This window comes from Sycon ciliatum, chromosome 10 (assembly GCF_964019385.1).
Source record: "Sycon ciliatum chromosome 10, ocSycCili1.1, whole genome shotgun sequence".
Classification (NCBI taxonomy): Eukaryota; Metazoa; Porifera; class Calcarea; order Leucosolenida; family Sycettidae; genus Sycon; species Sycon ciliatum.
Window position 1 is genome coordinate 13387372 of NC_088652.1, and position 72089 is coordinate 13459460.

Below are 72089 nucleotides of genomic sequence, written 5' to 3' on the forward strand. Positions count from 1 at the left end.
TTACAGTGATGAGTCTATCCTGTATGCTGCAAAAGACGCAGGAAATGTGACTGGTGTCTGTACACTCAGTGACTGGACGCCAACACCCCAGTCTTCTCCTGCAGGATCTGTTTGACATTGACATTATGCAGTAGGTCGGCATTGACCTGGTTTGGCAGCTATCGTAATAGTATCTGCCTGGTTGGATGTAGCAGGTTGGTGTTTGCTCGTCGTCCAGTCCGGAATTTTCTTGTAACTCACGGTGGAGTACGCGCAGGGTTTGTGATCATCCCTGTTCACTTCAATATTATCAAACACAACGTTCCCTTTGTCACTCATCTTATCCTGAGTACTGAATTTGCTGACAATATTGCACCATACTTGTCACAACCTACCGCCACTGCTGGCGGTGGCGACTGGTTCGTCAATGGCGGTGACCAGGCTGACTGACTAGCTTCGAGACAGCGGCCTCGTTGTCAATCCCGCGGCAGCCTAAAGGTTGATTTTATTCATCCAGCCTCAGCGCCATGTTGACGATGCCCTAGTGACTGTGTGTCATGGATTGCCTTGCCATCAGCGGTCATTGCCGTCCACCTTGATGCAGCCCTCAACAACTGGCTCAGCCCATGGGAGTCTCAAGTGGACAAAATTGTTGCCAAAGTAGCTCAGAAGATTGGTGCATCGTGGTGTAGGTGAGCACATAACTAGGACTTCCCAGCGTCTATTTGTCCAGGCTGCGATACTATGTGACATGCTGTACTGCACATTCTTTTCAGCACTGCAAGGCCGGCAGCTGGACCGACTGCAGGGGCCGCGCACATGCAGGCCGCCTGTTGCCAGTGCAGCATTCTGGAACGTTCCTTCCTTCTGAGATCCGTGGAATAATAACTTTCTTTGCTTCAAAGCAAGTTGCTTACCTTTCTGTTGTGCTCCCAGTGTCCTTACAACAATAACCTACAGCAATGTTTTATTTTCCTTTCCATTCCCCAACCAATGAATACTACGATGTCGATTCTATTTCTTCATACTTTGGTGTGTGCCCGCGCACGCACGTGTGTGTGTATACCTCACTCGCCACTCGAAGTTCTGTTCCCCATCACTGGAACACTGCCTGTTCTTTCAGGACCTGCCATCATCTGCGGATGGGCATTCAATAATTGTATTGTGTGTGTGTTTCATTCAGAATCAGATCCGCTATCATTGCTATTAGAGAAAATCTGTGGGTTCACATCCAGTGCATTTTTAGATCTGCGTGCTTTTCTCGCCACGGGCGCATATATGGGACATTGTGTGTGTGTGCGTCTGTGTGTATGGGGATATTGTCTGTATCGGCTTTTGGTACTAATGTTCAGGTCTGTGCTTGCATGTGTGAACATGAAATTGTTCGGTTCTGTGCATGCTATTGCTATGTTGTATATTATTGTATGTATGTGTGCATTTCCACGAACAGTGTAGACGAGCGTGGAGAGTGCATTCATCCCTCATCAACCACTTCCCCTTGGGCTTACGAGAGTTTTTTCTGCGTACCTCTCTGATACTGTATTGATGCCGGCACCTGTACCTCGATGTGTTCCTCTATCTGCAGTCGCCTTTAACCTTCGGTCAAGTTAACGTTTATTGTGCTCTATTTATCGTGCGAATCAAAATAAACAATAATAACACAAGTCGTGCTAGAGTGACGACATGTGCGTGTAGTAGGGTTGATGCGATGGGACGTTATAATTAGGTGGAACAGAACACACATTGGGCAGATTGATTGGGCATCATTGATTGTGCTCAGTCTAAACAGTGAACATAATAATTATCTCCAGTGACAGACTGTAGCGGCTAGCCTCCAATAGGTAGCTGGCACTAGTCGCTACTGCTTGTTTGACAGGTGCCGCCAGAACCCCTGTCCCCTGGTGTGTCATGCTATAGATGCACATGCCCTGTTCTGGGGCATACTGAGGTACTTTGATTTTGTTGACTGCATGTAGACAGCATCCAATAGTAGTACTCGTAGACCTTGGCTCTTTGTAGGCCAACCACCATCGCATGGATCGATCGGTGACTATGCACTTGGAGGTTGGAATAGCCCGCGCTGAACAGATCTTGCCATGGCCCAGGGAGTGAACTCGCTTACTCGACTATCCCGGTTTTAGTTAACCAGCATGAGTGGTGCAATTTGTCCATACCATGTTGCGAGCTCACAGTTTGGGCAGGTTTTGAGCTGCACCACGAAACAAAGTGAAATAACGGCGTGACTGTAGAGCAAGGAAGCGGCGAGACGGCACTTCCAGGGCGAGACAGGCAGTAGAGATGTGTTCACAGCACGAGCAACCTCTCAGACCCTGCCGGTACTCCACAGTTACAAGAAAATGTCGGACTGGACGACGCGCCAATGCAAACCTGCTACATCCACCCAGGCAGATAGCTGCCAAACCAGGCCAATGTCGACCCACTGCATACCGGTATGTCAATGTCAAACAGATCCTGCAGGAGAAGACTGGGATGATATTGGCGTCCAGTGTACGGACACCAGTCACATTTCCTGCGTCTTTTGCAGCATACAGGATAGACTCATCACTGTAAAGTCCACTACTTCGTGATTTTTATTTGTAGAATACATGACAGGCGTATTCAGTGTGCCTCGCAGGACTGCGAGATGCTGCAGAAGACCAGTTTCGACCTTTCTGGACCGCCATTCACCGACGGTGGGCTACACGATGCTGGAGGAACTAGATTCCAGTGAAAACCCAAGATTCCTTTGCTCCTGGACGCTCCGACGTGTTGTGATATCTGCCAGGTGCGCAGTAACTAGTATTTTCATCGCTATAGCGAGGACGACGCCGATCGGCAAACTCTCGCTCACAGCCATCACCAGTCTCTCAAAACCATCACTTGGCATCCCCCTGAGGTATAGGAGAAAGCCAAAACAGCTCTCAACAAACAAAAGCTAAGGACGATGGAAAGAGAGCATGTCAAAAAGAAGACGAACAGTATGAAGTTCAAATGGGTTTGAACACACGTTCCACCAACTATACCACTTTCAATAAATCGTGACGCCATTTTGTTTTAACACGCATACGGTCCACTGGGTACTCACAGCTCGAATGAGGATAACAAGGATGCAGTTTACAGGGTTATGGGCCGTTACACGCCCGATTGGTTGAGAGACTCACCTCCTCTCCCCTGACTCACTTGTGAGGTCTGCATTCGCCAATTAGTCACACATGAAAAGCTTGCACCGCTTTTGCGGAGGCGGAAAGCGGAACTAACGCAGCCGCTTTGGCGGACCACACGATGCAGCGGTCACACATACATGTAGACTACTGTGCTCCTCAACGCTCCGCTTTAGCGGAGAGAATGCAAATAATAATTCAGCACGTCCTATGTCTATGAAATTTTAGATGTGTTGGGAGACGGATTCCCTCACCAATTATCCACTCATAACGATGCAGTATTGTTTGCGAGATCTTCAGAACGCACAGTTCATTGGCAAAGAAGAACAATATGAAAACTGAATACCAAACGGCAACCAAACAACACCAGAACTCAGTGCAGAAGTAGCACACCAAACTCCAAAGCCATCACCATGCAGGTTCCGCCAAAGCGGATCCGCGAAAGCGGAGGCTCCGCTCGCATTTTTTTGGCGTAGCGAAATCCAAACTTTCCGCCAAAGCGTAACTTACGCCTCCGCCGTTGCCGAGGCAACGGCGGAAGCGTAAGTTACGCTTTGGCGGAACCGCCAAAGCGTAACTTACGCCTCCGCCGTTGCCGAGGCTTTGGCGGAAAGTTTGGATTTCGCTACGCCAAAAAAATGCGAGCGGAGCCTCCGCTTTCGCGGATCCGCTTTGGCGGAACCTGCATGGTGATGGCTTTGGAGTTTGGTGTGCTACTTCTGCACTGAGTTCTGGTGTTGTTTGGTTGCCGTTTGGTATTCAGTTTTCATATTGTTCTTCTTTGCCAATGAACTGTGCGTTCTGGAGATCTCGCGAGCAATACTGCATCGTTATGAGTGGATAGTTGGTGAGGGAATAACTCCGAATCCGTCTCCCAACGAGTCATTGGCCCCGATCGCGGACGATCTCCAACTCTCTCCTTCTCTCTCCAAGCAATACGTCCACCAGAGTATGCAACACTAGGACTGCAACCAGGGAGTAGTAGAGTACTCTGCCACACCCTCACTGCAACTGCAGGCATCCACGCAGTCGCTGGGTCGATGATGGATCATGGAGGAGGCAACGGCACCCTGCTATAAAACTATTTGAATTTGATATTGATGTAAACTAAACTAATATTCAAATACACCCGTGCTGGGCCGCAGTGAATGTGCCCCAAATCCACGAGTGTACTTGACAGGAGACATTCAGCAGCCTGTCAGCGATCCACGATAGCTCTACTTGTACAAGCGAAGGTCGCTTCAACTCGGACAAGAAGGAGGCAACGACACCCTGATATACAACTATTTGAATTTGATATTGATGTAAACCAAACTAGTAATATTCAAATACACCTGTACTGGGCCGCAGTGAATGCGCCCCAAATCCACGAGTGTACTTGACAGGAGACATTCAGCAGCCTGTCAGCGATCCACGATAGCTCTACTTGTACAAGCGAAGGTCGCTTCAACTCGGACAAGAACATCTAAAATTTCATAGGTCGTGCTGCATTTGCATTCCCTCCGCCAAAGCGAAGCGTTGAGGAGCACAGTAGTCTACATGTATGTGTGACCGCTGCATCGTGTGGTCCGCCAAAGCGGCTGCGGTAGTTCCGCTTTCCGCCTCCGCAAAAGCGGTGCAAGCTTTTCATGTGTGACCGCGGCCTAAGGTGTAAAGGCATAGTGGTGGCCTGCGGAAGCGAAGGCTATAGCTTGTGTGTTTCTGAACATTCAAGTGATGCTAACGCGGATCCCGCGAATATTATTATAATTATATTAGTCCATCAGCCAGTGGTGCCAAAGTGAGTCCCCTGTTGCACTTACAAATCGAACACCTGGAACTGACATCAATCGACAGCAAAAGCATCACTGAATCCGACCTGCCTACTTTCCCTGGCGAAACTCTTGTACTCCTTTTGCAGTGCGCCTTGGAAGTTCGACAAATTTCTTCTTCTTCATCAGCCATTACGAGGTTTTCCATCCGTTTTATCAGGATATCCAATGCGTCTTCAGTGAAAAACGTGGAGTTTTGTCAACGTTTGGTGTGGTTTTCCGTGGCGATCGACCTAAACTCGCGAAATAAATCGCCGTCGATTTGAGCAGAGGTGCTTGGAGCACGTACAGATTCAAAAAATATGTGTTCATGTGCACCGGGAAGAAGATGAAGATGCTCACCATTTTCAAATAACTAATTCAAAAAACTACATGACTATTGTACTGCAATTGTTGTAGTTACTTGTTTGCAACTACAATGGTATCAAGTAGATAATCAAGCGAGGTAACGTTACAGAGGGATTGATGGCTAGGTGTTGGCGGATAATGCCGGCATTATATCGAGCATTATACACCACCCGGAGCATTACGAGCATTATAAAGCATTACGAGGCCAAAAATGGCATTATACGACGTTCTACATGACTGCATAGTAGATCTACACACATCCTCATGTACAGATTCGTATACGCGTATCGGCTATAGCGTTGGTCTTTGATTGGCAACATTTATTACTTTACGCGATGTATTACTACAAGCGATAGACCACCGCACACATCATGCATGGTAGATCTACCAAACAGATCGTGGCACGCAGTGCCAGGCCCAGTATACCAGGTATACATGTACCATGGTATACTGCATGCAGCTAGCTGTGGTCCAGCACAGTGTGGAAACTCTCGCAGAAACTTCCGGTCCCGGAAGTCTATCTTCTGGCAGCAACTAAGGACTTTTTGAAGATCCAGGTAACAACGCCGAACCAACGAAACAAATGTGAGCCAGCATGGAACGGTGGAGGTGCGCACACGCACACATTCCAGACCTTACCCGGTTACCGTCCACAATGTTACAAAAAACATTTTTCATCGAAGCAAGAGTCCATGTAGTCTTTGTCGAAGAGTAACGCTGGACTTTCACCGGACATTGACCATTGTGTAAGACCAGCTAACTAGCAGCCGACGCTGATGGCTGACTCGCCGCGATGCCGTTCTTGGGATTGGGAGGAAGCTGGGCTTTCTCGAGATGAGCTTTTGGCGGAGTCCTCTGATGATAGTGACGTCGTCGAGTTGGAAACTGCAGATCCTGCCGCGATAGCGAGGAAGCGGTCTTTTCAGAAAACAGCTATTACCAAGTCTTGAAAATGTTTCCAAAAGTACGCGAGTAGCTCATGGACAGAGCACTGAAGTGTGGCCATCAGTGCCGAAACACGGGTGCGGAGCCGCTCTAAAGCGACTGTGGCAAGTAATTAGTTAGCCTGGCATGCCCTACAACATTGTCAGGGAAGAAGAGTATAATCATGTCCCATATTGCTACCGTGAGACACAAACAAGGAAAGTCCCGTTTGGAGAGGGAAACTCAGAGGCAGAAGCTGGTCAAGGAGTCCTTCTTGGCGTATCAGAAACGACTTGGGAAGGCTCTAGCCGTCACCGGTCTTACTGAGGCCGTTACTCGTTAGTTCAGCCGAGTCTCTGCGGCGGATCCAGATTGTGCGTTCTATGTTGCATAGCATGGGTGCAATATTATAGCGTTTTTCTTAGCCCGATACCGCAAGATTCAGCAGTTTATATTCCATCCGGCGGAGCATTATCAGCATTATTTGGAGCATTATATGGCCTTTTGTGGAGCATTACCGAGAGCATTATATCCCATATTTCCGAGCATTATCCGCCAACACCTATTGATGGCTGATCAAAGCCCAAGGGACCAGCCCGAGGGCTTTGATCAGTCATCAAGCCCGACTGTACCTCGCTTGAATATGCTTCAGACGATCCCCAACAATTATTTTGAATTCAATCGCTTTATTCTTTGGGTGATCTCGAGTGTGGTAGATAGTACTTCGAAGTAGTACAACTGTAACTGTACTACTACCTGGTTGCAACATGTTCAAAGCAGCCTTGCCTTTATTTCGACTGTTTGCTGTCAGCATCCAGAGCCATGGCGTTTGCTAGTTGGTCGTAATGGAGAAGAGAACTGCAGGGCATTCACTCGATGTACATGTACAACATGCATCGCCGCAGATTCCTTACTTTTAGCTCTCCACGTTCCTTATTTTTCCAGGGATCAGGACCTTCCCGGGGCGATTCCATTCAGGGTGGAAGCGTAGATCACTTTTGCCAAACAGTAAAAACTACGCTTCAAACCTGCTTGACATGACTCGGGGTGCATACTTCGGAAACCCGAAGGTGGATGATGTTCAATACTAGCTCATTGTAATCTTCCTGAAGGTAGGTATTCGGATGCTCAATTAAATTAATAGAACAGTGAAAGAGATATGTAATGGAACAACACTCTACAAGTAGCCGAACAACAATTTTATTGTAATTTGAATCCAGGCACACGTGTAATACGGAAACTGCAATGGTTTACACTGCAAATCTTCTCGATTTGCAAGGTTTTTCCCGTAATTCACAAAAATCTGAAAGTTCATTCCTGAAACGCGCATGGCACTGATTGGAGATTGGGTTTAGGACTTTAGGTCACAACAATGGCTGTCGATGAAATGCCAAAAATGGTCACTTTGTCGGCTTCCCCCTGCAGAGCGTGCAAGTCGTTTACTCTTTTTATTTGCGGATTCGGTGTACAGGGTACCTAAACTCCCCATTGAGGCCAAAATCAAGTATTCTAAGTGCAACAGGGTGCTTGAATTATTTGACGACTTCTGAGTTCTTGGCTGATGGACTAAAAGTGCAAAACATGCCCAGTGCGACATTTAAAGGGGAAGTATACCCTAAAATCAAATTTTCACCAGTTGTAGTCTTCGGGGTGCTGAGTCGAATGGTCTTGGTCCGAGGAAGCTGAGACGCTCCCTTCCTACTTGAATCCCAATCGAACTCGCGCACTTCCACCGAAACTGGGTGACTGCGCCCTACTAGATGGGAATTTGTATGCAAAATGTCACTAAAAGCGCCATTTCGTTCTTATAAAAGCACGGATGACCGCGATTGGCCCATATGTTGTAGTCTTTTGGACGCTGAGTCGACTGGTTTTGGTCCGAAAAGGCTGCGATGCAGCGTTCCTCCTTTATTCCCAATCGAACATGGTTGAAGAAGCGGTCACGTGCTCCTGCGTACACCAGTCACCTGGTCACCGTGCCTGCAGGGTACAACTTACTAGCCTGTTTGACCTTTTTTGGGTGCAGTCCTGTCACTCGAGTTGAACCTTGGTGTGAAAGTTGTCGCCTGCTGGCGCGGTGACCAGGTGATTTGGGCAACCAGGACCACGTGACCGCTTCTTCAACCATGTTCGATTGGGAATAAAGGAGGAACGCTGCATCGCAGCCTTTTCGGACCAAAACCAGTCGACTCAGCGTCCAAAAGACTACAACATATGGGCCACTCGCGGTCATCCGTGCTTTTATAAGAACGAAATGGCGCTTTTAGTGAGATTTTGCATACAAATCCCCATCTAGTAGGGCGCAGTCACCCAGTTTCGGTGGAAGTGCGCGAGTTCGATTGGGATTCAAGTAGGAAGGGAGCGTCTCAGCTTCCTCGGACCAAGACCATTCGACTCAGCACCCCGAAGACTACAACTGGTGAAAATTTGATTTTAGGGTATACTTCCCCTTTAATATTTTATCAATATGGCGGCGTACCGTAGCAACCTGCATCGCAACAGCTCGCGTACGCACAGCGTGCCGACGCGACGCGTGCAGTCTTGCTGCACATTTTTCAAATAATTTTATCGAAGAAAGTTTTTCTTTTTGGGGCGATGGATTTGTGCCTTGGAGAGGTCGTATGAGGCCATGCTGGAGGAGAATAAGTCTACCAAGACCTGGAAGCCTCCCTTCGGTGAAGTACTGAAGTTAGAATGTCCTGGAGTCAATACAGGAATTGTTTTCAAGACGATGCAGTGTAATAAAATTCTAGTAATGTAGTGCATCATGGAATTAGCTGTGTTTGAAACTTCGGAACAAGAAGGGGGCACGTTTGCTTGACTCACTACCATCATGACGTGAACAGATGGAACCCTACTGTTCTTATTCTAGAATATGATCTCCCCTGAGGACAGCTTACAGCCAGACTTCCGTGCACAAGAAAAGAGCACAAATAAATCGTTAGACTTATTGCAATTCATCTTGGAGAAGGAGAACGATAGAATTCGATCGTCTGCTACTCTCTCAACGCAAAGTTGATGACATAGCAGCTACATGTACGTCTCTTCATGCGTGTGCTCTTCACCTTGGGGATCAATGTGAGGATTTTAGGATTGCTGGAAATCAGATTCTGTATACTACTGGACAGCAGTTTCTGCATTTCTCCACAGTGCTTATCGGCAAGGATGTTGAATTTGCGTGTAACCCTTCACCACCCTGCTCTCCATACAATTCCAGACCAGCACTAACTGAACATTGAAGTGTTTCATTTCCAGAAGAATGTGCTTTACTACTCCCTGCCTGGTACATGGTAAAAAGAATAAGCAGAGAGAAAAAAAGAAGAAAAAAAAAACAAAAAATAATAAGGCACCTGGACATCGGTGCCAGTGGAGTCTGGGGAGGTCGGTACGAGCGTTCGTACTTTGATGTCCGGGTATTGAACCCCCACGCCCTCACCAATGCCAAGTTTGCCTTGCCAGCTCATGTCGCTTGTACACAGCTGGCAGCTGTGTACAAGCGACATGAGCAGGAGAAGCGTCGCCGCTACGAGGAACGAATTACCAACGTCGAGCACGCCTCCTTCTCACCAGTTGTCCTGTCCTGCAGTGGAGGGTATGGCAAAGCTGCGACAGCACTCTATGCTCAGCTGGCATCGATGCTTGCCGACAAGAAGCAGGAGCCATATTCTGTCACAATCTCGTACATTCGATGCAAGCTCAGCTCCACCCTCATCCATGCTGCTGTTGCCAGTCTGCGAGGCCATCGGCACTGAGTATCATCAGATGCAAACGACTCGGCCCCATTTGCGGTTGCCATGAGCAGCATCGGTTAAAGGTTCTTTTGAGAGTCATTAAAGGGGAAGTGCATCGATTTTTCAAGTAGGGCTCAGATGAAAGACAATTGGATATCGGTTCCGATGGTATATCTCTCGCTTGCGTACCGCAAGGGAAATTTGCCATATCGCCGATTTCCTGATCCCGTTTCCATGGCGACTACAGGTGATGACGCACATTCTGCTTAGCTCCGTGAGAGAAGGTCGATCACTGCAGAATTGTGTCATTTTCAGTTGTCTTCTTGTATTCAGGAAGTGAAAGAAGTACTGTGTTCAATGCTGTTAGTGCCGTGAACTGTTTATTAGTAGTCCTCTCCGTTGTGTACTGGGACGTGACACCGACAGGGGAAAGCTGGAGTGCACGTTAGCTGGCAAGCGAAAATCGTGACGAACCAAGTGCTGAAATCTTGGTTGGGACAAATCAAACGTTCAGCATTTACCTCAACCAAGGACCATGCCGTTTGCTCTCTCCCTCTCTCTCTCTCTCACACACACACACACACACACACACACACACATACACTCACACACACACACATGTGCGCACATACTGCAAGAAAGAAAGAGAGCATGAGTGTCAGATTCTTGCATAGGAAGTGTTTATCAGCACACACTTATACATGCACATGCAGGCACTCAACGACCAACTATGCACCATGCCGTATGTTCGTCAAACATAAGATTGCAATACCAAAGAACAACATAAACAAGATCACTTACTTCGTTCTCCTCCAAGTGTGTCCTCCCCAGCCATTTCCCTAGGCGGAATGTAGCCTACGAAATGGTTTCTCTAGACTAGGAGAAGATACTTGGTATTCGCCATCTCTCCTGAGAAATGTTCAGCAAAAATTTCAAAACATACGACATTATTTCGTTCGCTAATCTCCGCTACTCGTCGTCTCACCTGGCTTCAGAAGATGTTACGAGAGATAGGAGAGTCTCCAGCAGGCAGCGCATCCATCTTCAGGAAGTGGAAAGAGCAAACGGCATGGTCCTTGGTTGAGGAAAATGCTGAACGTTTGATTTGTCCCAACCAAGATTTCAGCACTTGGTTCGTCACGATCAAGTTTTCGCTTGCCAGCTAACGTCTCCGCACTCCAGCTTTCCCCTGCCGGTGTCACGTCCCAGTACACAACGGAGAGGACTACTAATAAACAGTTCACGGCACTAACAGCATTGAACACAGTACTTCTTTCACTTCCTGAATACAAGAAGACAACTGAAAATGACACAATTCTGCAGTGATCGACCTTCTCTCACGGAGCTAAGCAGAATGTGCGTCATCACCTGTAGTCGCCATGGAAACGGGATCAGGAAATCGGCGATATGGCAAGTTTCCCTTGCCGTACGCAAGCGAGAGATATACCATCGGAACCGATATCCAATTGTCTTTCATCTGAGCCCTACTGGAAAAATCGATGCACTTCCCCTTTAACATCGGTATTCGGCGACTGTGTTCACAGCCATGGCATTTTTAAAGGGGAAGTTAAGGCAAAAATTAAAATTTCACCAGTTGTAGTCTTCGGGGTGCTGAGTCGAATGGTCTTGGTCCGAGGAAGCTGAGACGCTCCCTTCCTACTTGAATCCCAATCGAACTCGCGCACTTCCACCGAAACTGGGTGACTGCGCCCTACGAGATGGGGATTTGTATGCAAAATGTCACTAAAAGCGCCATTTCGTTCTTATAAAAGCACGGATGACCGCGATTGGCCCATATGTTGTAGTCTTTTGGACGCTGAGTCGACTGGTTTTGGTCCGAAAAGGCTGCGATGCAGCGTTCCTCCTTTATTCCCAATCGAACATGGTTGAACAAGCGGTCACGTGCTCCTGGGTGCCCAAATCACCTGGTCACCACGCCAGCAGGTGACAACTTTCACACCAACTTGACCAAGGTTCAACTCGAGTTCAACTCGAGTGACAGGACTGCACCCAAAAAAGGTCAAACAGGCTAGTAAGTTGTACCCTGCAGGCACGGTGACCAGGTGACTGGTGTACGCAGGAGCACGTGACCGCTTGTTCAACCATGTTCGATTGGGAATAAAGGAGGAACGCCGCATCGCAGCCTTTTTGGACCAAAACCAGTCGACTCAGCGTCCAAAAGACTACAACATATGGGCCAATCGCGGTCATCCGTGCTTTTATAAGAACGAAATGGCGCTTTTAGTGACATTTTGCATACAAACCCCCATCTAGTAGGGCGCAGTCACCCAGTTTCGGTGGAAGTGCGCGAGTTCGATTGGGATTCAAGTAGGAAGAGAGCGTCTCAGCTTCCTCGGACCACGACCATTCGACTCAGCACCCCGAAGGCTACAACTGGTGAAATTTTAATTTTTGCCTTAACTTCCCCTTTAACTCCCTCCTGAGGCTCCGTATTAGCAAGAGTACATGAAAACCAGAGTGTGCAGCTCGGATGGGTTGCTGTCACGGCGAAATTCCGTGATTACATCATTTTAGTGATGTAGTGCGTACAAGCAGGATTCAAGCTGGTCTCTTTCTGCACAACTGCAGCTCAGTTGTACGCACTACGCCATTTCCCGCCTCAGATCTGGGCCAAATATGATGTAATCACGGAATTTCGCCGTGACAGACACCCATAGCAGAAAAGGCCCCAAGCTGCACACTCTGGTTTTCATGTACTCTTGGTATTAGACTGTTTTCACAGCCATTTTTGCTCTCTCGACTGTGTTCACAGCCATCTTGGCTCTTTTTTCTTCCTGTACTGTTGAGGTTGCGCTTGTGTTTATTTTGCCCGTACAACAGGCTTGGATGTCATGGACAAAAAACGGTTGCAGTACCTTTGCAATGAGTGACTTTTCGATATGAGTTTTCTACTTCTATTCATCCCAAAACAAGTACAAGTACAGTTTTTGAGTAACTGAGTAACTGAGTACATCGAATGTGAGAGGGTAGTGCTGCTAGTGCTAGTGAAGTATGCATGTTAATTGTTTTTTTGAAATCAAGGCATTGTTGAGTTTGTGCAAGTTTGTATTATCCGTTTTTGATTTCCTTTCATTTTTCAAGGACATCAGCACCCGGCCCCGTACCCACTTGATGCATATGTTATGAGAATGAACGCGAGAAAATAATAGCAATTTCTCACGTTCATTATAAATTCAGTGGGTTGGTCAAAGACCATGATTGAGATACGAGCTAGAGGTACTTGGTTCAAGTCCTGCCTTTTTTGTTTTGTTTGTTTATTTAGAGTCGAAGAACAAGCAGGCAAATTTGCCTAATTACATGATATCGACTAAAAAGGAGAATAAATTATAAAAGGCCAATGAAGACACTGAGTAGAGTGGGTAGTAAAGTATTACTTTGTTAAAGCCAGTTAGGCCAGTAAAGGTAATAATAATACAGCGGGCAGTGGCATTACTGAAAAGCAGCATGTGCTGGGAGGGATCGCATGAATCGGTGGTACTGTGGGATTTTCCTGATGTCGGGCTGGAGCCTGTTCCACAGTGATACACATTGGAATGAGGCAGAAGGTGTGCCAGCGGATGTCTTAGTGACTGGAAATTTAAGTGCTCGATTTCCCTGACTACGTGTAGCACGGCCGGCATTAAGAGGACTGAACATATCGGTAAGCAATGTGCTGCATTTACCCTGAAGGCAGCGCCAAGTGTAGCCAAGAAGCTTGTGGCAGTACATAACTTCTAGTGAGTGCAATCGCAATTGGCAATTATAGCAATAAAAACTGCTTTATGGCAGTTTTCTAAAAAAAGGTTATTGTGTTCTAGTCCATGGACCCCGTCTAAAAAGTAAGAAATTAACGAAATGTGATAGCCGAAAATTAAAATTTCACACAAAACCTCACAATAATCACAACACTTGAAATGCTGCTTTCAACACTAAACTTGTACTGCACCAACAATTGGCAACATGCAGTCATGCATGCATAGGAAAGAGGATTACGAGGGGAAAAGGTCTTCTACATGTAGCTTTTCATTCTGTGTGTGATTATTGTGAGGTTTTGTGTGAAATTTTAATTTTCGGCTATCACATTTCGTTAATTTCTTACTTTTTAGACGGGGTCCATGGACTAGAACACAATAACCTTTTTTTAGAAAACTGCCATAAAGCAGTTTTTATTGCTATAATTTCTTTTGTTTTTTCTGCCACCAATCAATGGAATGCCCCATTATCAATTTGTAAATGATGGCCTTCACATCATATCAATACCGTATTACGCATTGATATGCAAGCCTTTTCTTGCAGAAAATGGCACTACATGTAGCATGTTCTTCTGCGGGGAAACATGTGAGTAGTGGTGGACCGTGGTGATACTTTTTTTATACAGAGGTCATTCTGTGCATGTTGCTGTAGCAGAATTTCATGACTGTCATAAAATTGTCTTGCCTTTCAGATATTTCAGATTTATTTGAGAAATGTAATCAGGTGCGTGTCGCAGATGTTTTTGTTGATGGTGTTTATAATCATGGGTTATCGTGATAAGGTCATCCTGCATCATATTGCACTGAAATCGTTTATCCTGTTGATGTCGATACAACTTTTGGAATTAGTTCAATGACTTCAAACTGTTAGTCCACGATTTTCTAAAACAACACAGCAAAGGAGGAACAATAAACATGTATTAAAATGTAAACAAATACATTGCTCAGTCCGACACCTCGTTCCAACAACTACACTGATCCCGAGGATAAAAGGGGCAAGGCTATGGTTGGAGGTACTGAGAGATAAACAAGGCACTCCATAATATTAAAATCTTACACATCTTTTGGTGAGTATGAATGATAACCAGTAGAACCTCTTTAGGACGAACACCAAGGGACCGATGGTATATTTCTGTGAGTTTGTCTTAACCTATTTTATAACCAGTGAATACAATTATTTCTCCAATAGACATACAAATAGATTTCTTCCACAGCGAAAGATTCTAAGCCACACCAACTCATTGACTCGTCTCGTATGAAACAAATGAGTCACTAGAGAGGTTCTGCAAAACGAAAATACGAACTTTCGTTCTACGTCATGAAGTGCGAAACTTCGCACGAACTTTCGCAACTTTGGACGCGAAACTTGCAGGGAACGCGAAATGAACAGTCGTACACACTTTCGTGAGATCGGGTCATGGCGTACGTGCACTTGGCCCGCGCAAACTACGAAAATGTGCAGGACGCAAAATTCGTACACACTTTCGCAAGGACTGTCGCGAAACTTCGTTCGAATTTTCGTTTTGCAGAACCTCTCTACTTAACCTTTCTTTAGCAACATGACGGCAACTGAAACAGCAACAGAGAAAGTACGATACATGTACAGCACATTCTTGCAGGTACTACAAACATATTGCAGATCGTAATTCTTGCTTTGGCGGCACGAAACTTTATTTGGGGCAGTGCAATCTCGGCGGTACTCACAAATAATAAATCAAACAGCCCAGACTCGAGTAAACAAATCCAATCATACAAGTACGAGATCTTCACGAGACGAGACTGCACCCATTGGCTTGTTTCGTATGAAGCAAACAAGTTTACTGAACCTCTCCACACTGGAGATTTTCCCTGATACGCGAATTTATTTTGCAAACTCGGTCAATGGGTCCTTGAACCTTTCCCTCCAGATTGGGAACTGCCAACGATAGTATGCCACTAGTGCACTGACCAGTGCATTACTTGTAACGTACCAATGTACAATGAATATGAGTATTTTGAAACCACATCTAACATAAGCCTTACCGTCAAGAAGGTGAACTCGCGTTCTTCGCACACTGTAGACAAGGACAAAGAGATAAAAATGGATCTAAATCCGAATATAATCAGCACACGTTTCCGTAAATGAAAGGGTGAGCATAAGCAAATGAATCGAAGGAAACCGGTCAACTCAGAGATCACCTGTCATCGAGTATTCCGTAAAAGGAGGTCTCGGCAGCGGAAAAGCTAAATTTAGAAAAGAGATCCTGTCAGCTTTTCCATTATTTATTGCATTCCGCCCAAAATCAGCACACTTTTCGTAAATGAAAGAGTCAACACAAGCAAATGGATCAAAGGGAACTGGTCAACTCACCTGTCATTGAGTAATATTCCGCGAAAGGAGGAGGCGAAATATCCGAAACAGCTCATACAAGAAGCAGTTCCAAAGGAGGAAGTTCCTCGCGCATGCACATCCGAACACGGACTGCACTACATGCGCAACACAATGTCTGCCGTGCACGTGCACAGCACGCGGCTACCACCCGTTGGTAGATCTAATACCGAGCACCTTACGTAGAGACTTACGTAGCCTAAGTGAAATACCGAGCACATTACGTAGAAACTTACGTAGCATAGCGGTGTCGTTTTTCTTGCCATGTGAACACAATAATAGAAAAGCTGACAGGATCGCTTTTCTAAATACAGCGGCGCAGATGGGGATGCAAATGGAGCGTTGTGAACACAGCGGACTGCGCGCTTGAGTAGCCACTCTAGGCGCTCGTGCTGATGTGAGGTGAGGCCAGCAGAGAAACAGTTGCTAGCATACAGGAAGTCAGGAAGGATCAGGGACTTCAGGTATGTGATGCGGCACGGGAGGGGCATGCAGCACCTGTTTCTAAACAGGACAGCTATTTTACAGGCAGCTCGCTTGGCGATCTGGTTGACCATTGTGGTCCACTTTAGATCTTGGTCCATGTGGACACCAAGATACTTTGCGGATTCTACTTGTGCCAGTTGAACTCCAGAGCACATAACGCTGACACGAGGATTCACAGAACGATGGGCAGGGATGAACAAAATCTGGGTTTTACTCTCGTTTAGTACCAGGTTCCTGCTGGCAAGCCATCTGGCCAGGTGTGTAACTGCAGAAGACATACTGCGTTCCAGCTGATGTTTGTCCCTGCTACTAATATAGAGCATGATGTCATCTGCGAACTGAACTGTCCGCACACCATACGGTTGCACTTCAGCTGCCACACCACGGACATAGAGGACAAACAGCAGAGGACCAAGTACGGAACCCTGGGGCACACCACTGCTGGGCTGGAATACCTTGCTGTGCTGGTTCCCAATGACAACTCTTTGTTGCCGGTCACTTAAGTAGTCTGCCAGCCAATTCAGCGCACTTCCACCAACACCAATACTGAAGAGGTCGCGGATGAGGGTGCCATGTTGAACCTTGTCGAATGCCTTCGACATGTCAACAAAGGCGGCGCAAGTTGAGAGTCCGGAGTCTTTGGCATTGGCAAAGGCCTCTGATGCCATCACAACAGCATCCTCTGTTGAGTGCTGTTTCCGGAATCCGAACTGGCAATCTGGGTAGAGGCTGTGGGTGGTCAAGAATTCAGTGAGTTGCGAATGTACGATGCGCTCAAGGATCTTTGAGATAATAGGCAACAGAGAAACAGGCCTGAATTTGGTGGCCTTAGTAGGGTCGCCGCTCTTGTACACAGGGGTGATATTTGCAAGTTTCATGGCTAGTGGAAATCTCCCTTCGGAAAGTGACTTGTTGAAGATGAGAGTTACTGATGGAGCTAAGAGGTCAGAGCATGCTGCTAGCCTGGGAGCGGTTTTTCCAGCCGTGCTGCTACCCACAGTCAACTGGGAACTGGATGCAGCTAGCAGGGGTCGTTTTCGGCACTTGTGCCAGTGGTTGTGAGACTTGCCCACTCACCCCCACCGTTAGGCGCTGCATATGCCGCTAGGGTTTATCGGGTGTTAGCGGCCGTCGTGAGTTCCCTTCGGGAAGGGATACGATAATTTACTTTTTTTCTTCTTTTTTTTAAATAAATTTAGGGCTGAAACGATCCTGGATTTTCACCTATCGATTACTCTTTAGCTTTAACGATCGATTAATCGATTATGATCGTTAGTAAATAGTGTCAGAATTTTGTACAAAAATTACTCTGTTTGCCTTCAAAATACGACAAATCTGCATTAGTGATAGAGTAGCTCCGAAATATGGCAGTTTTGAAGTCAATTTAACCTCAGAATATGCACCATGCCCCTGACAACTGCATACTCCCAGTGGAAACTGATTCAAACTTCCTAAAACGATGGTTTTCAGCACTTTTTGGACTCAAAATACTTAACGAGTGTAACGATTACTTGATTGATACGGAATTATCGATCGCTTTAATATAATAATACCCAGTAATTGGTATAATCGTTTCAGCCCTACAGTTTTAATATAATTATTACTATAATGAACGTGAAATTACAAGTGTGATCAGTATTATTAATCATACTTGTAACCTTCAGCACTGTCATGTGTTTCCCTGACGAGTGTTGAGCGAAAACTTGTTCGAATCTTTATCCATTGTTATCTTCAATATTATACAAAAGAGAAAGACCAAGGAACGCCTTGCTTTACCAGTAGACCACAATTTTAGTCCATGGTTGCTTCTTTCTTCTTTTCCTTTTCTTTTTGACTTCTTACTCTTTTCCATGTTAGCCATGGTTGGCTATAAAAACCCTGCAATCGCCACGCCAAGTGGTCATTGGCTACCCCAGCCATGTATTGCTTGGAATAAAATAAAATAAAATAAAATAAATTACAAGTTACGCTATACTGTCCATTATCCCATGGTACGGTACTATAGGCCTGTTTCAGCCAATCAGGAGCCTTGCTGACCGGGAAATAATAGCCAATACAATCCCTTTACGAAAGCGCCTGGGCCAGATGGTCTCCTCCCGAGCATCCTGAAGGCCGTTGCACCAGTTATCGCCTTCTCCCTCACCCTAATATTTAATACCTCTTTGTGCACTGCTGTGTTCCCGACACAATTCAAGTTGGCTAATGTCACGCCGATATTGAAATCCCGTAAGGGCGATCCTACTTCTCCTTCGAACTATCGTCCTGTGTCACTCACGTCGATTCTAGCTAAGACTCTGGAACGCCTGGTTCTAAATCAGGTATGTGACAGTTTGACCATCGAAAATCACCTCCACGATCACCAATTTGGGTTCCGACCAGCTCGTTCCACGACACAACTGCTCACACTTGCTGTAAATGATTGGAAACTGGTCCAGGACCGCGGAGAGACTACCAGTGTAGCCTTTGTCGACCTCAGCAAGGCGTTTGATCGCATCCAGCATCAACAGTTAAGGCCGATTCACAATACAACTTTCTGCGACGCGACACGCGATTTGCGACAGTTGCGACAAGAAACTGCCTGTCGCGAGCTGTCGCAAGCTGTCGCAACCTGTCGCAATGCACCTGTCGCAGAAGTTGAAGAAAGTTCAACTTTTGCGACATGCGACACGCGACATACACAAATGGAGTACAGTTTCGACCCTGGGTGCACGTGCGGTGCACGTGCATAGTACTACTTGTGCATGATGATGTCGCAAACATGAAGAATATTGTGAACCGTGTGTCGCTGTCGCAGCTCGTCGCATGTGTCGCAAGTCGCATGTCGCGTCGCAGAAAGTTGTATTGTGAATCGGCCTTTACTCGTTGCGCTCCATGGCATGGGTGTTCATGCAAGCGCCCTGCGTTGGTTTGCGTCGTACCTCGCCGGGAGATCTCAGCGTGTCGTCACGCAAGCCAGCCAGTCTTCAAGTCTTGCAGTGTCTCGAGGAGTTCCTCAGGGAAGTATTTTAGGCCCTACCCTCTTTAAAGGGGAAGTTAAGGCAAAAATTAAAATTTCACCAGTTGTAGTCTTCGGGGTGCTGAGTCGAATGGTCTTGGTCCGAGAAAGCTGAGACGCTCCCTTCCTACTTGAATCCCAATCGAACTCGCGCACTTCCACCGAAACTGGGTGACTGCGCCCTACGAGATGGGGATTTGTATGCAAAATGTCACTAAAAGCGCCATTTCGTTCTTATAAAAGCACGGATGACCGCGATTGGCCCATATGTTGTAGTCTTTTGGACGCTGAGTCGACTGGTTTTGGTCCGAAAAGGCTGCGATGCAGCGTTCCTCCTTTATTCCCAATCGAACATGGTTGAAGAAGCAGTCACGTGCTCCTGGGTGCCAAAATCACCTGGTCACCACGCCAGCAGGCGACAACTTTCACACCAAGGTTCAACTCGAGTGACAGGACTGTACCCAAAAAAGGTCAAAACAGGCTGTAAGTTGTACCAAGAGTAGATAAACAAGAGTGTGCAACTCCAGCTATGGGGTCTGCGACGGCAGAACTTCACATCACGTGATGAACCCGTGCACTCTAGTGCATGATAGATACTGGGTTGTACGCAGCCCAGCTTTGGGTACAACTCTCTTGTGGTCACTTTGCACTGTTTGCCAGCATAACCTTTTGAACCATGTCACGTGATGTGAAGTTCTGCCGTCGCAGCACAGCATAGAGGTTGTGCAGGCAGTTGCACACTCTTGGGTTATGTACTCTTGGTTGTACCCTGCAGGCACGGTGACCAGGTGACTGGTGTACGCAGGAGCACGTGACCGCTTGTTCAACCATGTTCGATTGGGAATAAAGGAGGAACGCTGCATCGCAGCCTTTTCGGACCAAAACCAGTCGACTCAGCGTCCAAAAGACTACAACATATGGGCCAATCGCGGTCATCCGTGCTTTTATAAGAACGAAATGGCGCTTTTAGTGACATTTTGCATACAAATCCCCATCTCGTAGGGCGCAGTCACCCAGTTTCGGTGGAAGTGCGCGAGTTCGATTGGGATTCAAGTAGGAAGGGAGCGTCTCAGCTTTCTCGGACCAAGACCATTCGACTCAGCACCCCGAAGACTACAACTGGTGAAATTTTAATTTTTGCCTTAACTTCCCCTTTAATGTCTACCTGAGGGACCTTCCCCAGCTTGCGGAGACAGCGGGTTCAAAATTACTGATGTTCGCAGATGACAAGACAGTCTACTCTAGTGATCCGTCGAAGGCGCGTTCCGAAGCCAAGTTGTCATCGGCACTGGAGATACTAAACAACCACCTTGGCTCCATTGGTATGCAGATAAATACCGACAAAACCGTTGTCATGCAAATCCATCCCAAACGTGCCACAGGGAGTCAGCAACAACAACAAAGGCAACAACTGCAAATCACCTTGTCAAATGTTACGCTTGGGGAAGTGGAAAGCACCAGATGCTTAGGAGTCGTTGTTGACAATAAGCTGTCCTTTGACCAACACATTAACAATGTCGTCCGGAAAGCCTCACGGAAGATCAGTGTACTGCGTCGATCTTTCCGCCAGATGAACCTGTTTGCCCGCCGTACTTTCGTTGTCGGTGTTATTCAGCCTGATCTAGAATATGCTCTCCCTGTATACCTTTCGTTTATATCCGCTAAAAATAGAAACAAGCTAGCCTCACTCCACCGGCGCGCTGTACGAGTTGCTTGTGGCACATCACCCCAAGCTAATATCACGCCACTTCTTCACCACCTCAATGTTTCCTCTTTCCAATATCGATCAGTATTTTTGTTCCTTGTATTCATTTTCCACTGTTACTGTATTAAGCCGGCTGTTTGCTTGCAGTCCCTCTTTCCCATATGTACGTCTACCCGAACTACTCGCGGCTCTACAACTCATAACATGAGTATCAATCGCTATAGATCTATGTCTGGCTTTCTGTCCTTTTCAAGTAAATCGGCTCTTGTTTGGAATTATTTACCAGACGACCTGAAGTCCTGCACTACTATCGCAGATTTCCGCGTCAAATTGGCTATTTGGCTAAAAGACAGCTTAACTCTTAATCATTGTTGTGATTTGCTTTCAAGCAATGTGCATAATCAGTAACTTGATGTTGCTGTTTTTGTTTTTGTTTTTTTGTTTTTTTGGTTTCCCGTTCTCGGGGCCTTCTATTCGGTACTCTTTGTAGTTGTACTTCTGTATGGAAGCGTATGGAAGCGAGAGATATGCCATTCAAACCGATATCAAATTGTCTTTCTTCTGGACCCTACTGGAAAAATCGATGCACTTCCCCTTGAACAAGCAACAGATGAACTTGCTATGGATGTACTCGACATGACTGATTGACAATACAATGAAAGTGTGGGATAGCTGTGTAAGATATGATATAGCAGCCAGAATGATAATTTCACAACTTTCAGGGAACTTTTAAAAATCGAAATTATGATCGATGATCGAGTCATTAAAATGGATAGGTCAACCGAGAGACAAAGTCTCTAATCGTGTCACACCCAGTTTACATTATTCTTGAGTTTATCCACCTGATGAGAGAGAGAGGGAGAGAGCGAGAGAGACAGAGAGAGCGAGACAGAGAGAGCGAGACAGAGAGAGCGAGAGAGAGAGAGAGCGAGAGCGAGAGCGAGAGCGAGAGAGAGAGAGAGAGAGAGAAAGAGAGAGAGAGAAAGAGAGAGAAAGAGCGAGAGAGCGAGAGAGCGAGAGAGAGAGAGAGAGAGAGAGAGAGAGAGAGAGAGAGAGAGAGAGAGAGCGCAAGAGAGAGAGAGAGAGAGAGAGAGAGAGAGAGAGAGAGAGAGAGAGAGAGAGAGAGAGAGAGAGAGAGAGAGAGAGAGAGAGTGTGTGTGTGTGTGTGTGTGTGTGTGAGAGTGTGTGAGAAAGAGAGAGAGCAACAGGGGAGGAGAGAGAGAGACAAGATAGGAGAGGAGAGGCGAGGAGTTGGAGAAGGAGGGAACGTGGACAAAACAATTCATGCAGAAAATGTGTACACTTCAAGAAACATAAAAAGGGGGAAAGTAAAAGCGGTGTGACCACATCTTTGTGAGATGCTAGCCGTTGAGGCAACCAGAGAAGTTAAAAAAACATTAAAAGTAGACAGCCAACGGGAAAATGCATATGCTATTGTTGCGTATCTACATTACGTACGTACGTATGCCGGGCAGCAAGCTCTGTGTGTGTGTGTGTGTGTGTGTGTGTGTGTGTGTGTGTGTGTGTATGACGATGTGGCAGGTGGTGTGTGCGTGAGGGCAAGCTGATCGGCAAGACATAGGCTAGGCTCCGGTGCGAGCTGTCACTCACCTACTGACCGCTCAGCATGCCGGAGATGCGACGGAAGAGCGGCGATCCCACGCTGCTCTCCTGCGCTTTGATGATGTGCTGCTGCGCCCAGGAGTCCTTGGTGCCGGGCACCAGCGAGGAATCGTCCTCGCACTCGCTTGTGCTCTCGCACACACGGAGTCTGCCAATGCTGGCACATGACTCTACTGTGGCGGTGGTGCGTTTCTCCGCTACAGACACCGACGGCTTCATGTTGGTGGCGAAGTTGACGAGTGAGTACGGGTCTTCGGAGTCAATGTCCTCGTCGGCGTCTGCCTGCTGCTGTGGGCTCTTCTGCAGGGTGGAGCGGTGGAGATCGGTCTCACTGCAGCCCGCTGAGCGCGCCTTCTTGGCAGTACCCGTCGGGGTCATGCGCTTGATCGACTTCTTCATGGAGCGACTTATCTTGTTTGGCTTTGCAAACACAGTGCGAGCATAGGCATCCTCCTCCTCGTCGCCAGTGAATGTCGTTGCCAGCGTCTCTGATCGCACGATCTTGTTTACGTAGGCGGGCGACTTCTTGGAGCCGAGAGAGCCATAGGCGGGATTATCCATTCCCACACCGCCCTCATAGATATCGGCATCGTCCACCCAAACATCACCCTGGGCAACGGTGGTGCAGGTGCTGATGGAGGTGGAACCTGACGCCGTCATGCTGCGAGGCTTTCTCGGACCGCCCGCCCAGCCACCGTCGACGCCTTGGTAGTCACTCACACCGGCGGCGTTGTTTGGCTGTGCGAGCTGAATCTCCTCCTCGGCGATCAGCACGTCGTAGCGCACTTCACCGTTGGGATCATTGTAGAGCGGCACTTGCCCGTCGAACCCGTCGCTCATCCAGCCGTCGGCGACGGTGGTGCAGGTGTTGACGGGCTGGTGACGTGACGTGCCCGACATCTTGCCCTGCAGCGCTGGCTTGCTGTACACGGACACGCAGTCCCAGCTAGTGTCGCCGGGCGTCATGTGTGTCGCATCGCTCAGCAGGTGCTCGGCGCTGGTCCCGCTCATGACCATCATCTCCGACGAGGAGGCGCCGGCCGCCAGACCCGCATGCTGTTCCTCTCCGTCCTCGTTGCCGTCTCCTTCCACAAACCTCAGGCCGTTGACCTGGCTCTGCGGTCCGCCGGTGGAAGTGTGCATATCACTGTCACCGTGGGTCATAGAGGTTGGACGCTGCATGGGCACGGAGTAGGTGGAGTCCTGTCCTCCAGCGCTGTTCAGCTTGAAGTACAGACTGTTGTCGGCATAGTCGTCCTCCACACAGCTCGCAGAGGCGCGGGTACCCTCGTCGGCTGCGGCCGTCTCAATCGTGGCGCTACGTGATCTAGCCGGCAGGGCGCCGCTGGTTTGTCGCTTAAACGAATCCTCCGGGCCGAGAGAGTTCTCGACCGACGCGTAGTCTGTCTGTATGGAGAGCATGGCGGAGGGATCGTCGACGATGAGGTGCTCGGAGCCGGCATCCTCCCAGCACTCGTACGACTTGTCGCCCGTCTTCAGACCAAAGATCTCGGCGGACAACGTCGAGAAGCTCTGCGCAGGAACGGCCTTCTTGGCACTGGCGCCGATGCGTGGCTTCCATGTGGCGTAAGTGCTGCCTTCCCCGTTCCCACCATTGGTGCTGAAATGCAGCAGAAAACGGAGACACGCACACACAGAGAGGTACAGCCAATCGATTCACAAATGGCAGACAAGCGCGCCGACAGACAAACAGACATACACATAGGCACACAGATAGATAGACAGACAGATAGACAGACAAGTAGACACACACACAATCATGTACACACATGCACACAGACAGACAGACAGACAGACAGACAGACAGACAGACAGACAGACAGACAGACAGACAGACAGACAGATAGATAGACAGACAAGTAGACACACACACAATCATGTACACACATGCACACAGACAGACAGACAGACAGACAGATAGACAGATAGATAGACAGACAAGTAGACACACACAATCATGTACACACATGCACACAGACAGACAGACAGACAGACAGACAGACAGACAGACAGACAGACAGATAGACAGATAGACAGATAGACAGACAAGTAGACACACACACAATCATGTACACACAATCATGTACACACACATGCACACAGACAGACAGACATACAGACAGACAGACAGACAGATAGACAGACAGATAGACAGACAAGGAGACACACACACAATCATGTACACACATGCACACAGACAGACAGAAAGACAGACAGACAGACAGATAGACAGATAGATAGACAGACAAGTAGACACACACAATCATGTACACACATGCACACAGACAGACAGACAGACAGACAGACAGACAGACAGACAGACAGACAGACAGACAGACAGACAGACAGACAGACAGACAGATAGACAGACAAGTAGACACACACACAATCATGTACACACAATCATGTACACACACATGCACACAGACAGACAGACAGACATACAGACAGACAGACAGACAGACAGATAGACAGACAAGTAGACACACACACAATCATGTACACACAATCATGTACACACACATGCACACAGACAGACAGACAGACAGACAGACAGATAGACAGACAAGTAGACACACACACAATCATGCACACACAAACACACATGCACACAGACACAGACACGTGTACGCAAACAATTTAAGAAGGTGCCTGGGAAGCAAAGATTGCAAATTCCCCAAATGGTCACAGCATGAAGTCAAAACATGGCAGACCAAGAGGAGAAAATTGCCAGGAATAGTGGTACTACATGTGTTGGATTTCAACCACTCCAGATGTTGCAGTAGCTTCCAAACGGTAGACACCCTTAGCAAACAACGGTAACGCTATTTTTTACGGTACTCGTACCTTGATCACCCAAATAGCGTTGAAGCTGCAGCGTATAAACGTTATGGGGGCTGATTTATCGTTGTGACCAACGGTACGTGTTTTGGCCAAATATTGCATAGTCCGTACGCATTTCACCTTGTATCGCGTATATGGTGACAAAAATGGTAGTACCACGCGAAATCAAAGCTATTCTCGTGGCAACAGCTTACTAAAAATAGCGTGCATTTTGCTAAAGGTCAAACCCAAATCACGGTATTTTCCCCCTTACGATAATACCGTTACAACATAACGTTTTTTGCTAAGGATGTCTACTGTGCGGCCTCGGCTACTGTAAAACCGGAAAGTTTAACGACCAAAAAGTTTAACGTTTTTGTAATTCTGGCATGATAACGTGCAGAAAGTTTAACGATGGCTAGCTGGCCACCCCTCTCCCCCATCTGTGTGCGCGTCTTTACACAGACATCTCAAACTGGGTTCACGGTAACCTTTCTTCAAATAACGTAAACAAATTGGTCGTTAAAACCTTAGACTTTTCGGTTTTACAGTACTCAACTTTCAGAATTTTTCTGTGCTCAATTTTTTCGGTATGAGGGCAGAAGGCCAGGTTAGGTGAACAGAAATTTTCGGTACAGAGAAGCAGTTCTCTATGGGATTATGCGTGTTAGTGTTTGTTCGGTGTATTGAAGTTTTAGGTATGAAACAGCTGCACCGAAAGTACCGAAAATAAAAGTACTCCGAAAATTTGTGAAAATACAGCATTTTCAAACTCTACAACACCACCTCACTATACTGCGCAACTCATGAGGACAAAAAACACATCTGACTTTATAATCAAAGCACGCTGAGGCTAATACCCCTTAAAAGAGGGTAGCTTTCGCACAACACTCCTCATAAAGCTACGCTACAATCTGTTAATTAGCACAATGCATCCTCCTGGGGAGGGTTGTGCACAGGCTGGTTCAAGCCAATGCAACATTGGCCAAGTCAGTAGCTGTAAAGTTCAGCATTATGTGTGCCTGCGGCTGGTACTGTTTGTTCACTCCTTCATTCATACATGTTTAGGCTGTGTTCGTTTTTCCCTACGTGGTAGAGTAGAGTAGTCCGGATGTTCGAAAAAGAAAAAAGAAAAGTACACGGTTGTTTCCGGACGCAGACCTACCCATTTCGGCAGATCGTTGATTTTACAATAATGATGTACACGAAAGACCAACCAAGCCCCGATCTCGCAAACATGTAAAGAGCGCCGCCTCCTGTGGCTGGGGCACGTTGCCCGGGAAGGACCAGGCACGGCCTCTTACAAGGCACTGCAGCTAGCCCTCAACACTTCGGACATCAAGCGCCCCCGTGGACGACCCCACAAGAGATCGGTCGACAACATCAGAGAAGACCTCGAACCTCTGAATGTGCCGATTCAGGAATGCCTCAACCTCGCCACCAACAAGCAACTCTGGTTAACGATCATTGACAGATGCAGGACCGCCGTGTGATTTTTTATGCGGGCAATATGCGACCTGTTCATATTATTATTATTATTATGTACACGTACTGCAAAACCCGGAATTTGTACTGCAAAACCCGGAATTTGTACTGCAAAACCCGGAATTTGTACTGCAAAGCCCGGAATTTGTACTGCAAAAACCGGAATTTGTACTGCAAAACCCGGAATTTGTACTGCAAAACCCGGAATTTGTACTGTAAAACCCGGAATTTCGGTGGTGTACTAGAGAGGTTCCGCACTACGTAAACATGAGCAACTTTACGTTAGTGGGCGGGAAAAACCCGTGAATTCGCGAGTTTGCACTCCACTTAGGCCCTCTTCAGACTAGGTACAAAACAGCCTATAAGTCACATTTACATAGAAGTTTCCAGGACAACAACAAGAATCTGGCGGGAAGCCTAAAAAGCTGCCCAATCCTTTCAGGCAGGGTGCCAACCCTTGTACAAGGCAACTTTCCTGCATTTATCGTACTTTCACCAGGCAGTTGTACGAACTTTGTACCCGGGTACGACTGTCCGCTGCTTTCACACATCCCAGGCCCATTGCGCAATTTCGTAGGGTCAAAGGTTGCCTGTATATTGCATGTAAAATGTGTAGTCTGAAAGCAGGCATGGAAAAATGTTGCCTTTTAGGTTTTATGTGATTTTGTACTGGATTTTCTATGTACGTAATCTGATGAGGGCCTTAGGCTGTACTCACACTACTTGAAAGTTTGACGCGAATGTCGCGTTCAAAACTAGACAAAAGTACTTGAAAAAGCCTTTCCAAGCACACTGCACTCCAGTGACGACTTGAAACATTTTTGTCAGCAAATTACCATGGAGAAGCATGATTGTCATGTGCATGTGGTAGTTTTGCAAATCCCGAGGCTGCGTTCCTTCAATTTTTTAGCGCTCGATCAACTTATTTGAAATTTTCAGTTCATGAGAAAAATAGAAACAGTTATATCTTGCTTGGATCGTGGAGTTCATTCGCCATGCCTCGCGAAGAAGTAGCACATCGTCGACGTCGACGGATGAAGAGGTTTCTCTCCACAGCTCGATGAGCTTCTTCTCCAAGTCTTCAGAAAACACTACGCGAGGCATGATGTTGGTACAAAAGCAATGGTACAAAAGAAATGCGACAGAAACGGCAATCAAAACAACGGGAAGCTACTGGAAGAAAGAAGACCGAAAATACTCGGAAAAAAACACCACAGAATTCAGAAATGACAGGCAAAAAAGGATAATTGCACTAATAAAATTGCTTTCTCCACGCCGACTCTTCAAAAAAGGAAACTTCAAGTATATGTACAGGAGCAGTTCGACCACGAGGAAACAAAGCATGAAAAATATTCTGGAGCCTTTCAACGTACAATAGTACTCCGGCCTCCTGACCTCACACAGCTTTCCAAACGGCTTGAAAGCAAAAAACCTCGTAGAAGAGGGTTCCGTTTCCGCTGAAACCTTTCAAGCGGCTTTCAAGGGCTTTTTTTCATTTTCGCAACCGTCACCGTGGCAACATTCACACGTAAGTCACTTGTATGCGGTTTTTCAAGTAGTGTGAGTACAGCCTGAGGCTGCAACCACACTAGGTACAAAATCACGTACAAACTGCATTACAGTAGAAATCGTCATGCCGACGCGTGCGAAATGCAAAATGCGCTTTGTAGGTTTTCAGCAACTGGCGCACCCCTGTAGAAAGCCACGTTTGTCGTTTTCGTCGTTTTCGCGCTCCATCTCCTGTGTACAACTTTGTTTTTGTACCTGGTCGTCGTACATAGCATCAGCATCAGCATTGTTTTTGAATTTCCCGGTCTTTTCCAGCGCATGGCACGCGCTTTGGTACGACAACGTCACGTGCTGTTCGCGTGAAAACGTCAACTATGCAGACCGAAAAGTGTAGTGTGGTTGCGTACCGACTTGTACTGAGATTTGCATGAAAATTTGTACTGTGATTTTTACGTAGTGTGGTTGCGGCCTAAGGCCGCAACCACACTACGTAAAAATCTACGTACACTACGTACAAATTTTCATGCATATCTCAGTACAAGACGTTTTCACACGACCAGCACGTAACGTTGTCGTACCAAAGCGTGTGCCATGCGCTGGAAAAGACCGGGAAATTCAAAAACAATGCTGATGCTGATGCTATGTACGATGACCAGGTACAAAAGCAAAGTTGTACACAGGAGAAGGAGCGCGAAAATGACAAACGTGGCTTTCTACAGGGGTGCGCCAGTTGCTGAAAACCTACAAAGCGCATTTTGCATTTCGCACACGTCGGCATGACGATTTCTACTGTAATGCCGTTTGTACGTGATTTTGTACCTAGTGTGGTTGCAGCCTTACGGAAAGTTGTCTACATAGAGTACGTAGATAGGGCTCTGATAACGTAACCGGTCCGTAAGTGGATTGGGGTACAAATTTATGACTCTCTCCCCAGGTCGATCTGGTCGTACACTGCCGCGTTCGGAGTTGCCAAGGGCAGCTACGTGATTTGAAAACTCCGTATGGCGGAACACAGATGCGCATGCAGTTTACGTAAGACTTTCCGTAGATCGACTACGTTTTTTACTAACGTAATTACGTTATACGGAACCTCTCTAATATTTTTGGTATTTCCCAAAATCAACGGTTCAGTAGCGCGGAAATTTCGATAAACCAGTTTTCCAGATCCAAAAATGCATTTTGCACTCTGTGTGGAATGGCAATGGTTGAATTTTAGGCGTTTTATTTTAGGTAAAAATTACAGAAAATAAATCTCCACCGAAAGTTTCCAGTTTTACATGGTGATATGTTGTGGAAACCAGACCTCCGCCTGATCATGTCACACTGCTTCTGCTGAGAACCAAAGAGTCACAGCAAAGTTCATCATCAACCTGCTTCCTGTTGACGCAGTAGAACTAACCGCACCACCAGAGATGACAGAGTAATGTTGCGTTTGTTTTCAGGTGCGCATGGACGTTGCTCGTCGTTCTGCTGCGGTACACATGCCCTGCGGGAAATCGTGCACGTAGCCGACTTTTCGTCCGCGAATGAACAAACAACAGAACGGGAAAACAGTTTGTGACATGTTGGGAACAGTCCGAAGTCGAAAAAAAACAAAACAGAAAAACTGTAAAAACGGTCAGCGGAAGAGCTAGCAACAAATGTACTGGACTGTTCCGATGTTCGCCTACATGTAGTTGCTGTCGCCTCAACTCCAGTTAAGTGGTGGTTCAGATCGTGAACTGGGCACGTGCGGATACAAGTACCACGTGGCATCACGCTGGTCATAGTCATTCAACTAGTACAGGTGGAATCCAGGTGGAATCCTGAAAATTCGAACCGCAAAATGCCAGGATACAACTTCTAATTAAGCAGCATGTTTGAATTAAAGCCATATTCGAATTATCAGGATTCCACCTGTAGTGACCACACACACTTTGTGACCTGGAGGCTCAAACAGTATATTTTTGCTCTTCCTACTAAAGAAGTATGACTGGACTACGAGTATTGCCAGGGTGCTCACCTTCTTTGCTTCCAGATAACGTTGGTGGCTTTAATGATTTGATGACGACGTGCGGGAAGCACGAACATGACAACGACAGCAATCAAGAGTAGAATGCCGAAAGCCACGCCGATGACCCACAGATAGTTTCCACCCTTCTTAATGTCTGTGGGGCAAAAACACATTCGAATGATCAGAGACATGTTAGCTGAATGTATGCGTGACAAAATGAAAATTTAAACACGCGCACACACACACACACATGCACGCATGCACACACAGACACACACACAGCACACACAGACACACACAGCACACACAGACACACACACAGCACATGCATGACAGCCAGAAGACACCATGGCCCATAGACTGTGCAGCTGCCGTCTGTGTGGTCACAGCCGGCAGTGGTTCATTCTTGCATTGCATTCTTGCATAGATTCTCAAAATGTGACAAACTGAGGAACAGTTAACGCAAAAATAACGCAAGGCCATCATTGCCATAACAACCGTCCTGCCACATACTTGCAAAACCAAGTGAAGCAGTACCGTATTTCCTTGAACAACCGCCGCGGCCTGTATTCAAAACTAGCAAAACGGATGCGGCCCTGAAAAATAGTTGTACGTCACAATGTACGTGCTGTATGCGTATGTGACGAGAATGGTCTTAGAGACTGCTTCTCCCATTCCCGTTGGCCTTCCAATCACATAATTACTTACACTCTTTCTGCATGCTCCGAATTACTTACTAATGGACAACTATTACTCTACACACTTCAATTCCTCTAGTCCAGAAAAGAGTGAGATTGATTTGTCGAGTGAGCTGGGTCTCTTACATCTCTTACAGCGTAGAGTTCACGTACGATGTGCACTGTTGAACCTTTGTTGTCCAGCTACACTGTAGGCTAGTGCATCTTCTTTTCTTTTCGTGTTGCACTGGAAAGAATATCATGGCGAGGGAGCTTGAGGCTCGACTAGCAAGTCAGTTGCATGTTCAGCAGCAGCAGTCCCTCATGCCGACGAGGATGAAGTAGAGGAGCTTCAAGAAGACATCAACGCTAAAAAATTTGGATGGAATATTACAAAAAGGACTCGCAAATTTTCTTCTCTCCCGTTTGATTTTTCTTTCTGCGTTCGTTTCTTTCACAGCGTCAGTGTCCACTTTCTCCTAGACAAGTTCTCCTATCTGAGTTCTTGGTTTTGTAGATTTGACAATCCTCCGTACGTCTTACGTTCATCCGTTTACTTTGTTCGGGTACCATTTTCTTTTTCGGTGGTCGATAAAATAACTCATCTTGCTTTTCGTTATGTTGTGAGAGGTCATCATCATGGTATGCTCGATATGTACCCTTCTTTAGATCCCCTTACAGTCCTTTGTCCGAAACGAGAGCAGCACTAGCTGCATGTGAAGGAGTATGACATCGTAGCTGAAGGTCATCTCGTAGCTTTGAAATAGCGTATAAATTTGAACTGCTCTGCACTTGTGTACGAATAGCCCTCAGTTCAAAGAAACTGGGGGATTCAAGGGCGGTTGGTAATCAAGGAGCCGCGGGTATTCAAGGAAATACGGTATTTGGAAACTTTGAATGAGAAATTTCACGAACTTAGAAATTGCAACTTTGGCGGTGTTCGTGCTAAAATTGGTTGTTCCGACGAGGAACACGCGCTTCTTGCCGAATTTGACACTTGACTGACTGCCAGAAAGCACCACTCCCTGCTCAATACCTACACTATGTTTTGTGCAGGGAGTGGTGCTTTCTTGCAGGTTTGCCGAGGGGAAGGTGCGCGTGCTCCTCGTGTGCTCCGCATGGCAGTCGGGAGTCAAGTTCGGCAGGAAGCGCGTGTTCCTCGTTGGAACAACCAACTTCAAGAAATTTCACACTATAGCAACTAAACTCGGATACTGAGTCAGTAATAACCGTTTATCATCCCCTGCTTCAAGCTTGCCGGCACTCGACAGTACTGCACACACACACACACACACATGGACATAAGTGGCATAGTGCTATTTGCATGCAGATGAAGTGAGTATGCCGATTTAAGACTTTTTGACAGCAATTCTTACTACGTCCAAAAAGCGATACTACTTTTTTTGTAGAGCTGTCAACAAAAGCGATCGATTGACTAAAAGGAGATCCAGTCGACTTGACTAAAATCTGGATCCGGATCCCAAAGAATCACAGCCCCAACATTGGTACTACAGTTGCGCTCACTGAAATCCGACCCAAAGTCCAGGTTCCCATTACGTCATTGCATGTATACATGTGTACGTCCAGCCGCATTCGTTTCACTTCCAGGGCGCCAAGGGCCGTGTAAGTTGAGGGCGCCAAGGGCCGTGCACGTTGAGGGCGCCAGCTTTGAACATCGGGTCGGACTTCAGTGAGCGCAACTGTAGTAATCTGCATCTGCATCTGCATCTTATACCTGCGTTTTTTCTAATCTCCTTTTGTTGTTTTGATGATTGGTTTTTGCCATAAAAACTCTGAGTTACAACAACAAAAAAAACAGCCCTGTTTACTTCCTTTTGTGTACCTCTTGCGTACTACGCTCTGCCCATTCCGGGCATTTGAGCACTATTGCAGGTTAAGGCGCACAGCCTCTGTGTACTAGTAATATGAGTAAGAACGCATGACACATGTAGGCAGTCAAGAGAGACCTATCTTTACCGTTTGCAGACTGCTGTGGCTTGCTAGTAGCTGAATCGTCATTAGCCAAGGTCACGCCACCAACTAAGGAATCACTGGCATTGCTTGTTGGTGTGATAGCCCCGGTGTTGCTTGGCAAGGTGGTTGGCATGTTGGTTGACGTGGCTGTTGGTGCATTGGTCAGTGCGGTAGTTGGTGTGGTGGTTGGTGTGGTGGTTGGTGTAGTGGTCGGTGCGTTGGTCAGTGCGGTAGTTGGTGTGGTGGTTGGTGTGGTGGTTGGTGTAGTGGTCGGTGTGGTGGGTGGTGTGGTGGTCGGTGTGGTGGTTGGTGTGGTGGTCGGTGTGGTGGTCGGTGTGGTGGTTGGTGTGGTGGTTGGTGTGGTGGTTGGTGTGGTAGTTGGTGTGGTGGTTGGTGTGGTGGTTGGTGTGGTGGTTGGTGTAGTGGTCGGTGTAGTGGTCGGTGTGGTGGTCGGTGTGGTGGTTGGTGTGGTAGTTGGTGTGGTGGTTGGTGTGGTGGTTGGTGTGGTGGTTGGTGTGGTGGTTGGTGTGGTGGTTGGTGTGGTGGTTGGTGTGGTGGTTGGTGTGGTGGTTGGTGTGGTGGTTGGTGTGGTGGTTGGTGTGGTGGTTGGTGTGGTGGTTGGTGTGGTGGTTGGTGTGGTGGTTGGTGTGGTGGTTGGTGTGGTGGTTGGTGTGGTGGTTGGTGTGGTCGTTGGTGTGGTCGTTGGTGTGGTCGTTGGTGTGGTCGTTGGTGTGGTCGTTGGTGTGGTCGTTGGTGTGGTGGTTGGTGTGGTGGTTGGTGTGGTGGTCGGTGTGGTGGTTGGTGTGGTGGTTGGTGTGGTGGTTGGTGTGGTGGTTGGTGTGGTGGTTGGTGTGGTGGTTGGTGTGGTAGTTGGTGTGGTGGTCGGTGTGGTGGTTGGTGTGGTGGTTGGTGTGGTAGTTGGTGTGGTGGTCGGTGTGGTGGTTGGTGTGGTGGTTGGTGTGGTGGTTGGTGTGGTGGTCGGTGTGGTGGTTGGTGTGGTGGTTGGTGTGGTGGTTGGTGTGGTGGTTGGTGTGGTGGTTGGTGTGGTGGTTGGTGTGGTGGTTGGTGTGGTAGTTGGTGTGGTGGTCGGTGTGGTGGTTGGTATGGTGGTTGGTGTGGTAGTTGGTGTGGTGGTCGGTGTGGTGGTTGGTGTGGTGGTCGGTGTGGTGGTCGGTGTGGTGGTCGGTGTGGTGGTTGGTGTGGTGGTTGGTGTGGTGGTAGGTGTTGTGGTCGGTGCCGGTGCTGTGGTTGGTGGTGGCACTGCAAGGCACAAACACAGACCAGGAGGATAACATTAGTCATGTCTACCGTGCATCTCTGATAAGAGGCACTTGGACGGGCTACACAAAACTCTCTACTGTGAGTCTACAAATGTTCGACCCGTTCAAATGTTCGGCCTCCCAGGGCTAACACACATTTCGGCCGCATCAAATTGTCGGCCTGTACTGCTGCTACCTGTATACACACACCGTCACACTGAACCTTGCAAAACAAAATTTCGGCCGCAACAAATTTCCGGCCGAACATGACCAGGCCGAAAATAGCAGAAAATAAATATAAACTCGGATGTTGAGCCAAAGTAATCATGGATAAGAAGAAAGGACAAAATGTTGCGAGTTATGACAAACTGTCCACCAACATAACCAGATCATATACAATCAGCGAATGCGAAAAAAATGGCTCAAAACTGACAAGGAAGGAAGAAGCTGACTGTATATGATCTGGTTACGTTGGTGGACAGTTAGTCATGACTAGTACTTCCTCCCCGTCATTAAAATTGTCGCTTCGCACATCGCAATATTTGTGACTTGGCTCGTCTTAGTCAGACTGTCGGAATCGCTGCTTTCTGTGTTCAAACACTGGTGCGACCCTTCCTGCGCAATGTCTACTTGTTACTGAAGCCGTGGTGGTCTCGGACTTTGTCGGAGCTCTCTTCCACACCAAGCAAATTCATCGCGCTCAGCACTATTCCACCCCAGAGCACATTTCGTTTTCTGGAGTTCTTTCAATCCCACATGGTTCGAGTGGGCATTAATCATGCTGAAGTTAACGATGGCAAGAACAAAGTGGTCTCAAATTCCTAAAATGCGCTACTTGTGGTGCATGTTGCTGCGAAGGTAGCAGGTCTGAAAACATCGACAAAATCAGCGAAGCGCTTGCCAAGGAAAGAAGGTGCGGAACTGCTTACCCTATCCCGCTGGAAGGTCGTTACAGTGTACTTGAAAAATGCTAGCTTGCCTTCATCGCCTGCCACCTGGAGGCATGGATCGCTTGAAGACGAAGTTTTTTGACCTGAATTTGAACGCGCGTCTTCTTCAGTGTATTGTTGAGTGCTGAAGGGTCTGCCTCAAACTCTGATGAAGACGTCGACCTTAGCTGCAAGTGCGGCGAAGCGGGAGGCCACAAACTCAAGCTGGGTCCGTCGACAATGCGCTGCCTCAATTTCTAGCTGATTTCTTTGCCCTTCAAGTGGACAAAATAAATTCGAAAAATCGCTCTGGGAAGCGACAATTTTAATGACGCGGAGGAAGTACGAAGTAACATTTTGTCCTTTCTTCTTATCCAAGAAAATAAATATGCGCCGAACATTTGTTGACTGACAGTAGGTTACTTCAGTACTAAGCATCCACGGGGACAGTTCTTGCCTAAACAAACATGTATATGTACGGCAATAACACCCATGCTCCGGACAATGTCCCTACTGAAGAGTATTGCAAAATGATGGACTAAATTCCTTACATATAACGAAGTGCTAAATCTAACGAGTTATTGAGGAGAAATCTGTCGTCAAAATAGATAACGTCATACAAAGAGTGTGTATTGAGAATATACACCATCAAACTTCGGCCTCGGTTTGTATTTGGTGTATATTTTCCATTTACCCTCCAGCTCAGGGTATATCCTATACGTACGCCCATATATGCAGACAGACATTGAGGTAATCAGAGCTATGAAAGGTATGAATGCCGCAGACACCACCACATACTGTTTTATAGATCTAATTGATCTATTACAGCTTTCGCTATAAAAGGCCAGGTTCGCCACTTGTAAATTGTTCTGACGAAAGAAGACTGGCCCGAAACGGCAATGAGTTGTCAACTTCACAATAAAAGAATTTTAAATGCAGCACATGCGCAGATTGTGAACAGCAACTGAATAGAGCAGTTGTCAGTTGACAACCCCCCTTTTCTTTTTTTTTAATTGATTTATTGTCAAAACATAAGCAAAACAAAGCGAGTGCATGTCACAAGATCCCAGTGCACAAAGAAACAAAAACTGGCAAAGAGAGAGAGAGAGAGAGAGAGAGAGAGAGAGAGAGAGAGAGAGAGAGAGAGTGAGTGAGTGTGAGAGAGAGAGAGAGAGTGTGTGTGTGTGTGTGTGTGTGTGTGAGAGAGAGAGAGAAAAGAGAGAGAGAGAGAGTGAGAGTGATTGGATCATCGGTGTGCTGTCAGCCCCCACTCACTTTTACAGCCTTGCTATCTCGTGTAGTGTGTGTGTGTGGGGGGGGGGGGGGGGGGATTGGCCAAGTTTGAAAACTGTACCAGGGGAAGGGGGATTAAAATTAAAATTTGAAGATTCTACATGAAGTCAGGGGGTAGTGTAGTAATGGCGTGTAGTAATGGCGTGTAGTGTGTGTGTGTGTGGGGGGGGGGGGGTAATAATGAAGGCAGGGAAAGGGGGCGGGGGGAGGGGGGGGGGGGTAGTGTAGTACCGTAAAAGTCCGTAAATAAGTACGTATTTACTTTCGAATTTAGTGGCCACACCCGTACTAACTTTCGGGCGGGTACTGACTTTCGGGCACGAACTAACTTTCGGACCTGACTTGTGTGTAGTGGAGAAGTCACTTTCATGTTGATGTACATGCTACGTGCTGCATGTGCGCATCATACCGGTACTTATTTCGGGCAGTATGTTTATCGGGCTTGACTTGACTTCAACAGACAGAGCCAAAAGAATGAAGGGGGTATTTCTTTCGGGCAGGTACTTATTTACGGACTTTTACGGTAATGGGGTGTAGTGAGGGAGGGTGTAGTGTTGGGGGGGGGGGGGGGGGTAGTGACGAGGGGCAAGAAGGGGGGGGGGGGGAGGTACACTCAATAATCGAAAATATCAAGCGCTAAGATCATGAAGACAGGCCGAAAAGAAAGGAGAGTAGTGGACATCACTGCCATCTTACCGGAACAATTCAGCTTGTAGCTGTCTAAGCTAGTGGCACCGCCAACAATACAGTGACATGTGTAGAGACCAGTCTGTTTGTATTTACGACACTCAGCATGCTTTGCTGCACAGATGGTGTTGTTCGACTTGCAATAGTCAGCAGCTGAGTAGATGAGAAACAGAACAATGCATGGCGTGATGACACCGGTCACATTAAATGCTGCCATTCTACAGAGCCTACCATCTACAAGAGTGATGCTTTGACTACCCAATGAGAAACTTTATCCCCATAGCCGAAACAATTGCATGGCTCACACACACATACACACATGCACATGCGCACACACGTGCACACGCACTTGCACACACGCACTTGCACACACACACACACACACACACACACACACACACACACACACACACACACACACACACACACACACACACACACACACACACACACACACCAGTGATCCAACAAATAGTGTTGAGTTCAAATCCCAACCTATCCTCAAGTCAAACTTTTTTTCATGGTTTTGGTGATCAAGCTGGAACAGGTCGTCCCCCGTTAATACGAGTCCGGTTAGTACATAAACCCCGTTAGTACATAAGAAATCTCAAGTCCCGGACGAAACGTGGTCACTTCCATACAAATTTTGTCGGTTAGTACATAATCCGTTAGTACATAAACCCCGTTAGTACATAACATTTCTCCGTACCCGCATGTCACCTACCTCAATAGTACATAATTTACTGGTCTTTTGGCCTTCCAGTGGAGGCACGTCATGTTCTAGTTTCTACTTGTGGACGCAATTAGCATAGAAATCAGAGCGCACATCACAAACCGACAAAGCTCTGTTTTTTTTTCCGAGTGACTGTACAGGTGCGCGCGGCTGGGCATGTACCATGTCAACTGTAGAATCTTCGCTAAATGTAGGGGTGAAACAATTATACCGAATACTCGAGTACTCACTCGGTTTTTTCAGAAATAATTGTACTCGGAATAAATCAGAGTACTCGTTCAAACATGGTACATGCATTTACCACAGAAATCTGCAGTTTCAGAGCAGGAGTCGGCAGATATTGATGTGCAGACTGTGTGGTGAACATTTGTTCACGAGTAGAGAGAGCCCAAATGACCCACCAACCAATACACCAGAGAAAAATGACTGCCACTCGGTTCATCAGGGTTGTATCATGTGATTTTAAGGCCCTCGGTGTGCAATGTTTAGGAGATGAAGAATACTCGAATACTCGAATATTCGATCGGAGAAAATCAGAGTACTCGAACTCGGGATCTCAATGCCAACTTTCACCCCTAGCTAAATGTGACCATTATAACATAATTTTTATGTTATACCGAGGGAATCAAGAATATCTCGCTGCCTAGTCATGGTAGCAAGAAAAAAGTGAAAAATTCTGCTATACAAGCAAGTTATGTACACTTTCGTTTAGTACATAAACCCCGTTAATACATAACATTTGTCAAATCCCAGAGATTATGTATTAACGAGGGACAACCTGTACAAGACAAAACCAAACGACTTGTTGTTGGAGCTCGCGCTTCCTGCCTAATTGACTGACACTTGACTGGCTCACGCCATGTGAACACACCCACAACACTGAAATGGTGTGAGTGAATATGGAAGAAGTCATCGCGTTGTAGCTTTTTGAGATTTATTTTAGTATTTCAAGATCGCCAATTTATTTGAATTTAGCAGTCAACGCCGTCTTCTATCAGCGTTCACAAGTACAAGCGTCTGCTTTTCTCAAAATGTCGTTGAAATCACAAGGATAGCTTTGTCAAGTCATGGCCTTGGGAATGAGCCCGTGTCGATGCCGATGTCGTCACACGGTGAGTAAATTGCATCGCAGCTCAAAGAAACTATTTTGGTCACAAAACGAATTGGGACCCATGCCGCTCGTCAGGATTTACAACACTTTTGTTTCGACATGCCCTCTCTGAGTCCATTATCAATACGAGGAAGAACTCATTTGTTGTAAACCAGACGTACATGACTGTATCAACGTGAGTGAGTTGTCATTTTTCCTGCTTTCGCGCGGAACGTGAGTTTTTCTAGGCAGCGCTCGAGTGCTCATACGGTAAGACGCCAAACTCCGCGGGCGATCGCCAGGATCCCTATTTCCCTCGTGCTAACGCAGTCATGGAAACATTCGGCCGTACACCCCTCGTACTCATGGCATAATCCATACGTGTGCTCCACGTGGAGAGAGTGCAATGGAAAGATGTGATGAAACGCTCTACGTTATGTGTCAGGAATGCTAAGCAAAGATTTGATGCCACAGGTCGCGCAAAGAAATGACGGTGGAATGCACACCGGGAATCTGCAGTTCCAAAGTTGCCAGTAGTCTTACGACCGACTTTGTAATTTGAACGATTGCAGCAGCTTCGTGCGCACTTTCTTTGCGTGTGCCACAGTGCAATGTACCGATCCAATGCTGACAAACCTGGACTCGAACCGTACTCTAGCCATACTAGCCGAGGCATTAGAGAGGCTCAGGACTCGTAGCACCGTAACCAAAACACTGTGAAAGCCATTATTCTAACGAGCCACATTTTATAACGATTTCCGAAAATTTACGGGCTTACGTGTAGCAAACGTAATGATTTTCACTCATTCTCAACGCTATATGACGTATTGATTTCTGTATGTTTTCTATTTTAACGACAGACTTCTCCGCGTCAACTCGTTAGATTTAGCACTTTCGTTATAATATGATTATATGGCTTTTTACAGGATTTAACGAAAAAAGCTAACGAATATTCGTAAACCGTGAGGTTGCGCACAACGTGTGAACTTGTTTGTAGTAGGTCGACGCGGGTACGAAGAGTCAAGACAAGGAGCTGTGAAATATCAGGACCCTAGCACCCCATGTTTCTCAAGGTTTGGAGACTCCACTGTAGCCAATACTTGAATCCATACATCCTGTACACACACCTTGTACACACTCTCTCTAACGGTCTCTAGGCTACACTGCAATTGATATACATTAGATCAAATTTTCGGGCAAGGCCCATCATCAGGAATAAGTAACTTATTCCTGATGATGGGCCTTGCCCGAAAATTTGATCTAATGTATATCAATTGCAGTGTAGCCTAGAGACCGTTAGAGAGAGTGTGTACAAGGTGTGTGTACAGGATGTATGGATTCTAGCACCCCATGGGATGGAAAATAGTTCCATAGATCTGGTCCATTTCGGTCACACTTGGACGAATCTTCGCAGCAACTCTCGTTACTCGAACCCAGACGGTATTCTTCGCGTTGTTTCTCTCGGTTTCACGTGAAGAGGCAAATATGTAATGAGGCTATCGCTCCAGGCTGCGTCAAGTCATCCCCAGGGCAGGGTGGAATTACACAATGCTGGTACTCAGGCTGTGGGCAGCAGGCTGTTTCGTCCCATGTTGACTCAGCAGCGCAGTGCAGAGAAAATGAGGCCGGACCTGGCAGCAGTGAGTTTTTTTCCCCAAAGCCAGGTTTAAACCTCTTTAGCTCGACGCTACCTGAACGTGCCCCGCATCAACATCTGCCCTTTCCCATGAACGTACCGTAAAGTCCGGAGCAAACGCCCACTTCGCAGCAAACGCCCACCCCAGCGGGTCCATACTATTTTCGTCTTTTTCAGGTCAATATAGTTGTAAACAACTGGCATGAAGGTCGAATGCGTACGAGAACGACTGTAATGCCTTCAAACTGCCTATGTCCTACCAGGAGGCTGTGCAAAAGCGATTGTTATTACGGTATCTTCCTGCAAAGAAATAACTTCTGTCGAGATTTCCTTTCATTCAATAAATGTATCGTCTTTGTGGTAGTTCATTCTCCATATGGTACGAGTAATGCCGCAGAAATTTGTGCAGTGCCACGATGTTGCGATGTCAGGAACAATAATTGTTCTGATGAAGCGTCAGTCAACGGCTTGACTGGTCCCAATATTGCAGTTGCAAGTCGAACAGGGTATGTCACAGAAGCTACACCTACAACGTCGCTGCTAACTTGTTGAAAACTCCGAAGTGCCGAAGAAAAACATTTGCCTTTGGGCGCTGTGTGATCTCGAAATGATGGCTTGAAACACCGTCAGAAGTGTATTAATTTTGGTTCCTTCAATACTCTGGTCTTCGCTACCTTGTTATTCGGAAGAAAACCCGTTCGGATTTGCAAAATAAAACAACCATCATTACAAAAATCACTACGAGCTAGCTAGCTCGTGGCTATAGCGCTAGTGCACAAAGAAACCAGGAAAGTGGACATAGTTTACCGTAACAAAGTGCTCTTCCCGCTACGGTGTGAGATGCACTTTCGTACAGTAGGGGTGACAGTGCATGGGGTCAGTGTGTACAGGCAAGCAGATCTTGCAAAAATGGGGTGGGCGTTTGCTCCGTACTTTACGGTACTAGCTGTTCAAGGATCGATAACTTTACCTTCCCTTGGACAAATTTAACGATCTTGAGTTTCCTGGAAAGGGCTTGAGACGAGGGACAAACTGGTGACAAACTGGTGACAAACCCAGCTCGGAGCAAAACCAAAACCCCGCTCTACAGTCTGGCAAGCTTCATCCACACGCTCGACAGACTTGAGCACGGCCAAGACTAAACCAGCTCAAATATTCAGCTGCCATTTCGGTCTCCTTGCTCGTATCGAGCTCAAATTTTTGTGAGGACTCGCGAGATCCACTACCATTCATTGCATTATTTGAATCTTGTTTCCATGGCAGCGGGTAGCGCAAAAATGATTCAAAATGGAAAATACGCGTTCTGCAGACTGCGCAAAAAAATCGAGTTGGAATTTGCCGTGTCGAGTCGCATATCTCAACAACCGGTAGTCGTATTGCTTCGGCAATTGTTTCTATCACCAGCTGAGCGTTTTCTCTTGCAGATACATGTTTCGATTGTGAGACTGGACCAAGTATTGAGTGAGTTACGATAGTTTGAACAAGCCACTATGACTCAACACGGACCCCACGACTATGAGATGCAGGTTCACCGTACAGTATACAGCGCACGTGGTACCAAATAATTTTCGCCCAAAATTGGACACCCTTCACCGCCAAGGCTGGCCACATGGTGCGAATTTTCTCCTCGGCAATGTTTTCCAGAAAATTCAAAATATCGCCCAAAATACCATGAAAATTCACACCAAAAAAATTTAACAACTGCTTCTCCTTTGATGAGTTCCCGTTATAATTATTATCTCTATGGAACGAAACAAGACTTGTCAGGAGTACTCTACTTGCTTTCATGGAGTGTGGCTGGTGAACTGTTCGTGCTGTGATCTGCAAGCGTCGTGTGGTTTCGTCGGGTCAAATGAAAACCTATTACTAAAAATTCACTCCGTTGCCATGGTAACGGATATGGCACCCCCCCCCCCCGAAGTTGTCATGAATTTTGTAATGCATGAGTGTGGTCACACACTGTACAGTGTAGAGAGGTGACGGTTTCAAATAGGACATAGGTTGCAAACCAGAACGGACTCAATATACACTTTCTCTCTTCGTATTTTGATTAGAAAACATATGTCACAGTGAGACTGCGATGTGTTATACTCCGAGCCAAAATTTCATGGCTCTGCGATGACCAGAAGTGCCATACCAAGCAGGTGAGTTTTGACGTGTTGCTTCGCAATGCGACTTGAGTTTTACGACTTTCGAAAAATCAACTTCTTGTCGCAGGCTCGCCTCTCGCCAATAAAGCACCGCATACCAATCAAAACTAATGGAAGCACACACAAGGCTTATTGTTACTCTGTACTGGCCGTCGTGGAGCGATAGCAATTACCTAATTTCAGACTAAGAGTGAATTTGACGTGCACTCTAAAGCCTTTCCGGTTTGGAGCCACCTCTGATTTGAAGCGAAAAATTGGGCAACCTGGAGGCAATGGGTCTACACAAAGGAGTGGCTCAGTTCGATTGACTTTGGCCTCAGAACAAACTTCAACATGCCAGTTTCCTTCCACAAACATATTTCGAGTGAACAATCAACGCTGATGATCGGTTTGGGTCTATACAAATTTGGCTGTCAAACCGTTCCGGTATCGAACCGTCGCCTCTGCATGCCATCAAGAGTACATAACCCAAGAGTGTGCAACTCCAGCTATGGGGTCTGCGACGGCAGAACTTCACATCACGTGATGAACCCGTGCACTCTAGTGCATGATAGATACTGGGTTGTACGCAGCCCGGCTTTGGGTACAACTCTCTTGTGGTCACTTTGCACTGTTTGCCAGCATAACCTTTTGAACCATGTCACGTGATGTGAAGTTCTGCCGTCGCAGCACAGCATAGAGGTTGTGCAGGCAGTTGCACACTCTTGGTTATGTACTCTTGATGCCATCCAGGCATGTTACTTTGCACTTCCACAGCAGGCCAAGCACTAGCCTTTTAAGTTTTTACATGACTTTTGTACATGATTAGTGATGTTCTACAGACTGATGTGTGCCTTCAGTTGTGCTGAAAAGTGAAAATACAGGACTTCTGCGTAGGAAAGTACTGATATCCCTGACATTTTTGGCTCCTTTTCGGACGTTTCCTTTTTCGGACCGGTTTTCGGAAGAGCCTTCAAAAATCGGACACGGTCCGAAAAATCGGACGGTTTGGCAACACTGTACTAGTACGACGGTCGTGGGACATGCAACTCGTGTGCGTCGTACTAGTACGACGCTCGCGCTAAAGAGGTTAAAAACCAGGCCCGAACGTACCATGCCAGACTGTTCCAACTGACAAGCCTGGTACAAGTCAGTGAGCCCTGGATAAGACAATTCTGGTACCGGCATATGGCATCCAAGACTCCAAGACTGGGCCGTGTTAGCGATCAGCAGGTGAAGAGACCACGAGACCACGGACAGCGTAGCTACTCCCACAGATGGGGTAAAATGCACATCATTTCAGGTACTATGATCTCTTGCCGTCTCCCTGTATGCTGCGATTGACTACCTGGATCACACCATCTCCCTGCATGCTGCGATTGACTCAGTGGACCACACCATCTCCCTGCATGCTGCGATTGACTCATTGGACCACACTATCTCCCTGTTCTTAACGTTCAAGCAGTAACTGCTGCATTTTGGCCGCTCAGTAACTATTAGTGCTTGCACTCCGTTTCCCACACGCGCACACACACTTCCCCGCACGCACACTAGCACATGCATGTGCGCACTTACATACACACCTCTATCCGGTTGTGCACTTTCATTTTTTCACATGTAGCAGAGCTCAAAAGAGACAGAAGCGGAAAGGTTAACATTTGCTGCCGTGTACGGGAACTGTTCAATTATTATTATTATATTATTATCTCCCTGTCTGCTGCGATGGACTCCTTGGACCACACTATCTCCCTGTATGCTGCGATTGACTCAGTGGACCACACCCACACCCACCCATGCACGCACACACCCACCCACCCCCCACACACATGGTTAAACCTAACAGCCCTTCAGTACAACACACAGTTGGTAACCAGCTCTGCAATACCCACACAGTCTCTGCACTACTATGCTGGTAAAAAACAACAACAACAAAAAAACCATTAAACTCACACTCTTCCTTGAGAGAGATCTTCGAAAAGGTTATGACCAGGCTGAAAGCCGCGGAGGCACTGCCCTCGCTAGTTGAGAAAATTCCAGCTTCGCAGTCCAGCACACATGGGTCGAGGAATGATGAACACTTCCCCTCGTCGCTCCATTGCTTTGTAGTGGCACTGTCCAAATGATTAAGTCGCATATTTACAAAAGTGCTGGGTACAATAGTGGTGTTCCAGAGAGCGTTGCCTTGGAACCTGTAGCTGTAGGCATAACGGGTGGAGTCACTCAAAGTGCAGGAAGTAGGAAGGGAAATTGCCTGTATAGCCGCAGCACCGGGAGGAGAGCCATGGTATGGAGCCGGCAGATAAACAACATCCGTCATGCTCGAGAGTGTCATAGATGCAGACCGGTGATCTGAAACCATACACACACACACACACGCGCGCGCACGCACACACACACACACATACACACACACACACACACATACACACACACTTGTACTTGTTGCTCACTGCCAAAACTGGTCACGTGGGTCTCCCCGGGAGAGAGGAGAGAGACTGAAAAGGAATCTTGGAAAGATGACTCAATTGGCTATTGAACTGCCCAACGGCCGACACCCCCTGAAATCCCCAAAACTCTGGGTGGACTTGAAAATGATCCCACTTATGGGCTCATCACACCTCAGTAAGTGGGTGAGGACAAGGTGTTGAGAAAAAGGATTGACGGCATCAGGGTATCCGTCCTGGGATCCAACTGCAGCCACCCCTGCCCCCCAGTGAAGGTAATACTTGCTACTAGTGTGAGTGGCTAAATCAGAGTGGATCTGATACAAGCTTCACTAGCACCATGATTACACAAGAGTTAATCTAGCCAGAAGTAGTCCATGGTTAACAGGTATGTATACTTCAAAAAGAAAGTATATGAACCCTGAAACCAACAACGGTTGTAGGTACTTGGTCCGGCTCATCGCAATTGTCGCTTATCTCCCACGCACTTTTTGACAGGTAAAACCCAGTCCAATCACGATATCTAACTTACTTTTGCTTGGGAGGTTGTGATGGCAAGATCAAATGAGGCACCAAAGAAAAAATGGTTGTGACTAGCGCTTTGAATCGCGATGTGTTCGACTTTTTTGGGAAGTGGAAATCTGGCCATTCACTGTCTGTGTTGCCAAAAGCCAAGCGCAGCGGCCCGAAGACCGGAACTGTAGCAGGGGCAACTGACATCCTGGAGAGCGTGACAGGCACGCGTGCACGGCAGAGGAGTATGAGCATCATGCTGAAGAAGAAAGGTGTTTTCGATGCGATGCACGTATGCGAGGGACGTTTTGGTTGTTCCTTTTGTTCCTTCGTGCGTGAACCTGGCAGCAGCATTACAAGAGTCGTGGTCAGCGTATCCAGTGGAGCGTATGACAGCTGTCTGGAGAGGCCTGTATGCCTTATTCGAAGGCTCTGTTGAAACACACTGTGGTGACACACAGGTCACACTGCCCACAATTCCTTCAAGCACCGAAGTGACAGACACAACTGTGCCTTTTCCATTGCTGCCATACGACAGGCTGACAAAGCAAGAGATACTCTACCAGTCTACGCCAGCAGCTAGACACCAGCAATTTAATATAAGCTCATGTAACGGCGGCAGCTCGAGTGACGGAGAGTTGAATGAACCGTCTGGACCTGTAGGAGGGTGAGTGCAAGAACGCGCTCCTTCGCTGATTTATTTCATGCATTTTGCTTACCTTGCTTCCCTTCTATGATTCGCTTCACCTGATTCCATGGCTGAATTTTGTTTCTTGTGGCGGAGAGTATTCATGTATCATGCTTCCTCACTATGCCTATTGAAAATTTCACAGAGCGGCAAGAAAACTCCTGTTCTTAGTGGCGATAGATAAGCGACAATTGCGATGAGCCGGACCAAGTACAACATTACACCTTCAAGCAGCCGAGCTCGTTGGCAACAGACCCAACACTATCCGGCATAAGTGTACCCACCAACCGAACTAGCTGACACACACACACACACGCACATACACACACACACACACACACACACACACACCATGTACCATGTACCATGTACCATGTATACGCCCGTCGCAAGAGAAGCAAGCAAATCTGCAAATGCACTGGATGAGCAGTATTGTGCAACGATAGCGGATTTGGGGATCTTGAAATACTAAAATAATTCTCGAAAAAAAAAAAATAATTCTCGATGTGCCGGTGTATTCAACAACAAGTAGCTACAGCGCAATGACTTCTGTGTTCACTCACACCGTGTCAGTGTTGTGGGTGTGTTCACATGGCGTGAACCAGTCAAGTGTCAGTAAGTTCGGCAGGAAACGCGAGCTCCAACAACAATACAAGTCGCAGCCACTTCTTTGGCTTGTACTTTTTGTAGATCTACCAGCATGATCACCAAAACAATGAAAAAAAAGAGTTTGACTTGAATATAGTTTGGGATTTGAACTCACAACTTCATGGTCAGCAGACAGCATTCATAACCACAAGGCCAAAAAGGAAAGGATAAATCGTGGGTTTTGATAAAAAAATCGATACTGGTTTCCAGGGCAAATTGTAAACCATGGGAAAAGGTCGGAAACCTGGCCGAAATTCTAACTCCTTAACAGCTTGTCCAATTGTTCCGAAACCTTCACAGAACAATTTGCCGTGTCCTAACAAGCCATTCTATGTACTTTGTTGTCCAAATTTCCCTTATCTTCATACTTTTTAAAGACCAAAACCTGATTGTAACTCTTTCTGTAGCTTTAACGATCGATTTTGCTTGCACCGTTGCACCGTGGCGTGGTCGCTTTTTAAAACCAGCTCTTACTGTGCTATACATGTGGAAAATTTCGGTGCAGGTTTACTTTCGGTAACTTCGGTGCAGGTAATTCTTTACTTAGAATAAAACGCGACCTAAAATTAAAGCATGCCGTGCCGCACGCAGTGTGCAGAATGCATTTTTGGATCTGGATTTTTGGATCTGCACTACTAATCCGTTGATTTTTGGGAGATACCGAAAATATGACACCGTCACCCGTACTAGTATTATGATCTGGTTTTTGTCCTTCCTTTTTTAATTATATATGATCACATTGGCTCAACATCCGACCTCACTTTTTTTGTAGTTGCTCTTACATTATCTTTTGCTAAAGTATAGTGGTAGAAGCTGCAGGACTAATGGAGACATGATGACAGTGCAAGGCAGCAAACTTACAATACAAAGGCTGTGGTGTAGCAAGCCGATCTAGAGGCAAATGAGCAGATGCGACCAAGAGCATTGGAAACCCACGCGCACACGCACACGCGCGCGCATGCACACACACACGGATTGTCGCATGCATGTGCACCCGCACGCATGCACACGCTCGTGCACACGCACACGCACACACACACACACACACACACACACACATACACACACACACACACACATACACACACACACACACACACATATATTTGTCAGGTTTTTACATAGCAGTTTTTGCTATGCAAAATTTCAATTGTGGTGTAAGCTACAAAAATCGTGGATAGCCTGTACATGTATGTATCGCAATTTCAGCTGATAATAGTGATGGTGAGCAGATGTTTTTAGCTCTGAAAGTTAATGAGCTATAAACATCTGCTCACCATCACTATTATCAGCTGAAATTACTAAGCTAGAGGATATTCTGTGTTTTAACGGTTACCCACTCAAACGGTTACCCACTCAAAGTACTCAAGCAAGTCATGACAAGCGTTCTTGAACCTAGCCCAGATATAGCTTCTGCACAACTTGAATCTGCAACGCGTATTATCACAAAATTGCCGTGGAAAGGGCAAAATTGTATTGCCTTCCGCAAAAAGATTAAAGCTGCAATTTTGACCTGCTATCCTACAGTATCTCCCATTGTAATTTATACAACCAGGCCCGCATTCACGTCTATCGCGAAGGATGTTTCACCAACTCTTGAAAATAGTAATTTTATTTATAAGTATGCATGTCGCTGTGAGCGGACGTACGTTGGTGAGACATGTCAGCGATTCTCGGAAAGGATCAAGCAGACATATCCCAGACAAGCTGTACAAGCAGCCGCCTGACAAACATGTGGCAACAAGTGATAGCGCCATCACAAAGCATCTGCAGGCCCAGCCTGAATGCATCCCGCAGGAACGCAACAGCAGCTTCAGTGTCATCACACCAGCCCCGAACAGCGCGCACCGATTCACACTGGAGGCGCTATACATTCGCAGTTTGAGGCCAGATCTGTGTCGACAAAAGAAGCACATCAAGGTGCTACGGCTGTTCGAGCTGCAACCGGACTGACAACTTTATCAAGTGCTTGTTCTGGTACTGCATTCCCTTCATGTGTTGTTTCTGGCTTCGTTTTCGTTCTTGCTCATTCCCATGTAACTACTGATGAAAATGGGTGAAAAGCTTTTAGTATTATGAAATTAACAACCTTGTTGTTGTGTGTATATAAATTTTGTTCGTCTACCTCTCTATTTATATATATATATATATACCCAATGCTGTAGACAGCAAGCTGTTTCGGCCATAAAGGCCTCATCAGTACAGCTACGAGCTAAATAGGCCGAGCTACCAGCCATGGTGCAAAGGAGGCACCACAGACATTAAGGTAGCTCGTCGCTCTAGCGCCAGAGTGCTCAAACTACAAAATGTAGCGAGCATTGCGCGATGCAGCAGCACTAGAGCAGCCTACTAAGAGTGCTCAACAAGGCGAAAGCCGAGGAGCGTAATACCCAATGCTGTAGACAGCAAGCTGTTTCGGCCATAAAGGCCTCATCAGTACAGCTACGAGCTAAATAGAGAGGTAGACGAACAAAATTTATATACACACAACACACAATATACACACAACAACAAGGTTGTTAATTTCATAATACTAAAAGCTTTTCACCCATTTTCATCAGTAGTTACATGGGAATGAGCAAGAACGAAAACGAAGCCAGAAACAACACATGAAGGGAATGCAGTACCAGAACAAGCACTTGATAAAGTTGTCAGTCCGGTTGTATTTCGCTCCTCCTCTTGTAGCAGTTGAGCACTCTTGCGTGGGGTAGTGCCTTTGCTGTTTGCGTTATGCAGAGCTCACTGACTTGTCAGTTTGAGCACTCTGGCAAGGTACGTTCGGGCCTGATTGGAAATTTTTATTTCCATTGCTGTCAGGTTCGGCCTCATTTCCTCTGTGCTGCGCTGATGAGTTCAAAAAGAACGAAACAGCATGCTGTCCGCAGATTGAGTATTTCGCTCCTCCTCTTGTAGCAGTTGAGCACTCTTGCGTGGGGTAGTGCCTTTGCTGTTTGCGTTATGCAGAGCTCACTGACTTGTCAGTTTGAGCACTCTGGCAAGGTACGTTCGGGCCTGATTGGAAATTTTTATTTCCATTGCTGTCAGGTTCGGCCTCATTTCCTCTGTGCTGCGCTGATGAGTTCAAAAAGAACGAAACAGCATGCTGTCCGCAGATTGAGTATTTCGCTCCTCCTCTTGTAGCAGTTGAGCACTCTTGCGTGGGGTAGTGCCTTTGCTGTTTGCGTTATGCAGAGCTCACTGACTTGTCAGTTTGAGCACTCTGGCAAGGTACGTTCGGGCCTGATTGGAATTTTTTATTTCCATTGCTGTCAGGTTCGGCCTCATTTCCTCTGTGCTGCGCTGATGAGTTCAAAAAGAACGAAACAGCATGCTGTCCGCAGATTGAGTATTTCGCTCCTCCTCTTGTAGCAGTTGAGCACTCTTGCGTGGGGTAGTGCCTTTGCTGTTTGCGTTATGCAGAGCTCACTGACTTGTCAGTTTGAGCACTCTGGCAAGGTACGTTCGGGCCTGATTGGAAATTTTTATTTCCATTGCTGTCAGGTTCGGCCTCATTTCCTCTGTGCTGCGCTGATGAGTTCAAAAAGAACGAAACAGCATGCTGTCCGCAGATTGAGTATTTCGCTCCTCCTCTTGTAGCAGTTGAGCACTCTTGCGTGGGGTAGTGCCTTTGCTGTTTGCGTTATGCAGAGCTCACTGACTTGTCAGTTTGAGCACTCTGGCAAGGTACGTTCGGGCCTGATTGGAAATTTTTATTTCCATTGCTGTCAGGTTCGGCCTCATTTCCTCTGTGCTGCGCTGATGAGTTCAAAAAGAACGAAACAGCATGCTGTCCGCAGATTGAGTATTTCGCTCCTCCTCTTGTAGCAGTTGAGCACTCTTGCGTGGGGTAGTGCCTTTGCTGTTTGCGTTATGCAGAGCTCACTGACTTGTCAGTTTGAGCACTCTGGCAAGGTACGTTCGGGCCTGATTGGAAATTTTTATTTCCATTGCTGTCAGGTTCGGCCTCATTTCCTCTGTGCTGCGCTGATGAGTTCAAAAAGAACGAAACAGCATGCTGTCCGCAGATTGAGTATTTCGCTCCTCCTCTTGTAGCAGTTGAGCACTCTTGCGTGGGGTAGTGCCTTTGCTGTTTGCGTTATGCAGAGCTCACTGACTTGTCAGTTTGAGCACTCTGGCAAGGTACGTTCGGGCCTGATTGGAAATTTTTATTTCCATTGCTGTCAGGTTCGGCCTCATTTCCTCTGTGCTGCGCTGATGAGTTCAAAAAGAACGAAACAGCATGCTGTCCGCAGATTGAGTATTTCGCTCCTCCTCTTGTAGCAGTTGAGCACTCTTGCGTGGGGTAGTGCCTTTGCTGTTTGCGTTATGCAGAGCTCACTGACTTGTCAGTTTGAGCACTCTGGCAAGGTACGTTCGGGCCTGATTGGAAATTTTTATTTCCATTGCTGTCAGGTTCGGCCTCATTTCCTCTGTGCTGCGCTGATGAGTTCAAAAAGAACGAAACAGCATGCTGTCCGCAGATTGAGTATTTCGCTCCTCCTCTTGTAGCAGTTGAGCACTCTTGCGTGGGGTAGTGCCTTTGCTGTTTGCGTTATGCAGAGCTCACTGACTTGTCAGTTTGAGCACTCTGGCAAGGTACGTTCGGGCCTGATTGGAAATTTTTATTTCCATTGCTGTCAGGTTCGGCCTCATTTCCTCTGTGCTGCGCTGATGAGTTCAAAAAGAACGAAACAGCATGCTGTCCGCAGATTGAGTATTTCGCTCCTCCTCTTGTAGCAGTTGAGCACTCTTGCGTGGGGTAGTGCCTTTGCTGTTTGCGTTATGCAGAGCTCACTGACTTGTCAGTTTGAGCACTCTGGCAAGGTACGTTCGGGCCTGATTGGAAATTTTTATTTCCATTGCTGTCAGGTTCGGCCTCATTTCCTCTGTGCTGCGCTGACGAGTTCAAAAAGAACGAAACAGCATGCTGTCCGCAGATTGAGTATTTCGCTCCTCCTCTTGTAGCAGTTGAGCACTCTTGCGTGGGGTAGTGCCTTTGCTGTTTGCGTTATGCAGAGCTCACTGACTTGTCAGTTTGAGCACTCTGGCAAGGTACGTTCGGGCCTGATTGGAAATTTTTATTTCCATTGCTGTCAGGTTCGGCCTCATTTCCTCTGTGCTGCGCTGATGAGTTCAAAAAGAACGAAACAGCATGCTGTCCGCAGATTGAGTATTTCGCTCCTCCTCTTGTAGCAGTTGAGCACTCTTGCGTGGGGTAGTGCCTTTGCTGTTTGCGTTATGCAGAGCTCACTGACTTGTCAGTTTGAGCACTCTGGCAAGGTACGTTCGGGCCTGATTGGAAATTTTTATTTCCATTGCTGTCAGGTTCGGCCTCATTTCCTCTGTGCTGCGCTGATGAGTTCAAAAAGAACGAAACAGCATGCTGTCCGCAGATTGAGTATTTCGCTCCTCCTCTTGTAGCAGTTGAGCACTCTTGCGTGGGGTAGTGCCTTTGCTGTTTGCGTTATGCAGAGCTCACTGACTTGTCAGTTTGAGCACTCTGGCAAGGTACGTTCGGGCCTGATTGGAAATTTTTATTTCCATTGCTGTCAGGTTCGGCCTCATTTCCTCTGTGCTGCGCTGATGAGTTCAAAAAGAACGAAACAGCATGCTGTCCGCAGATTGAGTATTTCGCTCCTCCTCTTGTAGCAGTTGAGCACTCTTGCGTGGGGTAGTGCCTTTGCTGTTTGCGTTATGCAGAGCTCACTGACTTGTCAGTTTGAGCACTCTGGCAAGGTACGTTCGGGCCTGATTGGAAATTTTTATTTCCATTGCTGTCAGGTTCGGCCTCATTTCCTCTGTGCTGCGCTGATGAGTTCAAAAAGAACGAAACAGCATGCTGTCCGCAGATTGAGTATATATATATATATATATATATATATATATATATATATATACTCAATCTGCGGACAGCATGCTGTTTCGTTCTTTTTGAACTCATCAGCGCAGCACAGAGGAAATGAGGCCGAACCTGATAGCAATGGAAATAAAAATTTCCAATCAGGCCCGAACGTACCTTGCCAGAGTGCTCAAACTATATATATATATATATATATATATTTACTGGGGGTAGAGAATCAGCAAGAATATTCTTACGCGCCTCAAGTTCACACTACACTACCATAAGAATGTATGGAGCGGTGGAAAAATGCGGGAAACAACACATGAAGGGAATTCAGTACCAGAACAAACACGTGATAAAGTTGTCAGTCCGGTTGCAGCTTGAACAGCCGCAGCACCTTGATGTGCTTCTTTTGTCCACACAGTTCTGGCCTCAAACTGCGAATGTACAGCGCCTCCAGTGTGAATCGGTGCGCGCTGTTCGGGGCTGGTGTGCTGACACTGAAGCTGCTGTTGCGTTCCTGGGGGATGCATTCAGGTTGCGCCTGCAAATGCTTTGTGATGGCGCTATCACTTGTTGCCACACGTTTGTCAGGCGGCTTCTTGTACAGCTTGTCTGGGATATGCTGCTTGATTCTTTCCGAGAATCGCTGACATGTCTCACCAACGTACGTCCGCTCACAGCGACACGCATAAAAAAAGTAAAAAAAAGTAAATTATCGTGTCCGTTCCCGAAGGGAACTCACGACGGCCGCTAACACCCGATAAACCCTACGCATACTTATAAATAAAATTACTATTTTCAAGAGTTGGTGAAACATCCTTCACGATAGACCTGAATGCGGGCCTGGTTGTATAAATTACAATGGGGGATACTTTAGGATAGCAGTTCAAAATTGCAGCTTTAATCTTTTTGCGGAAGGCAATGCAATTTTGCCCTTTCCACGGCAATTTTGTGATAATGCGCGTTGCAGATTCAAGTTGTGCAGAAGCTATATCTGGGCTAGGTTCAAGAACGCTTGTCATGACTCGCTTGAGTACTTTGAGTGGGTAACCGTTAGAACGCAGAATATCCGCTAGCTTAGCAATTTCAGCTGATAATAGTGATGGTGAGCAGATGTTTTCCAGTTTGATTCACACTGGAGGCGCTGTACATGCAAACTGAACTGACCAGTACAATGTACAGTGAACTTCGAATTACACTTTGCTGACTTCGAATTATCAGCACAAATCCCACACATTTTCTATGTAAGTGGAATCTGTGGGACTTCTAATTAACCGGACATATCCAGTGCGAGGTTCTAATTATCAGATTTTTTTATGTGGGAATTGTATTGATATAAATCGGTCCTGGAAAACTTCTAATTAACCCTTTACCGGCAAGTGCATTTTGTATATGAAATCCATAACATAGAGAAGGATGCCAATAACTCACAACAAGGGCACATTTTGTATGTGCAAGTTATGTTTTCTTGGAAGTCTGGTACTACTTCTTGACCATGGAAAAATTTATTTTCACATACCACACACATACGCTGCTAAATTGGCACCTATACGTCTAAACACGGAAATTGGACATTATTGCAAATCGTCAGATTCCGACATTGACATGATACTGCCAAAACAAGTCGACTTCGGAGCGGAAACGAACGCCATAGCCATCACCGACTTCAGTGGCCGTGCCTCGCTCGCAATTGAGATCAGCATCGCCCCAGAATCGCTGTCCGATGGCTCCGTAAGGTCGTGCGCAAGTCGCGCTGCGCTGCCGTCACTCAGGTACGTAGAAAGTCGATGGCCTAAAATTTCGTCTCAGGGAAACTGTCGACACGGGGATCACTCTCCATGGCTTCCCCACCATAAGCACCATCAGATTCTTCCAGGTACATCACAACGACATTGTCTTCAGCGGCTGGAGCTCCCGATATTTGCGTGAGAATTTACTTGACGTGCGCTCCGCTCCGCAATTTGAAATTCGCTTGCATCGGCGGCTGGAATGAAGTATTTATCTATCTGTCGTAGGTCCCAGAGCGAAGGTCTGCTAGGTCCTTGTCGGAGAAGTCATCTGAGGACGAAAAAACTCACTGCGCAAGGGGAAATGCACCTGACGACGTTTTGACGGAGGCAGACGGCATTGTCGGCGCGCGTGTATTTTCGTAAGTTTTCGATCGCGCAGTTCTCAATGAAATCAAATGGGACACGCCTAGATCTCTTCAGCTACGGATAGGATCATACCAAGGCTGTGTGAGGGCCAAGGGAAATCCCCGTGGGCTGATGCTTCCTGTCATACCAGGCATGATTTTAGTATGCATGTCGAATGCGTCGTTTACGACGCATTCGCATTCAAGTATGGGGCTGCCGGTAAAGGGTTAAGGGGTATGTTCGAATTAGGCCAAATTCGAATTATTAGGATTCCACTTGTATAATATATTATATTGACTTCTAGAAACCAGCAGTGGGTGAGGACATGGCGACGAAAAAGAATTGATGGCATCATGGTTCTGTATCCTTAACGGAATCCAACTGTATTGATCCCGACCCGAGTGGAAAATGTAGGAAAACACTGAGGAGTTTTACCTAGGGTGCGTTCGGTTGGTACGATCTAGAACAGGATCGAACAGCTGGTGCACATGGAGCAGCCTCATGCCAACCAAACGCTACTCCAGAAACAGAGCACATTTTTGTGGAAAAATGTGCCAAACTTGGTGCATTTTTCAAAATGTGTATGGATCACCATGGTCACTTTGTACGGTACGACGAGTCCAACCTAAAAGCGTATGCACGTGATCATTTGGGAACAAAATCGATGTTCCCGCCAGGTTTCACTGTGAAAAAGTGAAACTGCTCGGTCTGCTCCGGCCTCGAGGCCGGAGCAAGCAGAACATGTTCTGGCCGACCCAGAACAGGTGCAGTCCCAACCAAACGCGCTGTTCTGGTGAATCCTGTTCTAGTTCGTACCAACCAAACGCGCCCCTAGTGGTAACAGAGATTGCAAACAAATTAATATGATTGCACAATAATAAATCTACCCATATTAGTAGGGCAAGGGGTGTTCGTTTTTGATCTACAGGTTTGAGCAGAGACTACTTCTTGCGGGAGATGCGTTCCTTTTTTCCTACTCAAAAGAGTAGATGCTACATTTCTCTACCAGGTTTGAAGGTCGTAGAAGTTGGTAGAGGTATGGGATTTCCAGCAAGACCAAGGAGTTGTACACAACGCCATACGGAAGAGAAACAGATCACGTACATATCGTGAAAAGCTACTAAATCCGGTAGGACAGCGTTCGTGCAATACCTCTACTGTCTACCTCTGTCGGTAGAATGGCTCTACTCTACTCAACCCGGTAGTAGGGGTGAAACAAATGTTCATAGATCAGGTTGAAGCGCACCCTGTGTATATCCCTTGCTTATTACATTTAGGGACCGTCCATATCTGCTGTGCAGTCACTAGAAATAGCACGATTGTAGCTTTGACCTAATGAGAAAGGCCTGGATGCAGACCTTTTGTTTCAATGAGCTTGACCAACAGTCCATTCATCCCTGGCTTTTGAAAGTCTGATTTGGGCCGAATTGAGGATCAAAAACCCACGTTAAATCTCAAGAATCTGGATTTGGGATCTGCTTCTCCATACATTTTGCCATGGAATACCTGTCCCAGTTTTGTAAAACCTGGCTAAATTTCGATTTCCTTGTTCTTGGACTTTTCAGGTCTCAACTGCTGGCAAGGAATAATTGCACGGGTCACACAATCCAGGATGTACTGTAGTTTTCTTGATATGTACAACTATGTGAGAGAGACACCAAAAGGTTAGGGTGCCAGTTTTCAATGAATGGACTGTAAGGAAGGGTAGTTCTCAAGGCATACCTTCAACCTCGTCGCTTTTGCATCACATGTCAGCATGCTCCTCAATAATTCGGATGGGGATGGGATGGGGAGAGGGGTATTGTGCAGGACAGCAATTGCAACTGCGCCGAATATCTTAGCTTTCCAATACGTATGGTCACTTACTGTGATATGTGGGAACGGAATCTGGGTCACTGCCGAAGGAAGCTGAAGCAACACAAAGATACCAGATAACTCTTCCCTTTCAGCCGCACACAATACGCACAAGCCGGCGAAAGAGAGTCGCCCGCCTGCACTTCCCCTAGTCATTTTACTAGCCTCTCTCTCAGGCATACACACTTGCTCATACACCACAGGAAAATGTCAAAATTCTGTATTTTCAAGTTCTTTGGATCATAACTTCAGTTCTTTTACAGCGATAAAATTATAGCGAAGCGGACATTACGCAAAGAACAGAGAGAATATGTTGACATTAAGGTTCCTAATCGATTTTCTTGAGACTATCATCAGGGGAAATTGTCTCACAATAGAAAATCGATTAGGAACATTTATTTCAACATATTCCCTTTGTTCTTTGCGTAATGTATGTAATAATAATAATAATAATAATAATACGAAGTAGTGGTTGCGACCTCGGCGATGATTTGTAAGAAAAGGGTTTGCTCCCCACACCGGAGCTCGCGCTATTCCGCCGACTTTACTTGAATAATAATAATAATAATTTGAAACTCAGATAATAATAATAATAATAATAATAATAATTTGAAACTCAGATAATAATAATAATAATAATAATTTGGAAAAGGATTGGGAGAACTTCATATTCAAAGGATCAGTCGGGGAAGTGAACTGCCTGAAAAACTGGAGTGAAAAACTGGAGTGAAAAACTTGTCAGCGCCTTCTAGGTTCAGCCTGGTCCCATAGCTCAGTGGTTAGAGCATTGCCCATGACAAGCAGGGTCCCAGGTTCGAGTCCTGGTGGGTCTGGCGTTTTTTTCTCTTTTCAGGCAGTTCACTTCCCCGACTGATCCTTTGAATAATAATAATAATAATAATAATAATAACCGACGAGGAGACAACAGTCGTAAAATAGCAATGAAAAATATCAATTGTGCACTCATAACCATGTATAAACAATTAAAATGAAACAATTCCAGAACGTTTTCGTGTGACCATCATCAGTGGAACATCGTCACATAGTAAGAATCACTAAAACAACCAGTTATATAGCTAGAGTAGCATGAAAAGAAGCGTGAGAATGCAGCACAGCTAGCGGTTATGCATAACACGTGCAGTGTGAACCTTTGCAGTGTATCTGAGAATGGTAGCAGTAGATGAATGTGGCAGCTGTGAGTGCGTGTGAACAAAAACTGGTGAGTGCGTATTATTTAAAAAGTGTGAGTGCTACAACATTTTCTTTTTGCTTGCATAGAACAGGGTCACGTGTGCGAATATATACAGCTTCCAACACCTGCAACTGCTTAAAGAAACGCGCGCGACAAATAACACTAAACCAGGAATCGTCAAACAACTTACGACCAGTTTTTGTTCACACGCACTCACAGCTGCCACATTCATCTACTGCTACCATTCTCAGATACACTGCAAAGGTTCACACTACACGTGTTATGCATAACCGCTAGCTGTGCTGCATTCTCACGCTTCTTTTCATGTTACTCTAGCTATATAACTGGTTGTTTTAGTGATTCTTACTATGTGACGATGTTCCACTGATGATGGTCACACGAAAACGTTCTGGAATTGTTTCATTTTAATTGTTTATACATGGTTATGAGTGCACAATTGATATTTTTCATTGCAATAATAATAATAATAATGACTACACCATAGCTCAGTGGTTAGAGCATCGTTGGCTACAAGCGAGGGTCCCTGGTTCGAGTCCTGGTGGTGACAGTCAATTTTTTCTTCAGACTTTTCCCGTTTGTCTCTTTCCCTCAAACCAGTTAATAATAATAATAATAATTTTAGAATTGCGATCAACAGAACGAGCTGAACCGACATTTCACAAAGGCTTTTATTGTATTCAAAAAACGAGTGGATACGAAGGCAGTGAAGAACATGGAAGAAAGAAAAAATGTGATATGGAGAAAATGATGAACAAAAAATCGTACTTCGAACTAGTTTTCGCACAACACTCCTCAGGAAGCTACGTTGTACTAATGAAAAACAATCCAGAAAGATACTAATAAAGAGAAATGGAGTGAGAAGAAACAACACCTATGAAAATGATAATCCTAGCACTAAGGTAATAACAGGAAAAACTGCGAAAGCACTTAACGAACCTGTAAAGACTACTAGTATACTGTGACACAAGATATGACACCATGGCCAACCAGGGCCAAACAAACAGAACAAGCTGCTACTAGAACAATTTCAAACGAATAATGCTGTCCTTCTGGACACACAGATTAGGCTTATGAATACGTTGACAAACAGCTTCTAACACACTCAACTGCAACTTATAACCATGACGAGCACGGCACAAAACAGAAAAAGAAGAATCAGAATACACCTTGCAGCAATCAGGACGAGATACAAGATGCTTATACACTGATGACTTCCTACTAGAAAACACACGCTCGCACCCACTCTTAAGCTGTGTTCACAACTGGCGCGTGGTCGCGGTACGCTTGCGGTTCATGCGCCCCCAAACGCGCGCTCAGCCTTTCACAAAAAACAGCAATCCGAGTCGTATTTAGCACCTTCGAGTACTAATTTTTTGACCCCGCCAGTCAAAGTGACTGGCATGTACGCTGATACGCGCCCGATGCGCGCTGAAAATTCCAACATGTTGGAAGTTCCATTTCGGCGCGTTTCCGTACGCATGGCGCCCCAAAAGCCAGCAAATATACGCACAAACGCGTGGTTTCACGCGTACACGCGCCAGTTGTGAACACAGCTTAACTCACACAATCCCACTTGGCAAGTCCACTATTGGCTCCCGTGGCCATGACCAAGTCACTCCCTCCACCAGTGCGGTGGATGTGGCTTTGGCGACGCCACGTGTGTTGCATGCAGACGCGTTTGCGTCATCATCGCTTGCTGCATCACCGGCAGAGACGAAAACAATACCTACCTCAATATCAACGAGACCCAGAAGAACAACTGCGAATTACACCATGACCTATTTCAGTACGGAAGTACAGAGCCAACGGAATGCACAACAGGAGCGTGAGACAAGGGATGGGAGGAGACGGGACCTGATTGCTCCAAGGCAGGACGTCGTTGAGGAGGATTCGACCAGTGAGTCCAGTGAGTCCGGTGAGTGTGAGAGCGAGAATGATTGTGTGAGTTCCATGTTCTTCACTGCCTTCGTATCCACTCGTTTTTTGAATACAATAAAAGCCTTTGTGAAATGTCGGTTCAGCTCGTTCTGTTGATCGCAATTCTAAAACTATTGTCGCCTCGACGCCTATTTAAATAATAATAATAATACGAAGTAGTGGTTGCGACTTCGGCGATGATTTGTAAGAAAGGTTTGCTCCCCACACCGGAGCTCGCGCTATTCCGCCGACTTTACTTGACACTTGACTGACTCACGACTGCCATCCAGTAAGTAAAGTCGGCGGAATAGCGCGAGCTCCGGTGTGGGGAGCAAACCTTTCTTTTCAATAATAATAATAATAATTTTAATATGGCAATAAGTAGGATGAGCTGAAGCGACATGTGGACTACTTTATTAACAATGTAAGCGATGAAGACCATGCAAGAAACAACCTAAAGGGTAAGGAAAAATACATGTAAGAAGAAAAAGGTACAACGGTGATTCCTGAAGAGTGTTGTACGAAAACTTGTTCGAATCATCTTTTTTTTCCATTGCCCTTTTTCTTCTTACATGTATTTTTCCTTACCCTTTAGGTTGTTTCTTGCATGGTCTCCATCGCTTACATTGTTAATAAAGTAGTCCACATGTCGCTTCAGCTCGTCCTACTTATTGCCATATTAAAATTATTGTCTCCTCGTCGAATTTTTAAATAAGGCCAAACTAAAGAAGGTGTGTGGTTCGACTAACATGGACATTTTTTTTACGGGCGGGCGGGCGGATTTTTTTTTTTTAATATATTTTTTAGTACATGTAAATACACTGTATACGCGTATCGAGTAGACTCTACTACCAGCACAAGGCAGCAGCCGTACCACTCACTGCATGCACTGCACTGCAGTACAACTACAAGTCAAGTCCAAAAGGAGCCGCCTGCGTCCGCAGACTCACGCCGCACAGCACGTAGACGTGGACGTGTTCAGTCCACGTACGTCAGTCACACGACAGCCCGCCGAAAAAAAGTTACGGTCGGGCTGAAATTGTACGGTCGGTCGGGTGAGTCGAACCACACACCTTCTTTAGTTTGGCCTAATAGTGGTTAGAGCATCGCTGGCTACAAGCGAAGGTCCCTGGTTCGAGTCCTGGTGGTGACAGTCAATTTTTTTCTTCAGACTTTTCCCGTTTGTCTCTTTCCCTCAAACCAGTTAATAATAATAATAATAATAATGTAGAAAGGAAAAGGACATATGGAAACGAGTTAAGAGTAACTCTCCACCACTGTAACTATATACTATATACAGTCAGAAAGTGCAACAACTAGGCACAAAACTGACAGAGTACTGAGACATTCGACGTCCTGACACCTAGCTTCAACACATCTCCGTAGCGCTAACCGACAGCCTTCCAACTTGGAAGGTTCAAGGTTATGGAAAGACCAAAGAGGGGAAGGCAAGCGCAACGAAAACGAGCACAAGCTACAGTCCCAACGGAACAAAGAATGTCGATTGTCACTGGACGATGACGAGACCAGTAGGCGATTTGACAAAGCGGTCTAACTACAATTCGAATAATAATAATAATAATAATAATTCAAAGGATCAGTCGGGGAAGTGAACTGCCTGAAAAGAGAAAAAAACGCCAGACCCACCAGGACTCGAACCTGGGACCCTGCTTGTCATGAGCAATGCTCTAACCACTGAGCTATGGGACCAGGCTGAACCTAGAAGGCGCTGACAAGTTTTTCACTCCAAAGGCAGCTCACAACACGTGCCACACATACTGATGGCACTTGGGTCTTTTTCCCTCCCCCAGGGGACCAACCACGGTCAGTTTCTGGAAACTACCAGAGGTGAAAGAAAGTGATTAAATTTGGAAAGGATTGGGAGAACTTCAAATTCAAAGGATCAGTCGGGGAAGTGAACTGCCTGAAAAGAGAAAAAAACGCCAGACCCACCAGGACTCGAACCTGGGACCCTGCTTGTCATGAGCAATGCTCTAACCACTGAGCTATGGGACCAGGCTGAACCTAGAAGGCGCTGACAAGTTTTTCACTCCAAAGGCAGCTCACAACACGTGCCACACATACTGATGGCACTTGGGTCTTTTTCCCTCCCCCAGGGGACCAACCACGGTCAGTTTCTGGAAACTACCAGAGGTGAAAGAAAGTGATTCAATTTGGAAAGGATTGGGAGAACTTCAAATTCAAAGGATCAGTCGGGGAAGTGAACTGCCTGAAAAGAAAAAAAAATGCCAGACCCACCAGGACTCGAACCTGGGAACCTGCTTGTCATGAGCAATGCTCTAACCACTGAGCTATGGGACCAGGCTGAACCTAGAAGGCGCTGACAAGTTTTACACTCCAAAGGCAGCTCACAACACGTGCCACACATACTGATGGCACTTGGGTCTTTTTCCCTCCCCCAGGGGACCAACCACGGTCAGTTTCTGGAAACTACCAGAGGTGAAAGAAAGTGATTAAATCCCATAGCTCATGGTCCCATAGCTCAGTGGTTAGAGCATTGCTCATGACAAGCAGGGTCCCAGGTTCGAGTCCTGGTGGGTCTGGCGTTTTTTTCTCTTTTCAGGCAGTTCACTTCCCCGACTGATCCTTTGAATTTGAAGTTCTCCCAATCCTTTCCAAATAATAATAATAATAATAATATTAACTGGTTTGAGGGAAAGAGACAAACGGGAAAGGTCTGAAGAAAAAATTGACTGTCACCACCAGGACTCGAACCAGGGACCCTCGCTTGTAGCCAGCAATGCTCTAACCACTGAGCAATGGTGTAGTCGTCATCCCTGCAGAGGCCGTTCAACATTTTCTTCAGACTTCGTAACTCACACTTCCTGTGAATCTACACAGGCGGGTGGGACGCAGCCCTCACTGTAACCCACACACTTCACGTACAAACTAGCACGCGGGGAGCCCCAATAATAATAATAATAATAATGCGTCCTTTGCCTTTCTACATATATTTATGGCTCAATAGTCCTAGGGCCCATTTGAAATTTCTCACTTTTACTTGACACATGTTTGCTAACATGGATTTTATGATCATTCCTGGATGGTTTTTGCCTCCTGAACACGATGGCATAGGTTTCGATTGCCGAATCGTGTCCGAACATGGTGAAAAACATCAAAATAGAGAAGGCCGTTATTACCATGGCAACCTAACTAGAATTGCTCCTATATCCATTTTTACTGACACGTATATGGCCAAGTAGCACCTCATTTTGCTCAGAATAAGCAGTAGATACAGTACGGCGACAAGTACTGTACTTTTAGGCCATCATTTTTTATATCTATGTTTCGCGTCAGCTCAACTTCCAGAATCATATGCGAGAGGTGGAAAGAAATAAAAAATTGCAAAATAATAAAAAGGCTCATCAGAGGTGTATAGAATTAGCTAAAGCTGTACATAGCACAATAGCTCGTGCATGGTGTACATTCGAAAGAAAAATGCTACATCCAAGCACAACATCTGGGTTATCAGCATGAGCAAATATTCACTTTGGACAGACGAGGCAACCGCTGGTGCCCATGCTTTGCTGGATTATTGTACTCAGACTTCAGCAGCGGTGCAAAGAGGTCCGGAACGACGCATCCTCTCAGCTTGAGGCAATCGATGCGGTCTGGTGTAAGCTCATAGAATACTGCTCGCAGATGCTGAACAAACGATTTACCAACGCTGGCGCCGAGGCCATTCCTGAATCCCAGCTTCGCCGTATGCAACCTGTCCACACTGTGCTGATGACTCGCACGATCGTACACTCACTGTGTATGTTCGATTTTTTATTTTTTTCCGAAAAAAAGGCAAAACGTATGCGTGCGGACGACGCGAAACATAGATAATAAAAAATGATGGCCTTACAGTGTCAAAACTAAATTTCCAAAGTGCAGTGAAACTTGGCTATTGGACATGTACATTGGACATGTACATGTCATGTCGCGTCGAATGTTAGCATTGAGGTACGTGTACATGTATGTGCAGCTAGCAGGTACATGAGACTATTTACAGGCATGCATTACTATAATTATCAGACTGCAAACACGAGAGAAGCGTCAGACGGTTCGGCGTTACACTTCAACTGAGAGAATAGGTATTGTAACCCAAGTACTAACAGGAGAAGGAAAAGGTGGTAGGAAACTGTCAGAGTCTAAGGAAAGAAGTGCTTAGGACAGTTTCAACCTGAACTAATTTACTCGAAGTATGTGTAGATAATACGATAGATCTCGCAGCAATGTAAGTAGGACAACACTACTTGTATGCGATGGCAGTGCTGTAACGAAAAAATGATGAAAATGAAAATACCAAAATCCTTTCATATCCAGTTATCCAACATGCCTGATTCCCGAAGTGGTCAGATAAGTGACATTCGACTGTACTTTTATTTTCGGTACTTTCGGTGCGTCTGTTTCATACCTAAAATTTCAATACACCAAAAAAACACTAACACACATAATCCAATAGGGAATTGCTCCTCTGTACCGAACATTTCTGTTCACCTAACCTGGCCTTTTGCCCTCATACCGAAAATATTGAGCACCGAAAATTTCTGAAATTAGAGTAAATAGAAATCTGAAATCCCCTGGCGAAATGTGGTCTATACAACTGTTTACAGGTCCGGTTACAACATAATTCGTTAGTACATCAAATTTGGTATTATGACCCTTTGCCCAGGTCCCTGGAGTGCCAAACCCTCAGTATAAAATAAAACTGACAAAAGCACAACCAAGGTCAAACCGCATAGGATACGGCAGAAAGACACAACATATGAGCCAGGGACTACAGAAACCACCCTATGGCACTTTTTGGTGAAAAAAAAGTTCTCTCTCAAAATGTTGGTATGGTATGGTAATGTGCTCAAACAAAATTTCAAGTTGATCTGCGGTGGTAAAATGTGCCTAGCCACCTATTTAATAATGGCAATTGAGCGATATAGAGCAAATTCATGTACACAGTTTGTAATGTTCTTTGTATATCTTCAGTCTTGCTAGTTAGGCAGTTCAAATGTATAGTGAACTATGCCCTCAGCTTCATCCAGTGACGCCTGCGCGCCGTCCACTAAATCTCGGTAGTACTGCCGCTCCTCTTGTGCTAGTGATATGTGCGAACGCAGGGCCTGGACACTACATTCCGTCTCTTCCTCTGTACGGGCGACACGAATTTAGTCCGGCAGATTGTCACACAGTGCGCATACGTCTATCCTTGGCTTCATCACTTTGATGTGTGCTGCCTGTCTCCTCCAAATGTGGCAAAATGACCTGTAATGAACAGGCGAATGCTATGTGACGGTCTTGGTATAGATGTTGTATGCAGACTTTTTGTTCTTGGATGCTGGTAAGTATACTGGAGGGTCCTCAGCACGACCTCGCTCCGCTGCAGGTTGAGGTAGACTGTACATGTTAGCATATGACTAAATAAACTGCACTACATACTGCTCTATGTCCGCTGAAATGGCCAAGTGCTCTGGTGTTCTCTCAGTCAAGCCATGGTGTGCCAGTTGAACGACTCCTTTGTTTGCCTTTTTTTGAAGGCGCTTCATTACATGACTTCCAACAGCATGAACTGCCATGAACACGTCTTTGCACAACTTGTAACCACGTACATGATAGCGGAAATAGAAAGGTCGATCACCACCACCAGTCATCGACTTTCACATGCTTCCAGTCAGTGCGCCCAGAACAAACTGCTTGAAGCGCTTTTTCGATTCTCGCAGTTTAGAGACTTCAAATATGTAGTCCTCGAGCTGCTGCTCTGGGATGACTTTCCAATGATTCTTCGACTTGCATCCACAGCCTCTCTCAATCCCATCGCGTATGTCTGAAGACAGGAGACCACGTTTCACCTGCTCCGTCGTCGGTGGCTCAGGTGCGGGGGTATCACTCTCTGCGTTTGAAATTTCCGAGCTGTCGGGGCTTGGCGTTTTCGACACAACACTAGCAGCACTCGAGCTTGCTGTGACTCCATACGTCTTCTTCTTAGGTGGCATATCATCGCCGTCGCTGTCAGCATCGGTGTCGGAATCGCTCGCGGACGACTCGCGGGTGCCAGCGCTGAATCCGTAAAAATTCTCGTCGTCCGATTCAAGCGCCTTCGCATCAGAGACTAGTCGACTCCACACAGAATCGAGCTGCGTCGTCTACTAGATGTTGTAGCCATAATCAATCACAGTAAGTGGAGCCTCATGAGTTACTCGACAATCGCTCGAGCTCGGAATCCTTCCCCGAACACTTAACAAGAGGACAGCTCTTGAGTCTTGTCAAAACAAAAGTGACGAGTTCTGCGCTTCGCGTAACTTTGAGTCGCGTGACTTTGAAACGTCATAACTTGATTTTGATATCAAACGTCGTAGGGCGGTTTCTATAGTCCCTGGCTCATATTCTATCTATGTATTTGTAGATATGGACGATCTTTTGCATCCAAGGAACAGCTATGTTGGAGATTTTCAATTATCTTATAACGAGTTGAAGTGTCGATAATTATGTTGTATTGAGGGTACCCCATATAAGTAGGAATCAGTGCTTCTTGTATCTTTAGTTGAAAGTCCTGTTACAAGGTGAGTCTCATAATAGGATGACCTTGTTGATGTTGATTATCTACCAACAAGGGAGGACCTGTAATGCAATTCTTTAAATCATGCATTGCGAACCCTCCATGTGAGGTAACCCCACTCTATTAGACTATAGCATCGTATTGGCCTAAGGCCATCGTCAGAATAAAGATTTAAAACGAAAACTGACAGCAGCAGGAGTAGCAGCAGCAACAACAACAGCAATAAGCTTACTAAGAGAGTCGTTCGTGCTCCGCAGCCAAAGAGGTTTAATATCAAACGAGAACTGGTCATAAAATCCTGTAGATGTATGCTGGTAAAACTCTTTGGTGCAGTTCATGGAGCAAGTTGTGTTGCGTGAGCAGTTGGCAAGGTGCTTTATGATTGCGTCAGACTCCTGCAAGGTGAACTTGACCCTACGTACGCTCTTTTGAGGTTTGAAACTTGTCAGTCGCATGAGTACATGAGCGTCATTGATTATGGCGCAGCGGGAGAAGTCGAAACTGTAGCCGGGGGAATCAACGTAAAATTCTGGACGGATGACGTCGGCCATGACATTCTCCTGGTTCCGCAGGAACTCAACAGTTAGAACGGTTTCTAAGGAGAAGAAGAAGAAGAGAGAAAGATAAAGCATAGGCAGTCCGTTGTTAATTATGAACGTAGGTGCAGGCAGGCTGTGTTAAATGATACTGTAAGAGTTGAAAGTGTGAAGAGTCTAAAGTGTAGCGATTTGCACAGGTTTCCCAATCAGCGAGCACACAGTACAGCGAGCACACACCTGTATTTTCATTTATTTATTTTTTATTCCTTTTTCTCTAGCACAGGGGAGAAGGAACACCATACATGTAACATTTCTTGAGATATCAATAGGATATTTTTCGCTAACACGTTAGATATTGTGCCCCGTTCGAGATTCAACGCGGGGATACACATGTAACATAACCTGCATCCTAGTCTACTTGGTCAGCTTTGATCGTGTAAACGCACGAAAACGAAAAAAATAAATGCGGGACTGCAAGCGGAAAACTGGCCGTGCGTTGTCGTGTAAACGCAGCCTTAGACCATCCCACTATGCTGGTTTATACTGTAGAGGCAGAACATTTCGTCGGTCAATAATTTCGTCCAACTCCAAAGAAAAGGAGTTCGTCCAGTTGAAAATTTCGTCCATGGATCATAAGAATGTATTGAAAACCAGGGCAAATCGACATTAGTCCTACATTTAATTTAGTCGAAAAGCTCCTTGGACGAAAAAGACGAAATTAAATTCCAGACGAATATTTCTGCTTAAACAGTACATCATCATGTGAGGGGGCTGTGGCGTACTATCCCATACATGTCCCCTGCCATACTGTCAAAGAGAGCTGGACAAGTGCATTCAAGAACATAACTATTCAAATAGGGCTTTCAACATCAGGATGATAGCGTGAAGCAATTTGCCAGAAGTTTGTCCGGCCTTTTCGTCAGTTGTCATAGAAAAAGTCGTGACGTGTCTTTTCGGAAGTAGCGCGATCAAGGCCTAATGGCAGTAATGCATCCCCGAAAGGCCCCGGGCCGGTGGCAAATACTAGTGTGGACTGTGATGCCTGCTATATGTTCTTACCTGGGGTTGGGCGCTGGAAGTGGGGACCGTGAAATTGGTTACCTGTTGGAAAGAAGAGCAGAGTGTTTGAAAAGGAAACCAGTGGTTTCTTTCGCAAGTTTAAATGTTCATAATGGCCCCAGCAGGCAGCATATACCTCAATTAACTACTTGGTCCGTGTCATCAATATTGTCGCTTATCTTTCGACAATTTGAACTTACATTTGGGACAATGCGTGAACTTGAGGTGATAAACTTGGTACGGTGGAAGGTAACAAGCCATGAGGAATTTATTGTCCAAGGAAGGATTCATACTTTTTTAGATCCACCTTGTCTCTGCTCTCGGTGCTGGTGACAAAATTATTTAATATTTTTGCTCATGATCGAGTCCCTCGCTCTCGCAAGCTCATCCCTTCCTCTCCGCTGCCTGACTATTTTCTACAGGGAAGTCAATCATTACAGTTGCCTTCTCTACAGGAGTTCGCGTCGGCAGCAAATCAGTTCAAATCAGTTGCCGTTCTTTGCAAGAATAAAGTTTGAACGACAACGCGTACGGTCCTTGTAAATCTCCACCACGCGCTGGATACTCTGGGAATTGAGCTGAAGTGGATTTAATTCTGAGTAGCCGTTTATTATCTTGTGCTACTTTCTTGTGCGTCGCGCTGCTGTTGCGTGTGCAGTGTGACAAGAGGTATTTTTGAATTTTTGATGCGGCACGGTATCAATCAGAATCACCCACCCCTCGCTCTCGAAATCCACTCGAAATCTAGCTAGACCTTTCAAGTACTAAACCAACTTACTAACTAAAAGTGGGATGAAAGGGGCTGCTAAGTGAGCATTGGCGACATAAAAACCAAGCTGAAAGATAAGCGACAATATTGATGACGTGGACCAACAACTGTGCAGCGAGCAACAGTTCTTGAGGTAAATCGTGCGTATGTCGAGCCATGATCGCGGTAATTTCAAAAGCGTGCAGTGTGACTTGAGTATTGAGGATTTTGAGACTTTTCGTCATGCTGACTTGCTCAAATTTGCATGGGTTCCACTTTTAAAAGTTATTCTCAAGAGTACACAGCTTGAAGATCGATCGGCCTTTTCACTCTCCTTGTATCCAGTGTACTTCCTCACATGCATATGGTCATGTCCGGGTTCGCTATCTCTTAAACTGTTTTCGGGCTAAAGGATTTCGCTAAACAACCTACGCAAATTGATGAAATGGATTTCATGAGGTGGTTGGAACCGTTTTCCATACCCTTCCGTGAGAATAATCCAAATTTCAAGCCGATCGGCCAATTTTTGGGGTTAAAGGGGCACTCCGGTAATTTTTTCGGTGGTGTGTTCTCTTCATGGGGGCCTTATATGGCCCCCAAGGAATGGGGAATCGCGAAAACTAGACCCAAAAATCGATATATGAAGCCAGGGAGGGCCAAGTTTGTCTCCTCCTTTGATGGTTTTGATGACGTCACGTTTGCTTAGTATTCAAATTCTCTGCATTTGAAGATCTTTTCGATCGAGAAGATCGAGGGTTTTTTAATTTTCTGGTGATGAAGAACGATGTTTGGTCAACATTCCCAAGCTTCACAACTGCGACCATACTCTAAGGAACATGAAGGACCTCCTGAGGTGCCCCTGGTAGAAGCGCAGCCTGATGAAGGCCAGGAAATTGGAGCGGACGACTTCACTGGTCAAAAAGGAAATAACGATTGGTGTTCCTGCCAGAAATGTGGGGTGATGCAGAGGGCAGTCGATTACCTTTGCTGTCAAGAGAGCGCTGCAGCTGTTAGCATTGGCAGCCCTTTGACATGCGTTACACATCACCCCGACTTCGCGTCAGCTTGTCTAAATAAAACTGTTCTAACCATATGCCTCACGGAGATCCTCGTACTCAGTGAAGTCGTCCGCTCCAACCTCCAGGCCCTCATCAGGCTGCGCTTCTACCAGTGGCACCTCAGGAGGTCCTTTATGTTCCTTAGAGTATAGTCGCAGTTGTGAAGCTTGGGAATGTCGACCAAACATCGTTCTTCAGGAGACTAACTTGGCCCTCCCTGGCTTCATATATCGACTTTTTGGGTCTATTTTTCGCGATTCCCCATTCCTTGGGGGCCATATAAGGCCCCCATGAAGAGAACACACCACCGAAAATTCCCGGAGTGCCCCTTTAAGCTTCCGCTGCAGAACAGTTAAAAGCACTAGATATCCCAACCTGTGGCAGTGCTCCCCAATCAATCACAGACATCTATGCATGGTATCTATGTACTTATTCAGCATACTAAGCATTCTATCATCATCTGCATCCATTACAACACTCTGGATAATGCAGACCACTCAAATCCTATATACATGTATAGGATTCGACAAAAAACCGACCTGTCCTCTCTAAAACGGCCCTATAAGTCAAGCGATAATACCGGCATTCTTGATAACTTCTGAAGAGAACCTACCGATACTGCCCTAACACCTTACGATAAAATTTAGGCACACAACTTATCCCGGGCGGAAGTAGGGTCATGATTATTTGAAAAATTTCAAAAAATCCTATACACTCAAACGCCTCTTATCCGGACGCCTCAGATACGGGCACGTCTCTCTACCGGGCACCTTCAGCTTGAGTTCCTATAGCACAAATGCGTCGAATTTGGTTTTTTTGAACTTTTTTCCGTATGTGGAAGTGCTTATGAAGTTATGTTTCACTGCCAACCTATGTAACCCCCACATTTTTATCAATGGGTTCCTTTTGTATCCTCAACATGTGCAATACGTGACAAATAAACTTCTTCAAAAAATGATATCATACATGGTGGATGAGTTATCCTGAGATACGGGCAAATCTGAGATACGGGCAGTGCCCGGTCCCAAGGTGCCCGGATAAGAGACGTCCGAGTGTATATAGAATTCGACAGTTTAAGAGATATCATATCCCATGATGTCTATAGACGTCATCTGCGGACGGGGGTGCGGGGGGGGGGGGGGAGAGGCATTCTCCATGACGCCTGACGTCTATAGACGTCACCAGCGTTCAATGAGCTTAAAAACAAAAGAAGAAGAAAATGGCGACAGTTAGCATGACAAATAAGCGACTGAACTTACATGTAAGGCTAACACACCGTTGTTGTGCATAATTGGTACCTGGAATAGCAATGCACCTGAGGTCGTCAAAGTTACCACTTACGCATCTTGCTGTCCCATAGACCAACATGCAACAGAAAATGCATGCAGGCATAGACATCGGCGCGCACGCACGCACACACGCACGCACACACACACACACACACACACACAATCACATCCATAACAGTATAACTCTTTTTGCATAGTGACTATTTCAGAATGCATTTAAATATTGATGTCTCTTTATCTGATCCTAATAATTATGTGGGCCTCAACCAGCGAAAACAGCCCTTAGATCCAACATTTTCAAAATCTCTTTTTGGTTAGAAATTTGTGGAAACACATCCCCTGAAGGACCTCAGCAGAGAAAAAGTTCAATATTCCGATTCAAAACGTGTGTATACACCAATATACAAGATGTACTCCTAATTGGTGCAACTTATGTATACGATGCATGTGTACAATAAATAT

The 72089-nt window shown here is 46.2% G+C and overlaps 1 protein-coding gene and 1 long non-coding RNA gene across 2 annotated transcripts in view; both read right to left on the minus strand.

The window, feature by feature from the left end:
• Positions 1-21775: 21775 nt before the first annotated feature.
• On the minus strand, positions 21776-57302 carry LOC135826666 (uncharacterized). Its single transcript, XM_065339266.1, has 7 exons — positions 57261-57302; positions 48276-48305; positions 45072-45470; positions 37543-37686; positions 33369-34625; positions 30724-30868; positions 21776-24504 (listed from the first exon to the last, which is right to left on the minus strand). Exons 3-7 carry the CDS (start codon positions 45451-45453, stop codon positions 22872-22874), a joined length of 3561 nt encoding a protein of 1186 aa, XP_065195338.1. The 5' UTR covers positions 45454-45470; positions 48276-48305; positions 57261-57302; the 3' UTR covers positions 21776-22871.
• A 9919-nt stretch (positions 57303-67221) lies between these two features.
• The window catches only part of LOC135826328 (uncharacterized), a 10674-nt gene continuing 5806 nt past the window's right edge, over positions 67222-72089 (minus strand). The window contains exons 2-4 of the long non-coding RNA XR_010555257.1: positions 71598-71687; positions 68533-68574; positions 67222-67529 (exon numbers count right to left, since the gene is read on the minus strand). This is a non-coding gene — a long non-coding RNA (uncharacterized LOC135826328). The remainder of the gene's footprint in view (positions 67530-68532; positions 68575-71597; positions 71688-72089) is intronic.

What these genes read in the sequence shown, in the direction of transcription:
- LOC135826666 (XM_065339266.1), bottom strand. Translation starts at nt 45,453, where the DNA reads ATGACACTCTCGAGCATGACGGATGTTGTTTATCTGCCGGCTCCATAC. An exon ending in CTACAAGCTGAATTGTTCCG is followed by an intron (nt 34,626 to 37,542) that starts GTAAGATGGCAG and finishes TGTGCCTTGCAG; the next exon opens with TGCCACCACCAACCACAGCA. An exon ending in GTTATCTGGAAGCAAAGAAG is followed by an intron (nt 24,505 to 30,723) that starts GTGAGCACCCTG and finishes GCTGCATTTCAG; the next exon opens with CACCAATGGTGGGAACGGGG.